This window comes from Hordeum vulgare, chromosome 2H (assembly GCF_904849725.1).
Source record: "Hordeum vulgare subsp. vulgare chromosome 2H, MorexV3_pseudomolecules_assembly, whole genome shotgun sequence".
Taxonomy (NCBI): Eukaryota; Viridiplantae; Streptophyta; class Magnoliopsida; order Poales; family Poaceae; genus Hordeum; species Hordeum vulgare.
This window is the reverse complement of record NC_058519.1, coordinates 56,934,794-57,006,882: the sequence shown is the minus strand read 5'-3', so window position 1 is coordinate 57,006,882 and position 72,089 is coordinate 56,934,794. Positions and strand designations below refer to the sequence as shown.

The 72,089-nt window shown below is 47.7% G+C and overlaps 2 protein-coding genes across 2 annotated transcripts; one reads left to right on the top strand and one right to left on the bottom strand.

Moving 5' to 3' along the window:
* Positions 1-58,911: 58,911 nt before the first annotated feature.
* LOC123429544 (fibroin heavy chain-like) lies at positions 58,912-59,710 on the bottom strand. Its single transcript, XM_045113568.1, has 3 exons — positions 59,612-59,710; positions 59,298-59,579; positions 58,912-59,205 (listed from the first exon to the last, which is right to left on the bottom strand). Exons 1-3 carry the CDS (start codon positions 59,708-59,710, stop codon positions 58,912-58,914), a joined length of 675 nt encoding a protein of 224 aa, XP_044969503.1.
* Positions 59,711-60,619: 909 nt separating this feature from the next.
* On the top strand, positions 60,620-61,269 carry LOC123429542 (zinc finger A20 and AN1 domain-containing stress-associated protein 9-like). The gene has a single exon (XM_045113567.1). The coding sequence runs from the start codon at positions 60,620-60,622 to the stop codon at positions 61,109-61,111; it is 492 nt and encodes a 163-aa protein (XP_044969502.1). The 3' UTR covers positions 61,112-61,269.
* Positions 61,270-72,089: the final 10,820 nt, after the last annotated feature.

Below are 72,089 nucleotides of genomic sequence, written 5' to 3'. Positions count from 1 at the left end.
CTTTGTGTGGGAGAGAAACACGCTCCACTCCACCCTAGAACACAACATAGGTTTTCATGCTTATCTTTTTGTGTGTTCTTTATCTTTTCATAGATGTTGTCATGCTTAGATCTTAGTTTTCATGCTTTATATTTTTAAGAGCTTTTATTTAGGTTGATTTTGTAACTCTCATGAGTTATCATGCTTATCTTGTTTAGAGAGTTGGTTTCTTGCACTAAGTTGTGTGTCTTGCATGAGTAGGTAATTGAGGTTAATATTTAAGTATAGTAGTAACTTGCAATAGTCTTGAGGCATTGATTTGAGTAATGTTTGGAATTTTTGTGTCAAGAGATGGAGCCTATTAGTGATAGGTGTCGTATTTTAGGCAATCCATGTGTATTTAGAAAAAATTAGTTGAGAACTCTAGCTACTAGATGGATCGCTAACCTTTGGAGTGGTCGGAATATATAGAGTATCCTCACATTATCATGGGTCGAGGATGCGCAAGGATAACCAAACCCCCAAACACTCCTCCTTGGGGTAACTTGTCTCTTTGTGAATCTCCTGACTAGATAGAGATTTACCGATAATAAGTGCATGAGTTCTTGGTACTAATGCGAGTATTCGATTGTTGGCACTTCCACCATCCATATTTTGCTAGCCTCTTCGGTACCGTGCATTGCCCTTTCTCATCTTGAGAGTTGGTGCATACTTCGCCGGTGCATACAAACCCTTGGCATGATACACTCTCTCATCATAAGCCTCATTATATCCTTCCTCTAAACAACCACCATACCTACCTATTTAGGCATTTCCATAGCCTTTCCGAGATACATTGCCATGCAACATCCACCATCTCATGACTTGATCTTCATGTCATACATGCTTTTGCTTGATCGAGGAGCCGCATGCTAGTTGGGATTTGCCCTTATTATTGCTACATGCCACGCTAGTATTATTGCATATCCTGCTACACTGGCAGAGGCATAGATTTGCATACATCATGATAGTTTTCATTTATGTTTATGTTGAGTACTTCTTATAAAGTGTGAAGATCTTCTTTTTATTTCTTGTAAAATATAGAGTATTGCCCTTAAGTGACCAAAAGATCCCAAAGAGGACAAATTAGAAGATCCCAAAGAGGACATATGAAAAGATCCCAAAAAGGACAAATGAGAGATAAATAGAAAGAGCCAAACAAGCCACGAAAAGAAAAAGAAAAAAAGAGAGAGAAGGGGGCAACACTATTATTCCTTTTGAAAGATCCACACTCGTACTTCATTTCTATATTTGTACTACATAGAGATTATCATTCATGCAAAACTATGTGGGGACCCTTACACTATAGAACTTGGTTTGCACATTCCAATGATGATCCTCCTCAAATGAGATCTAGGTCTTCATGAGCAAACAAGTTGGATGCACCCCCACTAGTTCCATTGGAGAGCTTACCTCAGCTCATATGTGCATCCGTTACATGGCAATCCCTACTCCTCACATCATATCTATCATTTGGCTTTCTCTCGCCTATAGTTGTCCTCATTGATGTGAGCCTTCCACACCTTTTTGTCTTCCTTTCCCATCATTATTCTATTTGCCATCCTAAGTGCCGACATATCTTGACTACGCTCATCCATTGCATGAGTGCTCAAAGTCGAAAGGGAGAGGATCATTTTGACTTGTGCTTGACTAGTGGTTTGGGGATAAGTCAAAATAGGATTTTGAAGGATACCAAGTGTGAGGTTTAGTAAATTGAGTTCTCAATTAAAAATATATTTTATTCTCTAAATCTATCTCCCACTTCTTGCACGCAAACACCATTTGCAGACATTCGAGTCACGGACAGTGAGAGCTCTTGCACCTTTATGTTCTTACTTTGCTAAACTCAATACTAAATATAGACTCTTGCTTGTTATTGTCTTGACTTGAATTGCATATTTCACTTTCTTTACTTCGAAGTTCTTATATGTGTTTTAGCATATCACCATAAAAATTATTGTGTTATCATTTACCTACTCGAGGACGAGCAAGAATTAAGCTTGGGGATGCTGATACGTCCCAAACGTATCTATAATTTCTGCTTGCTCCATGATCTTTTGGGTGACATTGTTATATGTTTTGCTACACTTTTATATATTTTTACACATATTTGGACTAACCTACTAACTCAGTGCACACAGTGCCAGTTTCTGTTTGCTGATGTCTTTTTGGCAGGGGGTTTTACCCAATTTTCTGGACCCCCAAAAATCCCAAGAAAAATATATAAAAATCAACATAACGGAAGCTTCCGGATCACCGAAGATGGGCAAGAGGGGGTCCATGGCCTGCCCAGGCGACCTCCCGGCACGGCCTAGCCCCTGGTCGCGCCCACAGGCTGCCTGGGTCGGTCCCACCTCCTTTGACGCCCTCCTTTGGCCTATATTTACTCCTCCGTGAGGAAACCCTTCCATCACATCCACACTCGCAAATTTCTCCATCGTTCCGCCGCCGCATCAATTCTTAGATCAGGAGCGTCAGGAAACCTCTTCCCGGCACCCTGCCGGAGGGAGGATTGACCTCCGGGAGCTTCTCCACTGCCATGGACACTTCCCGGACGTGTCGTGAGTAGTTCTCCTTGGACCATGAGTCCATGACCAATAGCTATGTGATGTCTTCTCTCCAATCTTGTGCTTCCATGATTAGCCCTTGTGAGCTGCCCTACATGATCAAGGCACCTATGTAATTTTCATGCTATTGCTATGCTCGGTTTTTTGGGATCCGATGGATTATGAGATTATGTTTAGATTGTTATGAGTTATATATTTGATTATCATTTTATATTATGTTCTTTAGTGATTCATGCATATTCTCCGTTTCTTTGTATTGCTTTGGCCGAATAGTAGATTGTAACTCCAAGAGGGAGCGTTATGCATGATTGTGGGTTCATGCCCCCTGATGTCTAGCTTGAGTGATAGAAACATGAGACTAGCTGTGTTGTTGCCACCAGGGATAAAACAATGGTGCTTGTGACCACGGTTGCAAGGATTGTTTACCTTACGCATAGTTCGTTAATGTAGTTGTCTGTTGCTTTGAGTTTACACTTTAGGTCGGGCTCGCAACTTAATACCAACGATATGTTCTGGATAGATATCTCAAGGTGGATGATTAGTAAGTAGATGCTAATGAATAAACGGTCTACTTGTCTTGGCGTACTGCCCATTACTATTGAGCCTCTAAGTTTCAAGTACCGTAATTAGCATTGCGGTGCGTTCATAATTCTGTCAATTGCCCAGCTGTAATTTGTTTACCCAAGCATAGTTGTCTATTGTCTTTTGAGAGAGAGACATCGCTAGCGAACATCATGTGATTCCGGTCCATATCACCACCATTGCTTACACCTCCATCATTTACTGCTTTCATTTACCTTTCAGTTGCAATCACTATGACTATTCCCGCTTGAGTTTTGATCCTTTGCAAAGTACAAGGTCGGAGAGATTGACAACCTCTGTGTACTCGTTGGGAGCAAAGTTATTTGTGTGTGTGCAGGTCCATGTATTCTGCTAGCGCCAGGGTAGGGGACACCTACTTGTTGATCTTAGAGTCCTCCTGGTTCGATAACCTTACAGTCTCCGTCTAAGGGAAAACTTGCTGTTGACTACATCTCAACCCTCCACTTGGGGTAACCAACGAGCAGCGAGAAGTATATACATCATCTCGTCATCAGGTAGCAATGGCACCGGAGCGTTGCATCGGCCCCTCATACATGCCGTACGGTGTGGTGGCATGTCCGAAGAGGCGGCCCGCGTCTCTGGGATGTGCCCCCTCACGGACGGTGCCGCCGTCGGCACCTAGATGGGGAAACGGCCGCGTCGAGTCTACACCAAGGGTTCTTTCAGTGGGTTTGCCCCGGACGTTTATCCCAAGTGTTCCTATGGGTTGACCTACCACAGCTGGGTGGATAGGTCCACTGGTCAAAGCCCGTCCGTCGAAATTCAAAGGGCTAGATCTGGTGTTCAACTTCTACAGGGTTAGGCGAGACGGGGCCCTTATGGGTAGCAATAGCACTGGAGCGTCGCACCGTTCCCTCATACTTGTCGTGCCGTGTGGTGGCATGTCCGAAGAGGCGGCACGCGTCTCCGGGGTGTGGCCCCCTCACGAACGGCGGCGCCGCCGACACCTGGAGGGGGGAAACTGTCGCGTCGGGTCTACACGGAGGGGTTCTTTCTGTGGGTTTGCCCCGGACGTTGCTCCCAAGTGTTCCTGTGGGCTGAACTACCACAGTCGGGCGGAGAGGTCCACTGGTCAAAGCCCGTCCGTGGAAAGTCAAAGGGCTTGATCTCGTGTTCAACTGCTATAGGGTTAGGCCGGACGGGGCCCTGGAGGGTAGGAATGGCACCGGAGTGTCGCACCGGGCCCTGATACATGTCCTACGGTGTGGTGGAATGTCCAAAGAGGCGGCACGCGTTTCCGTGATGTGGCCCCCCTCACGGACGGCGCCGCCGCCGACACCTAGAGGGGGCAAATGACTGCGTCAGGTCTACACGGAGGGGTTCTTGCTGTGGGTTTGCCCCAGACGTTGCTCCCAAGTGTTCCTACAGGCTGACCTACCACAGCCGGGTGGACACGTCCACTGGTCAAAGCCTTATAGTGGAAAGTCAAAGGGCTAGATCTCGTGTTCAACTACTACAAGGTTAGGCGGGACGGGGGCCGTGGGGGGTAGCACTGGCACCTGAGCATCGCACCGGTCCCTCATACATGCCGTACGGTGTGGTGGCATGTCCGAAGAGGCGGCACGCGTCTCCGGGGTGTGGCCCCCCTACGAACGGCGCCGCTGCTGGCACCTATAGGGGGGAAAAGCCGCGCCGGGTCTAGACGAAGGGGTTCTTGCTGTGGGTTTTCCCCAGAAGTTGCTCCCAAGTATTCCTATGGGCTGAGCTAACACAGTCGTGTGGATAGGTCCACTGGTCAAAGCCCATCTGTGGAAATTCAAAGGGCTAGATCACGTGTTCAACTGCTACAAGGTTTGGAGGTACGGGGGCCGTGGAGGGTAGCAATGGCACCGGAGCATCGCACCGGTCCCTCATACATGTCGTACGGTCTGGTGACATGTCTGAAGAGGCAGCACACATCTCAGGGGTGTGGCCCCCCTCATGGACGGCGCCGCCACCAACATCTGGAGGGGTGAAACGGCCGCGTCGGGTCTACATGAAGGGGTTCTTGCTATGGGTTTGCCCCAGACGTTGCTCCCAAGTGTTCCTATGGGCTGACCTACCCTAGCTCGGTGGATAGGTCCACTGGTCAAAGCTCGTCCTGGAAAGTCAAAGGGCTAGATCTCGTGTTCAACTGCTACCCGGTTAGGCGGGACAGGGGCCCTGGGGCTAGCAATGGCACCGGAGCATCACACTGGGTCCTCATACATGCAGTACGGTGTGGAGGCATGTCCGAAGAGGCAGCACACGTCTCCGGGGTGTGGCCCCCCTCACGGACGGCGCCGCCGCCGGCACCTGGATGGGGGTAACAACACGTCGGGTTTACACAAGGGGTTCTTGATGTGGGTTTGCCCCAGACGTTGCTCCCAAGTGTTCCTATGGTTTGACCTAGCACACGCGGGTCGAGAGGTCCACTGGTCAAAGCCCGTCCATGGAAAGACAAAGGACTAGATCTCGTGTTCAACTGCTACACGGTTAGGCGGGACGGGGCCCCTAGAGGGTAGCAATGGCACCGGAGCTCGTACTGGGCCATCATACATGCCGTACGGTGTGGTGGCATGTCTGAAAAGACGACACGTGTCTCTGGGGTGTGCCCCCCCTAATGGACGGCTCCACCGCCGGCATGTGGAGGGTGAAAATGGCCGCGTCGGGTCTATACAGAGGGGTTCTTGATGTGGGTTTGCCCCGTACGTTGCTCCCAAGTGAACCTATAGGCTGAACTTCCAAAGCCGGGTAGAGCGATCCACTGGTCAAAGCCCGTTCATGGAAAGTCAAAGGGCTAGATCTCGTGTTCAACTACTACATGGTTAGGCGGGATGGGGACCCTGGGGGTAGCAATGGCACTAGAGCGTCGCATCGGGCCCTCATACATGCCGTACAGTGTGGTGGCATGTTCGAAGAGGCGGCACGCGTCTCCGGGTTGTGCCCCCCTCACGAACGGTGCCGCACCCGACACTAGGAGGGGGGAAACGGTCGCTTTGGGTCTACACAGAGGGGTTCTTTCTGTAGGTTTGCCCCGTACGTTTCTCGCAAGTGTTCCTATGGGCTGACCTACCATAGCCGGGTGGAGAGGTCCACTGGTCAAAGCCCGTCCGTGGAAAGTAAAAGGGCTTGATCTCATGTTCAACTCCTACACGGGTAGGCGGGACGGGGGCCCTGGAGGGTAGCAATGGCACTGGAGCGTCGCACCGGGCCCTCATACATACCGTACGGTGTGGTGGCATGTCCGAAGAGGTTGCACGCGTCTCCGGGGTGTGGGCCCCCTCACGGATGGCGCCATCGTCGACACCTAGAGGGGGGAACGGCCGAGTCGGTTCTACACGGAGGGGTTCTTGCAGTGGGTTTGCCCGGACGTTGCGCCTAAGTGTTCCTATGGGCTGACCTGCGACAGCCGGGTAAAGAGGTCTACTGGTCAAAGCTCGTTTGTGGAAAGTCAAAGGGATAGATCTCGTGTTCATGTACTACACGGTTAGGCGGAACGGGGGCCTTGGAGGGTACCAATGACACCGGAGCGTCGCAACGGTCCCTCATAAATGTTGTACGGTGTGGTGGCATGTCCGAAGAGGTGGAATGAGTCTCTTGGGTGTGCCCGCCCTCATGGAGGGCACCGCCTCCGGCACGTGATGGGGGGAAACAATCGCGTCGGGTCTACATGGATGGATTCTTGCTGTGGGTTTGCCACGGACGTTGCTCCCAAGTGTTCCTATGGGCTGACCTACCACAACCGGGTGGAGAGGTCCACTGGTCAAGCCCGTGCGTGTAAAGTCAAAGGGCTAGATCTTATGTTCAACTACTACACGGTTAGGCGGGACGGGGCCCTTCGAGGGTAGCAATGGCACCGGAGCGATGCACCGGTCCATCATAACTGTTGTACGGTGTGGTGGCATGTCCGATGAGGCTGCACGTGTCTCCGGGGTGTGGCCCACCTCTCGGACGCCGCTGTCGGCGGCACCTGGAGGGGGTAAACGGTCGCGTCAGGTCTACACGGAGGGGTTCTTGCTGTGGGTTTGCCCCGGACGTTTCTCCCAAGTGTTCCTATGGGCTGACCTACCACAGCCGGGTGGAGAGGTCCACTTGTCAAAGCCCGTCCCTAGAAAGTCAAAGGGCTAGATCTCGTGGTCAACTACTACAGGGTTAGGCGGGGCGGGGGCCTGGGGGGGGGGGGGTGTAGCAATGCCACCGGAGCGTCGCACCGGGCCCTCATACATGCCTTACAGTGTGGTGGCATGTCCGAAGTGGCGGCAACGCGTCTCCGGGGTGTGGCCCACCTCACGAACGGCGCCGCGGCCGACAGGTGGAGGGGGGAAATGACCGCGTAGGGTCTACACGGAGGGGTTCTTGCTCTGGGTTTGCCCCAGACGTTGCTTCCAAGTGTTCCTATGGGCTGACCTACCATAACCGGGTGGAGAGGTCCATTGGTCAAGGACCGTCCGTGGAAAGTCAAAGGACTAGATCTCGTGTTCAACTGCTATAGGGTTGGGCGGGACGGGGGGGGGGGGGGACCTACAGCGTAGCAATGGCACCGGAGCGTCGCATCAGGTACTCATACATGTCGTACGGTGTGGTGGTATGTCCGAAGAGGCGGCACGCGTCTCCGAGGTGTGCCTCCCCTCACGGACGGCGCCACCGCCGGCACCTGGAGGGGGAAACAGCCGCGTCGGGTCTACATGGAGGGGTTCTTTTGCTGTGGGTTTCCCCCGGACGTTGCTCCCAAGTGTCCCTATGGGCCGACCTACCATAGCCGGGTGGAGAGGTCCACTGGTCAAAGCCCGTTCATTGAAAGTCAAAGGGCAAGATCTCGTGTTCAACTTCTACACGGTTAGGCGGGACGGGGCCACTAGGGGGTAGCAATGGCACCGGAGAGTCACACCGGGCCTTCATACATGTCGTACGATGTGGTGACATGTCTGGAGAGGCAGCACATGTTTCCGGGGTGTGGCCCCCGTCACGAACGGCGCCGCCGGCGGCACCTGGAGGGGGGAAACGACATCGTCGGATCTACACGGAGGGGTTCTTGCTGTGGGTTTGCCCCGGACGTTGCTCCCAAGTGTTCCTATGGGCTGACCTACCACACCCGGGTGGAGAGTTCCACTGGTCAAAGCCCACCCAAAGTTTAAACTCGAAGCAACGGACAACTACATTAACGAACTATGCATAAGGTAAACAATCCTTGCAACTGTGGTCACAAGCACCATTGTTTTCTCGCTGGTGGCAACAACACATCCCCTAATCTCATGTTTCTGTCACTCAAGCTAGACATCGAGGGGCATAACCCACAATCATGCATAATGCTCCCTCGTGGAGTTCAATCTACTACTCGGCCAAAGCAATAAATAGCAACGGAGAACATGCATGAATCACTAAGGAACATAATATAAAAGGATAATCGAATATATAACTCATAACAATCTGAACATAATCTCATAATCCATCGGATCCCAAAAAACCGAGCATAGCAATAGCAAGAGAATTACATAGATGCCTAGATCATGTAGGGCAGCTCACAAGGGCTAATCATGGAAGCACAAGATTGGAGAGAAGACATCAAATAGCTACTGGTCATGGACTCATGGTCCAAGGAGGACAACTCATGGCACGTCCGGAAAGCGTCCATGGCGGTGGAGAAGCTCCCGAGGTCAATCCTCCCTCCGGCACGATGCTGGGAAGAGGTCTCTTGATGCTCCCGATCTCGGAAGTGCTGCGGCGGCGGAACGATGGAGAAATTCGCGGTTCTCGATCCTCTGAAGGGTTTTCTCTCGGAGGAGTAAATATAGGCGAAAGGAGGGCACCGGAGGAGGTGGGACCCATACATGCGGCCTCTTGGCGCGGCCTAATGGTAGGCCGGGCCCCCAACCCCCCGTGGCCCATCTTAGGTGATCTGGAAGCTTCCCGTACGCTGATTTTTATATATTGTTCTCGGGATTTTTCGGGCTTCGGAAAATTGGGTAAAAGCCCATGCAAAATAGACATCAGCACACAGAAACTGGCACTGAGTTAGAAGGTTAGTCCAAATATGTGTAAAATGATATAGAAGTGTAGCAAAACATATACCAATGTCACCCAAAAGATCATGGAACAAGGAGAAAGTATAGATACGTTTGGGACGTATCAACATCCCCAAGCTTAATTTCTGCTCGTCCTCAAGTAGATAAATGATAACACAATAATTTATGTGGTGGAAGGCTAACACACATATTAATAATTATTAATTATGAAAATAGAAGATAGTTTTGCATTATTTATTCAATTTGAAACACTTTTCATTATCATAGTTTTGTCAAATTCTCAAATATGCAAAAAGAATTTTTAATAAACATAGTTTTTAATTGAAAATAACAAAATAGATAATAGTTTGGATAGTCAAAATTATTAATTATGAAAATAGAAAATAGTTTTGCATTATTTATTCAATTTGAAACACTTTTCATTATCATAGTTTTGTCAAATTCTCAAATATGCAAAAAGAATTTTTAATAAACATAGTTTTTAATTGAAAATAACAAAATAGATAATAGTTTGGATAGTCAAAATTATTAATTATGAAAATAGAAAATAGTTTTGCATTATTTATTCAATTTGAAACACTTTTCATTATCATAGTTTTGTCAAATTCTCAAATATGCAAAAAGAATTTTTAATAAACATAGTTTTTAATTGAAAATAACAAAATAGATAATAGTTTGGATAGTCAAAATTATTAATTATGAAAATAGAAAATAGTTTTGCATTATTTATTCAATTTGAAACACTTTTCATTATCATAGTTTTGTCAAATTCTCAAATATGCAAAAAGAATTTTTAATAAACATAGTTTTTAATTGAAAATAACAAAATAGATAATAGTTTGGATAGTCAAAATAATTAATTTTGAAAATAGAAAAAAATTGAAACTATATGAGAAATCATGGACAAAATTCAACCTGAATTCACTTTGAATTCAGATTGAATTTTATCCACAATTTCGAATATAGTTTCAATTTTCAGTAAGTTTAGGCCCGTAAGCCTTCTTTAGAGAGGAGCTCGATGGACAAGCTGCGACGGGGCTTATAAACAAGTGTTAGTCCCCCCTCCCTGGGCGAGGTGGGACTAAACTTATTGTGCAGCCGAGGAGGGGCTTTAGTCCCGGGTGGAGCCACGCCCCGGGACTAAAGACACCCTCTAGTCCCGGCTGGAGCCACGCACCGGGACTAAAGACCCCCTGCTTCCCGCCTCTTGGTCTGCCCGAAAAGAGGCCTTTAGTCCCGGGGCGTGGCTCCACCCGGGACTAAAGGGGGTCTTTAGTCCCGGCCCGAGCCACGCACCGAGACTATAGATCCACCTATATAAGCGGGACTTCGAAAATTTCCAACCCAATTCGTCCATTTCTCTTCTTCTTCCTCTCGTTCTCTTGCCCGGCGCGGCACAACGACGAACTAACCGACGCGGTCAGGCTGCCCGCCGTCCTGCTCGCCGCCGCCTGCCGTCCTCCTCGCCGTCGGCCGTCCTCCTCGCCGCCGCGCCGTCCACCTCGTCGTCGCGCCGTGCTCCTAGCCGTCGCGTCGTGCTCCTCGCCGTCGCGCCGTCCTCTGCGCCGTCCTCCTCGCCGCACGCCGTCGACACCTCCGGCCAGTAAGCCCCTCGCCCCCTCCTCCCCAACACTCCGGCCAGTATAGAAGAAAAGAAGAAAAAGGAGAAGAGAAGAAGAAAAAGGAGAAGAAAGGAAGAAAAAGGAGAAGAAAAGAAGAAAAAGGAGAAGAAAAGAAGAAAAAGAAAAAGATTTTTTTGTCATTTAATTCCTATTGTTATTAGGTTTGTGCTAGATTATTAGTGTTAGTAATATTTAGAATTAGGTTAGGGTTACAAGAAGAAGAAATATGAACAAAAATGAGAAAATAAGATTAGGAAAAATGAAAATAAGAAGAGGAGCAGAACAAAAGAAGAAAAAGTGTATATTGTATAGTGTATATGCTTAAGTGTATAGTGTATAGTGTATAAGGAGAGGAGGAATTTTGCTATAGTGTATATAGTGTATAGTGTATAAGAAAAGAAGAAAAGAAGAGGAGGAGAAGAGAAGAAAAGAAGAGAGGAGAAGAGAAGAAAAGAAGAGGAGGAGAAGAAAAATGAAAATAAGTGTTAATAGTTTAATTTTGCTATTGTATATGCTTAAGTGTTAATAGTTTATTTTTAGCAAGAAAACTAAAAGAACTAGTTTATTTTTTTAGTTCATTTTACGATGCCTATCTCGCATCCTCGTCATCGACTCGGCGGAGGACACCTGCTTGATTAGAGGGGCCCTGTCCGGGACTGGGCTCCGCCCGTCTTGTATTGGGAGGTGCTACCTTTCGGGGGGCGTAGGTTGGTGAGGAGCCAGCCCGTCGTTGACCCGATCCTTGTTTGGTGGCGGTCGCGTGGGCCAGTGAGGGTGCCGAGGCTTCCGGACACCGCGGAGGTGGTACGTCACCATGTCAGCGAGGAGGATGAGCACGTCCATTGCTACATGGTTGCGTTGGAGGGCAGGTTCGAGCATACCTGGCAGGTTCTTCGGGGATCTCACTGGAGCTATGATCCTGTGATGGTTCCTTCTCTTTGGGTGACATACCACCTCCGCGGTCGATACCCGTCGGGCGCTATGGTTCTAGATGTATTAGTGATGCTATATGTATGATAGTATTCGAGGAGTATTAGTGATAATATTCAACGATGTACGGACAAAAGTGATGATGTATTAGCTTATAATTGAATGCATGCTAATTTGAATACTACTTTATTTTACGATTTGGTTTTGCTTATTGAATGCTCAAATTGGAAAAGTACTCCTACTTTGAATACTATGCAGAAATCTAGGAGTCCCAGGTGGAGCCACGACCCGGGACTTAAGTTGTTTTGGAACGGAGTTCCTGATAGAATAATTCTTTTTTGGTACAAAGGTTAAGAGAATCCGTTTTTTGCAGAACTATGGATCCACATATCAGGAACCTCGAAGAGGAAGAACTTCTTGAAGATATAATCAAAGATGGCCCCGACGTTGAACCAGCTGAATCTCCGTCGTCATATCTAAACCAGGACGTTGGAATGGAGGTCGAGCGACACGAAGATGAAGCCGATGGGGCAGGAGATAGGTCCAATGACGGAGAAGGTGATAGCTCCACTGATGGAGAAGCCGGTGAAGAGGAGAAATCCGGCGAGGTATACATATGAAGTTCGACAATCACTTGTAATATGTGAAAAATATTGGAGATAGCTCTATATTGTATACATATACATTCATTTGACGAATGTTTCTCCCTCTTAGGCCTCCACATCGAGCAAAACTACGAAACGAGGCCCGACTAGAAAGTTGGATGCACGGACGCATTACACATTTGAGGTGATATTTCCTATGGGCGAACCCAAGCTTCCTAAGAATGCTGCTGACACATTCAAGAAGCAATGCAGAGTTCTCGTTAGGGATCACGTCCCGATCATCATTCGGGAGTGGAACAAGCGCAAAGGGGCAGCCTATAGTGACTATGTCGCCGAAAGGTACAAAGATAATCTTTGGAATGATCTCATGTCACATTTCAACCTGCCAGAACGTGAGAATGAAGACGCCGCAGACAAACTGAGGGCCAAAGTCAAGCAGTGGACTCTGAAGAAGATGGCCGAACTGTTCCGTAGCTGGAAGAAGAAGCTATGGAAAAATTATCTGAAGACACAGAAAGTGCCAGTATTCGAGGGGTATCTAGCCAAGCAGGCGAATCACTAGAAGGAATTTCAAGAGTACAAGGAGTCAGAAGATGCCCAGGCATTATCAGAAAAGAACAAGATAAATGCCGACAAGAATAAATATCACCACAAGCTGGGGCCAGGGGGCTATGAGACTGCCATCCCAAAGTGGGATAAGAAAGAGCAAGATCTGATAGATAAAGGCGTCGTACCTGAACCACTCCGTGATGAGTGGGAATTGAGAGCAAGAAATTGGTTCCTTGCGCATGGTGGGTCGTACGACGAAACAACAGGGGACCTCATCTGCAATGACAATCTTAGGATACCCAGGGAGAATTGGAAAAGGATAGTGAAAGAAATTAAGGAGGGACAAAGAAAGTTCACTGCAGATAGAGATAAAGATTTGCTCACGCTGGTCCTCGGCAATGACGAACATGAAGGACAAACGCGAGGCTTCGGTCCTTCTTACCCGTGGTGGCTTGGGTTTGCCAGAGACCAAGACACTTACAGAAGCCGAGAGAGAGCAAAGAAGCGGCAGCAGGATGAGGAGAATGACAAGTTCAACTAGTTGCTTGCCAGGATTAACGAGCAACAGAAGCAGATTGATGAGCTTAGAGGAGTACCGCGCCAGGAAGATCCTGCAGTTGATATTACCGGCGCCCCATCTCAGCGGAAAAGCAGCGCGGCTGAATCTGAGGCCCCGCCCGACGATGAACGAAGAATGATAGAGGGCGGTCCCGGCTACCCCGTCGATGGAATCAAGGAGTCAACATCATGTGAACTCCATCAGAAATTCAAGAACATATCCATGAAGGTGGCCGTCGGACAAGCTTTACCTTCTGGCCCTGATGCACGTTGGCATGGCCGTGAGATTCCAGCTGGCTTTGCTAAAGTCGGGGTGGATGAAATCATGACGGGGTTTAATGATATGGAGCTCGACATAGCTGGACCCGAAGATGAGAGGACACTCGGAGAAGTACTGGGTAGAGTCATCCTATGGGACAAGAACTACATCAAGCTTCCAGGCTCGGCCCCAAGGACAACACCGCCTCCGGGTCGTCGCAGGTCACCTACACCTCCATTACCTCCAAGCCCTCCACATGACGTCGGCCAGCACAACACGAGTCCATCTCGATCACCGCCGCCGGACTTGGGTCGTCCATCTCCGCCGCCACCCGCACATGATACTAAGCGGAAGCGTGCCAGCAAGAACGCTCCGTCGATGATTTCTAACCGACGGAGCTCCCCAAAGCGCAAATTGTCGCCCCTCCCAAAGGTACCTCATGCTAATCTTCCTATCAGACCTTATGATCGTACCCCCAAGGAAAACGCCAGGATAGCAAAGGAACAACATGATGCGCAGATGAAAAGGAAGGAACCCGAGCCCCGCCCGAAATACACCGAGAAGCACATGGCATGGGCAAAAGACTTCATAACCACTCCATCACAGTATGACTTACACTATAAGCCTGATGACTATACACGCACATTGTAGAAGGAAGTGAAAAAGAGCAGCTCACGTGCAAGTGCAAGTGGGAGCAAATCAAGTTCAACTACAAGCAAGAAAAATCAGACGTTCCTCAGCTTGGACAAGAGGCCAAACAGTCGATCCCACCCCTCAAGGTGTTAACCAAGAATGTTCCCCCTCCGGTGCAGGGGCAAGCTTTTGAAAAAGCAAATGAGTTGGTGGATGAATGTGGTATCTTGGTTGAAGATTTGCTGGCTTCCCAAGACGACAGGGTAACCAAGGCTGTGGTAGCCCCTAAGCCACAGTTTGTCATGGGAGAGCCTTTGGTCAACAAAGATGATCTCCCAACAAATATGTGTTACTTGCATAAATGGCACTTAAATGAATCAAAGAATGGGAGAACTATGATCGTGCTGAGTGTCCCACGGGAGTACTACGGCCGCTCCGAAGAAATCCATATCGACTTTGATGAACTCTTCCAGATGTACAATGGCGACGCCCTCGACAAATCGCTTATGAGTTGCTATTGTCTGTAAGTTTTTCAATTCGTTGTCTACATATAACTTGTTTAGTTATTTCAATTCATTGTCTATATATAACTTGTACTCTATTATGCAGCATGAAGATTCTGGAGTGTAAAAGTAAGAGCATCCTAAATATTGGGTTTATTGACCCAGATAAAATACATATAGCGACGCTAACTAATTATCCCAAGGAGACGGAGGAAAACCTTCTAAGGTTTCTAATAGATCAAAATTTCTGTGACCACATACTGTTTCCATACAACTTCAGGTGAGGGTCTTTACTCTGTTGTGTCCATTCACTTATAAGTGTAATTGATAAGTTACTGACACACACACACACACACACACACACACACATATATATATATACATGTGCAACTTCCATTGGATTCTGTTGGACATTCAAATTGATAAGGGAAGAGTTGATGCCTTCGACCCATTATCGAGACCCTTGGAACAGTTCCAAAGCTTGCAGAACATGCTCCAAGGGTAATTTTAATCATTCTTGCGCTCTATCGGTCCCTTTCGATGATTTTCTGATATATCAATTAATGAAAAACTTAGCAAATCATTATCCTTGTCGGGCAGGGTTTGGAAGCGGTTCAAGTGCGTGACTGCCGGTATCGAGCCTGAGAAGCTGACCTTTAGAGCGGCTCAGGTAAGTAGTAGTATGATATACTTCTATTAATTTTCAATACATTTATGATGCTAGATTATTATTTTGATTATATATATTCTATTCTCATAAAGTGCGACTAGCAGCCACGGGGAACGCATCTATGCGGATACTATGTTTGCGAGACCATTCACACGTTTACCTTTGAGTTCAAGGATCACAGATTCGACGTAAGCAATGAACATTCACACCTCTATTTTTACCCGTAATTCTTTGTTATCATGATTGATATTCATATTCATCTCCTCTTCTTACATAGCACACGGCCATGAGGACGAAGGTCCTACCAGAGCAACGCGCGATTGCTGTTGCACAGGAGCTTGCGGGATTTCTGAGGACGGAAGCTATAGAAGACAAATGACGATTTAGTGTAGCTAAGGGCCATTACTGATGTTCGTCCATGTAATCGAATATACGGGCTCTAGTCCCGATAATTCAGATCTCCATATAATTGTATATACATGATCGCTTGTAAGATAAGTTAATCTTATATATATATATGCATAATTATTTCTATTTAAATTATATGAAAACTAATTCTCGAACACCAAACGAGGCATCACGTTAATCTCCCGAACACCTAAACCCTAAAATCCTAAAACCCAAAAATAATTTCATTCAAAAAAACCAAAAATAAGCAAAATCTGAAAATCTTTAGTCGCGGTCCTTGTAATGAACCGGGACTAAAGGGCCTGCCCCTGGGGCGCTACAAGGCGCCCACGTGGAGCACCTTTAGTCCCGGCGTGTAAGAGGGCCGGGACGAAAAGGTTAGGCCTTTAGTCCCGCCCCTTTAGTCACGGTTGGTGAACCGGGACTAAAGCCCCTTACGGGCCGGGGCTAAAGGCCCCGTCCCCACTAGTGCAATACACATTAATCAAAGTCCAAAAACTAAAGAAAATTGTTCCAAAACACACCAGCCAATCCATGCAGGGTCTAGCCTTTCTAGCTTTAACCAAACTCGTTGGATCTCACCAAAGCATTTCCAATCTCCTTTGCACTCTTCAACCTTAAATAGTAGGACCTTTATTAACAGGAAAATGAAAATAGAATATGTTGTCCTCCTTAGTGACATGTCTAGACTCTATGTGGAATGCTATAACGTGTTTCACTAGACCCACATGTTGAGAGTTAACATCAGCCATCAGGTGCTTCTATCTTCTAGTACCCAAGGCCAGATGCATCACTTACTACCTATTTGGCAGTGTTCTTGGGCTTCATTCCAACTGGGCAGTCAGCAACAACATGAGTCACAATTTTGCGCATGAAGTAGAAACTCTGTCTATGCACTTGTTCATGATATGTCATGGTTCTCCATAATTTGCACATATGGTTCATCAGACCTGGGAGTAGGGAGTTTGTATTTATGTTCGTTTCTCTTCTATCTGCTCTGATATCTATCTATCTCTCTTGTTGTTCTAATTATTTTGACCTAGGTTCCTACTACAAGAAACATCTCCACCTTGAGCTCCTGGATCATTCTAAACAATAGGCTGAGCGGCTTGCTCAGAGGGCCGAGCGACTTGCTTAGGGGGCTGAGGCCACATCCCTTGGCCATGGTTGAACCGCGCCCCTTGAGAGCTAAGTTGTCGATCATTGCATGGCGTAGGGTTCCTTCATTGATTAGAGGGAGGTGGCCGAAAGAACATCCGAGGACAATCCCAAGGATGGGGCCTTGGTATCCATAGGAAAACGAGAATTGTGGCGGTGGTCCATGTAAGATTAGGGAAACCATACGTTGTAATGCCTTGTATTGATCATTATAAAGGTTACAAGGCAGGGTTCGTATCGTACAATATACACACAGCTATACAATATATAGGATCCCGCGTGATGTAAACGAAGCTCACATTGTCACAGAAAACCACAGTGGCACTAGCCATCGGTTGATCAAGTTCCTGAAGAAGTTGTCGTAACCAACATGTTTCAGCCATCACATTTGCAACTGCCCTATATTCGGCCTCGGTGTTGGAGCGAGAGACCGTGTGCTACTGCTTATGTAATGCCCTAGATGTAATCCTTGCCATATTGGGATCCTTTCCTTTTGTGGAACCATGTTGTGGATATAATTTAAGTTATCATTTCATGTGGATCATTTCATGTCATCATTTCTTTTGCATTATGGCATCCTCTTCATTTGTTTTGCTTTCTTCTGGTGTTGCTAGTTGTTCCATCATGGCTTGCTAGCTTGATTGTGTGTGATGATGCAATGCTTTTAAACAACATTGCATTCTAACTATGTCAAAAGCCTTCTCCCCCTTTTATTTATTTAACTTGTGTGTCAAACCTTGAGTGCATCTGTTTTAAAAATGTTATACTCTCAAAGATTTAAGTTGTGGTTGAGGGGGTGACTGACTTGGTGTTTTAAAGCCTTAATTCAATTGGGGTTATTAATTAAAAAGCAAATTAAATCCCTGTTTTGGAAAATAATTTAGTTGTCCTAAAAATCAGATTTGTATTTTATTTAAATAGGCCATAATTCCCTCATGCCCCAGGTGTTCTTATTTTTATTTTCAAAACCCTGTGCTACTCTGGGTATTTTGATTTGGTGTGATGTTATTTTTAAAAGAAAAACCTTTTGTTTCTTATTTCAAAGAAGCCCAGGTGGTTGGCTCCCTCCTCTTACCTGGGCCTCACCCCTTCCCCTCGCGCAGCAGCCCGCTCGGCGTCCCTCTTTCACCTCCTGACGATGTGCCTTTTTCCCCTCCTTTCCATCAGAGAGGGCGCCGCGCGTGTGAGAGAGAGTGCTTGACGCTGTCGTCTTACGGACGTCGAGACCGTCCCTCCCCTCACCTATTTAACCCCTCGACGTGCGAGCCCCTTGCCTAGGGTTCCTCCTCCGTCACCAGGCCCCCTTCTTCTCCCTCCTTCTGTCTCCTCGTCAGGTAAGTTCAGAGAGAGAGAGAGGTGAGATTCAGAGAGAGCACCGCTCGATCCTGCCGTCCTCCTCGTCGCTGGCAGCCTCCCCTGCGGCGTCTGTGGCGCCCGCGAGGATGGAGGTTCTCCCCCTGTTCCATTCCCGTCGCTAGCGGGGCTGCTCCACCTCCCTCGCGCCTCCTCCACGATGATATCGCCGGAGCGGAGCGTCAGGTCACCGCAGGCCTTCCTCCCCTTCTTCCTCTTCTCGGTAGCAAGCGCTTCTCCGAGCACACCAGGGTGAGCAGCTCTTCCTCCTCCTTCCTCTTCTCCTTGCGTAGGTCTCTGCTAGCGCGTTTCTGTCGCCGCCGTCGCCATAGTTAGGTGCACCGTTGCGCCGCCGCCATGGGTCTCCTCCTGCTACGTTTGGCTCGGGAATGGAGCCCCCATAGACCCCGTGTTCCGCGCTGTAGCATGCCGGCCCGATTAGTTCGCCGGAATGTCGCCGATGCGCCTCCCCTGTTTCGGCCGTCGGCGTGGTAGGATAGTGCAGAGGGGCTGCTCAAAAGAGCATGCTCCCCCTCTCTGTTAAGTGTCTCCCCCATAGCGCAGTGGCAACCGAGCCTTGGCCGCTGCAGTGATCGTGGGTTCGATCCCCCGCATGCCCTTTTTCTTTTTCTGTTGTTTTGCTAGTAGCAGGGTCGCGACACAGAAGCTTCGCTTGCTTCTTTCCCCTTTTCTGTCGATTGCCGATGCAGCCTGGTGGTGTTGTGCCTGTGGAGCAAGCAGGGGGTTGTGGGATCGACTCCCTCTCCCACCCCTTTTCATTTTCTTATTAATTTCATTTTTTCCTTTCTTTTCCTTTTGCTGCTTAGTTTTGATTTGTTTCTTTTTAAATTAGGGAGTTGTGTTGGTGTGTTTTATTTCTTTTGAGGCCTAGTGTGTATGTGAGTGTGTGTGTGTGTGTGCACATGAGTGCATATGCATGTGTGTGTGTGTGCTCATGCATGTGAGTGTGTGTGCATGGGTGCATATGCACTTGTGCATGAGGGCTTAACCCCTCATGCTTGCCACTATGGGATGGTGTTGTGTGAGAGTGCTTGTGTAGGTGTAGGTGGTGTGTATACGAGTTGCACATGTGTGTGTGTGTGGATAACCCCCTATATAAATGTTTGTGTGGCCATATAGTGTTCCCATGCCATGCCTAGTTAGATTGTTTTACCCTAGTGATGTGCATGTGTAGGTGATGCAATATGTGCTAGTTTTTACATGTGATGATAGTCATTGTAGCTAATAGGATTCTATGTGATGTTTTTCGAGCTAGCTTTGTGACTTGTTGTTACATGCAAGTACCCATGTATTATATATGATTGTGGGGTAGAATCATCCCAGGAATCCATTGGTGCAATCATATTTCACTTTAGAGCAACTTCATAAAACTATTATTTTCTGTCATGATGTCATGTATAGTGCTTTGTATTAGGTGGTGCTCTGACCCTTTGAGGATGATTTCTTGATGGAGTGGTAGTGGGTGAACCCCTCTACAGCATGGGGTCTTTATTTTGTTCTTAGTAATTTGTATGCACCTATTGTGCCTTGTCAAAGTTGACACTTGGCTGAAAATGTCAGATTTGTGACACCTTGTGATTTTCACTAAGTCTGAGAATCTGATGTTATTTTCTTCCCCTGTTGTCTTGGATGAATTAGCTCCTATGTTGGGAATCAGCCCATGCAACAAACTAAAGTTTGTGAGCTTTTATGTTTGTTTAGCTGCCTGTTAAATTTCATACTTATGCACTTCCTGTAGATACCAGTTTGGAGGCTACGAAAATGCTTCAGAGCATAAGCAGCTGGTGAAAATCTGTGATTTTCACTAAGTCCCAGAATCTGTGATATTTTGTCCAAGTTGGTACCTATAGATCTGCTCAAGGGTGACTCCTTTGCATTAGCTTCTCATTCAGGGTTGAAGAGCTTTTGGATGGAATTTGCCTCATATCTTGTTTGAATCATTTAGATGGCTGTAGCTATTTTAAATATTGTAAACAAACTGCTATGTGGTTGTTGAAGACATATTGTATGTTTGTGTTGATTGAAGCTTGTGTGGGCATTGTTGATGGTGTGGTGTGTTCCCATGCACCACCCAACTTATATTTAGTTGCTTGATCATGTGGCAACCTGGTAACACCAGGGAGTGCCCATTGGAGTGTGTTTGTGGCTCATTTGAACCATGGGTCTCCATATCTTGTTTTGTAGTTTCCGGTTGATCTGTGGCTCCATTCTCTACGTTCTTGATATGTTTTTGCATAGTTTTCTCGTGATGCACATGTTCATGCCATATTCATGCATGTCAAGATAACTTAATATGAGGTTCTGTCCAGAATTCAATTAACCCAACTAATGCATTTGGAAGTGACTAGTATAGTGATGCATGCTTCCTTCTTCACACATGCATCATATTGCTTGTTGTATTATGTTGTGTTGGTGTTCATTGGCTGTTATCTTATCTTGGGTAGCATCGGGAACGGAGAGCGAGCACGTGGATTCTGGAGAGTACGTGCAGGAAGATCAAGAGCAGTTCCAAGCTGAAGACATCACAGGCAAGATGACCGTGACCTTGACACCGTATCTAGCTTTGTTATGCTTAGAATCACGTTTCCTTCAATACATGCTCGCTGCCTACCACTTGATATAATGCCACCTGTCTTTGCCATGAACCCAAACACCTCCCCTCTCCTAGCAAATGTTGTCTCGCTAAGTAGGCTTGCTCAACCTCTAATAAGTAGCTTTGCTAGTTGCAGGTGCCAGCTGTCTCATGTGATAACATGAGTATTTTGATATCATTATGTTTAAACTGCTATTTAATTAATACACCTATATACTTGGTAAATAATGGAAGTCCTAGCCTTTTGTCGGGTGATTCGTTCCGTTGTTGCCACCTTAGTTTCGGTTACCGATGTTTGATTCCATAACTGATCGCTCCTAACACGTTTGAAGTTGTTATGGGGACCCCCTTGATAATCATGTAGTGATAAGGCTCGTCTGGCAGGGCCCAACATTGGTTTTTAATATGCTAATCACCTAATAATAATTTGCATAGGGAATAGCTACCCCGAGGATTTAATCAACAACCCGGGCTAGTGCTCCTCATGAGTGTTGGTCCCACGTGAGCGATGTCCGGCTCCCCTGGTCACCCAGGGTTTAGCCAACCCGACGTCTAGCTCATCCGTCGTGTCCTGAGACTTATATACGCGGCTCTTGTTGGGGTCGTCGACACGACGGAAGGTCCTGCTAGGTTTGTCTTACCTTAGTGATATATCTTGCGTATAGGAATCCCGGTGAAACTTTGGGTCTCCTCAAAGTTGAGGTTTTCCTCTAAGGAATCCGGCGAGATCACGAGTTTCGTGATAGAGGATTACTTTGCGCCCCGGGGCAGTTTGTGATGGACTAGTTGGAGCACCCCTGCAGGGTTTAATCTATCGGAAAGCCGTGCCCGCTGTTATGTGGCAAATGTGGATATTTTGTTAACATCCGGTTATAGATAACTTGAAGTAACTCTAATAAAACTGCCAACTCTGTGCGTAACCGTGACGGTCTCCCTCGGAGATTGCTCTCCGGTCGAGAACATGGTGGGGTTATGTTTGACGTAGGTAGGTGTTCAGGATCACTTAGTGATCAATCTAGTCTTCGATTGCTCGCATAGACCACCATATGAATACTATGATCATCGTAAGTTAGCCACCATATATGCTTAGGTTGCTCCAAAACCATACACTAAACCTTCCTCACCTAATAACTTGGCTAGATTCAGTACCAAGGTCATTAGATTGCTGAGTCCCCGTGGCTCACAGATTACTACAAACCCCAACAGGTACAGGTACGCTCGACGCAGGAGATCCTGATGACAACCAGCTGAAGTGGGAGTTCGATGAGGACTCTGCCCGTCTGTATGTGAACTATCCGGAAGACTGAGGCCGTGGTTGTGATCGTGAGCTAGCATACGGGATGTGTTAGATCATATGTTTTCTGTTTAAGTTCGTAGCTGGACCTCCTGCTACTGTGAATAATGTGTGTATGTAAGCTATATGATATATTCTTAACAGATGGCAAGTGTATGCCCTACTTGTTACTCTTTTGATTATGAATTGTGATGATTATCCCGTTTGCGAAACGCATAGATGCGCCCCTTTCCCCTTTTGAGGCCTCGCCCCCAAATAAGGAAAGAGTCGCATCTGAGTCGTTACAGCTTAGCAGACCATGACACCAGGTTAGTGCTACGGCAACAAAAGTCCTTCCCCGGCAACGGCGCCAGAAATCCTTCTGCTACTTCTCAAACAACAGCGCTAGAAATTGACACGTTGATGGAGACTTGCTTGCGTTGGCTTTTCCCTTGAAGAGGAAAGGGCGATGCAGCACAGGGGCATTAAGTATTTCCCTCAGTTTGAGAACCAAGGTATCAATCCAGTAGGAGAATCTCGTCAAGTCCACAGTACCTGCGCAAACACAAAAGAGCTTGCACCCAACGCTATAAAGGGGTTGTCAATCCCTTCAAGATTGTTTGCAAAGTGAGATATGAAGGCAGAAAGTGCAACGAAGTAAAAAGTGTAAGGCTGAAAATATGGTGTTGAGTAGACCCTGGGGGCCATAGTGTTCACTAGAGGCTTCTCTCAAAATAGCAAGTATTACGGTGGGTGAACAAATTACAGTCGAGCAATTGATAGAACCGCGCAAAGTCATGACGATATCTAAGGCAATGATCATACATATAGGCATCACGTCTGAGACAAGTAGACCGATAGTTTCTGCATCTACTACTATTACTCCACACATCGACCTCTATCCAGCATGCATCTAGTGTATTGAGTTCATGATGAACAGAGTAATGCCTTAAGCAAGATGACATGATGTAGAGGGATAATCTCAAACCAATGATGAAACCCCCCTCTTTTTACCCTTGATGGAAACAACACGATACGTGCCTCGCTACCTCTTCTGTCACTGGGTGAGTTCACCGCATGGTATGAACCCAAAAGCAAGCACTTCTCCCATTGCAAGAATCATATATCTAGTTGGCCAGACAAAACCCACAATTCGAAGAGAATTACAAGGACACTACTGGGATTCACATATTTGCCATCCGCTTGGCCTTTGCCGTCAGCTGACACATGGCAAAGGTACTCTTTGCCGTCAGCTGTCACAGTGCTGACGACAAAGAGGTGGCAGATGGAAAAAGTTTATTTTGCCGTCGGCCACCTCTTTGCCGTCCGCTGGCCGACGACAAAGAAGCCCTATGCGGACGGCAAAGGGAGGGCCGACGGCAAAGGCCCCTCCCCCAACGGCCGAAACGCCACCCCACCCACCCCTCCCTTTTCCGTCTGCCTGTGGCCTTTGCCGTCCGCCTTGGGGCTCGGCGGACGGCAAAGGGGACGGCGGCCCACCAACCCAACCCCCACCCGGTGCCTCCCCCCGGGACCTTTATCGTCTGCCTTGGGGGCCTTTGTTGTCCGCCTAGGAACGCGGCGGACGGCAAAGGCGCGGCAGCCTTGCCACGTACGCACGCACGCCCGCCCCCCTCCAAGCCTTCCCACGTAGCCCACCCCGTTGCTCGAATCCCTCACCGCGTGCGCCGCCGCCTGCCGACGTCCCGCGCCGCCTGCCCTGCGCCGCTGCCCCGCGTCACCCCTCCTCCCTGCCCCGCGCCGCCGCCTGCCCTGCGCCGCTCCCCCGCGTCGCCCCTCCTCCCTGCCCCGCGCCGCCGCCTGCCCTGCGCCGCTGCCCCGCGTCACCCCTCCTCCCTGCCCCGCGCCGCCGCCTGCCGACGTCCCGCGCTGCCTGCCCTGCGCCGCTGCCCCGCGTCGCCCCTCCTCCCTGCCCCGCGCCGCCCCTCCTCCCTGCGCCGCCCCTCCTCCGTGCGCCGCCCACTCCCCTGGCGCCTGCCCCTCCCGGCGCCTCCCCCACCCTGCACCGCCCCTCCTACACCGTCCCTCCTGCGCCGCCCCTCCTCCCTGCGGCAGCCCTCCTCCCTGCGTCGCCCCTCGTCCCTGCGCCTCCTCCCTGCGCCGCCCCTCCTCCCTGCACCGCCCTTCCCCCCTAGGTAAATTTATTTTTGTTTATTTTTGTTTTTTTCTCTTTTGTCAGTTTTAGGTTCTTGGTAATTAGTTCATGGTAATTAGTTTGTGGTAATTAGTTTGTTAGGTTATACTATATATGCTAATTGTTTATGGTAAAATTAATGACACGAGGATGATAACATTAGTTGTCAAGCATGATGTGTTTTTTTGGTTTTGTTTCTATTTAATGGTATTTGTAGTTTGAAAACGCCGATGTGTTCTGTGTCACACATGTGACACTTATTATCTACAAAAAATATTTTTTTCTCATAGTACCTCTTCATCGGAATGGCTAAAAAACAATATATTTTTTGACTCGGGAGTACTGATGATGTGTTTCAAGAAAAAAGTGGTGTCATTAGAAAAGAAAAAGGTTTAGGGTTGAGCACATTATTATATCTTCGAAGATCGACCCGGTACCCTCCCAAAAAAAAAGATTGACCCGGTCCAGCTGATTGATGAGCACAGCGACGTGGGAAGCACTATGTTGTGGTGTGTGTGCTTCCACCGGACAAAACAATGAAATTTTGAAACATGGACGCGGCGCCGGACCAGGCGTTGACGGCGGAGGCGGAGGCCGTGCTCTCCCCGAGCGGGCCGGTCAAGTAGCTGATGAAGTTGGAGGAGATGCCGTAGTACGCGAACCCCCGACCCCTCGACCCCCGACGCCACTGACCCCTGACCCCCGACGCCACTCACCCTCGACCCCCGACCCCCTACCCCGACCGTGACGCCACTGACCCCCAACTCCCGTGCCCGGACACCTCTTTGGCCTCTTGTTGACCGAAAAGACCCCAACCCCCGACGCTAGTGACCCTCAACCCCCGACGACACTAAGCCACATAGTTATGAGTTAGGTCACATAGTTATGTTAATTATAAAAACATCAAATTTGTGTTGATCGTGTGAATTTCAATGTGCAGTTGTTCGACGACCTCCGACAACACTCACCCTCGACCCCCGACCCCCGACCCCGACCCCCGACGCCACTGACCCCCGATCCCCGACGCCCGACGCCACTGACCCTCGACCCTCGACCCCCGACCCCCGACAACACTCACCCTCGACCCCCGACCCCCTACCCCGACCCCCGACGCCACTGACCCCCGACCCCCGACGCCCGACGCCACCTACCCTCGACCCCCGACCCCCGACCCCCGACAACACTCACCCTCGACCCCCGACCCCCTACCCCGACCCCCGACGCCACTAACCCCCAACCCCCGAGCCCCGACACCTCTTCGGCCTCTTGTTGACCGAAAAGACCCCAATCCCCGACGCCAGTGACCTTCGACCCCCGATGACACTGACCCACATAGTTATGAGTTAGGTCATATAGTTATGTTAATTATAAAAACATCATATTTGTGTTGATCGGGTGAATTTCAATGTGCAGTTGTTCGACGACCTCCACGTGCGTTGGACGAGCTCCACCCTTGCGTTTGTTGGTGAGCACAAATGACTTCTCCTCCTACCCCCTTAATTTGCTCTGTCCCGGTCTTCGTGCCGATGAAACTTGCTAGCTATAGGTTTCTTCAATCAAGAGTATGCGTGACCAGTATGCGTCTCCCATTCGAAAGGGCGACATCTATAAATATGCATTTCTTTGCATATTTATAACCGCCATCCTTTCGAATTGTCCAACATTATCCATGGACAGCCCAAGTATGTGTAGATTGGGTTTGTTTTCCCGTATGCTGTGCTCCGGATCCGATGCGGAATTTCGTCAGTGCCTCCCCTGTTGTTCTCCGGGTACACATCCTCTCTGCTTATTGCCGAGACATGTATCAGGAGAACAGCGGGGAGGTGCTGTCGAAATTCTGCGTCGCATCTGGAGCAGAGCATGGGAAAACGAACCCAGTCTACACATACTCGGGTGGGATTAGGACCTATCTTTACCTATTAGCGTGTAGGTTGCATGGACGTAATAAAACTGACAAACTTGATTAGCGTATGAATATAGATGATGAATTATATATTTATTTCTTGTGCCCCCATAGGTAGCTAGGCAACATGAGTGATCGTGCTTGGGTGTACACTGGTCACCCTAGTCAGAAAGACATGACCCATGAATGGTTAACAAAAACCAGGGGGTTTGTGAGAGCCGCATTTGCAAATGTCCAGCATAAAACATGGTGCCCCTATCCCAACTGCGACAACTGGAAAAAGCAGACAGAGTTTGAAATGGGTAAACACCTGCAGAAGTGGGGTTTTACGCCTAGTTATACGGTGTGGACTTTTCATGGAGAGTCTGACCAACGTGGCAGAGCTGAGGTGATTCGTCGTTGCACCGACGAGCATGGTACCGGGATTGAAGACATGGTGCAAGACTTTGATGATGCTCGTGATTCGGACGATGAGATGGAGGAATCTGCAAAGGCCTTCTATGAAATGCTGGAGTCTTCAAAACGTCCTCTCCACGAGCAGACTGAGCTTTGTCAGCTGGATGCCATCGCGCAAGTAATGGCTCTGAAGGCTCAATTCAACCTAGGCAGAGAATGCTACGACGCGATGATGATGATATTTGGACGCTTTCTACCCAAAGGCCATGTACTGCCTGCAAACCTGTACCAGTCAGAGAAAATCCTCCGTGTACTTAAGATGCCCTATGAGAAGATACATGCCTGTGAGAATGGATGTGCCTTATTTAGGCTTGAGTATGCGGCCTTGAACTATTGCCCCATTTGCAATTCTTCCAGGTATATTGTGGTAGACAACGGCATGGGTGAGAAGAATCAGACCAAAATCCCCATTAGTGTTCTTCGATATCTGCCAATCGTACCAAGACTTCAACGTATTTTCATGGTCGAAGAGACGGCCAGACAGATGACATGGCACAAATTGGGCAAAAGAACCGAACTAGATGCGGATGGGAACAAGATGCTGGTACACACTTCAGATGGTTTTGCATGGAGGCACTTCGATGCAATACATAAGGATAAATCGGAAGATCCAAGGCAACCTAGAGTTGCCATCAGCACGGATGGGTTCAATGTGTATGGTATGACGGCAGCACAATACAGTTGTTGGCCTGTATTTGTCATTCCACTAAATTTGCCACCCGGAGAGATTATGAAAAGAAAGAACATTTTCCTGACGTTGATAATTCCAGGGCCCAACTATCCGGGGAAGAATATGAATGTGTACATGCAGCCCCTTAAGGATGAGTTGCAAGAAGCCTGGGATAATGGGATCAAGACCTACGACGCGGCTACCAAAACAAATTTCAAAATGCATGTGTGGTACATGTACTCGACGCATGATTATCCGGCGTTTGCGCTATTCGCTAGCTGGTGTGTGCATGGAAGGTTCCCGTGCACCACATGCAAGGCAGCTCTTCAGTTCCGTTGGCTGCAGGCTGGTCGCAATTATTCTTGCTTCGACATGCATAGACAATTCCTGGATCCTGACCATAAGTTCAGAAAAGACAAGAAGAATTTCATCAAAGGTAGAGTTGTCAAAAACACTGCACCAGCTGCGTTTACAGGCCAACAGACCCTTGATCAGTTAAACGCTCTCGAGCCTGATCCTTTGCGTCCAGGATACTTCAAAGGCTATAGTACGGAACACGCCTGAACTCACAAGTCATGCTTATGGGATCTCCCTTACTTCAAAGACCTCCTTTGCCCACACAACATTGACGTGATGCACACTGAAAAGAATATTGCGGAGGCCATTTTTGATACATTGTTCGGCATAGAGGGGAAGTCAAAAGATAATCCTAAGGCTAGAATCGACCTGGAGGCTCTATGTGATAGACCGTTGCAAAACTTGCGACAACGGAAAGGAAAGCAAAGCATAGCGAAGCCAAAGGCATGGTTCAATCTTGAAAGGCCAGCTATGAGGGAAATGCTATTGTGGGTGAAAATGCGGTTGATGTTCCCCGATGGGTATGCTGCGACTCTAAAGAGGGGAGCGAGTCTTGAGAAATTGAAAATATTTGGGCTCAAGAGTCATGATTGGCACATATGGATTGAGCGGGTAATGCCGGTGATGTTGCGTGGCTTTATCCCTGAGGATGAATGGCTAGTACTGGCAGAGCTGAGCTATTTCTTCCGTTCTCTTTGTGCGAAAGAACTATCGCCTGGCGTGCTAGATGAAATGGAAGAGTTGGCGCCAGAGTTGGTCTGCAAATTAGAAAAGATCTTTCCACCGGGCTTCTTTAATCCAATGCAACATTTGATTTTGCATCTCCGGACCGAGGCAAGAATGGGGGGGGGGCCCGTTCAAAATCGATGGTGCTACTCAAGTGAGAGGATGCAGAAGACGCTTCGAGCTAAGTGTAAAAATAAACGTAGAATTGAAGCATCGATGGCCGAGGCATTCATTACTGAGGAGGCGGCAAACTTCGTGACAGCAAACTACGAAGCCAAAAATCATCATTTGCATAACCCGAAGCCTCGGTACAATGATGGCGATCGAGAAAAAGTTCGATCCAACCTCAGCCTATTCAAAGGTAAGCTCGCACCATCCGGTGCTTCAAAAGGGAAATCGTTGGATGTCGAAGAATGGCGGACCATTTCATTGTATATCTTCACCAACCTAACAGAAGTGCGGCCGTACATCGAGTAAGTTCTCGGTAATTTGTTGTTCCACAACTTCTAATTGCTTTGAACTACTCTTATTCCCGGATATTTGATATAGTCGACACGTCGCCGAATTCTCGGATGGAGCGGTCATCGAAAAGGATTCCGTCAAAGAGTATGAGCTTCTCGCAAAGCATGGAGGCGACTATCCTGGTTTCATCTCTTGGTTCAAACAAAGGGTAATTAATTACCATTAAGGGCCCATTTGATTTATTGGTCTAATTTGCGGCTAATGCATCCATTCTTTCGTATTAAACTTGTAGGCTGATGCAGAGTCTATGGACGCCGAGTTGAGACAAGTCGCTAATGGTTTTGACTATAAGGTCCGTTCATTTGACAAATACAACATCAACGGGTATCACTTTCGTACCTTTGGCAAAGAGCTATCTATGCCCGACCTAAAGACTACAAATTGTTCTGTCTCTGCTATCGGCGAAGGAGACACCGAGTATTATGGAAGGGTTGAAGCAATTTATGAACTTCTATTCTATGGTGAAAACCCACCGACCGTCGTAGTCTTCAAATGTTATTGGTTTGAGCCGAGGTAGACTAGAAGGACTCATGAACATATAGGACTAGTAGAAATCAACCAAAACACCCACTTAGATGTTCCCGATGTCTATATTACGGCTCAACAGGCGACACAGTTTTCTATCTACCGTGGGCCTGCCAAACTGATCCAAATCTCAAAGGTTGGGATGTCATTTATGAAGTGCCACCACATTTTAGACCACCTACCCTCAATGAAGAGGATTACGAACCTCACATTAACCCAGACACATATGAAGGAGAATTCTTCCAAGAAACACGTATGTCCAAGAAACATTTCAAGAACCGCTCTACTTCACCCCAGAACATTGAAGTAGACAGCGACAGTGAATCCATCTTAACCCCTGAGCCCGAACAGGAAGAGCTGGAAGAAGAAGAGGTTACTGCTGCGGATGACCTGTCACTTCTTGACCGATTACATAATGGTGGCCTTCCACATGTTCTTCTAGATAGTGATGATGATGATGCATTTATTGATGATAGTGATGATCATGATGCATTTATTGACCCTGAAGCATATATAGACGAGGACGATTGTTATTAGTTCATGTCAGGTATTCAACTATTATACTATATATAAATTTTGAGTTCATGTTAGGTATTCAATTTTTATTAGTCATGTCGGTATTTATGTTGTACTAATTTCATTTACTCTTTGTCATGACATGTGTTGAAAGATGGTGGGAAAGGGTCGAAAGCACGCCGCGGCTGCTTCTTCGTCGGTGGGTGATGGGATGGGTACTTCCATTCCTGCCTCACCTCTTCGGAGAGTGTTGCTCTCTACTATGCAAGGAGCGCCCCCCGTGAGAGGAGGCCGACCACCCGCGAAGCCGAGAGGCACTAAAGGTACACGTTGTATTCATGTTGGTATTTATGTTGTACTCATGTTGTATGCATATTGGTATTTATATACATTTTATTACTCATGTTGGTATTTATGTTGTACTAAAGGTACACGTGGCCGCGGGAGAGGTAGGGATACACGGTCTCCGCCACCACCCCAAGCTGATTCACCTGAGCACAGGAGGACTTCTAGGGTGGATTCGTCTGAGGTGGAGGCTACACGGTCTCCGGTTCACGAGCCTCGGGTCGACGAGCCTCAGGTCGACGAGCCTTCGACCGACGAGACTCGTGTCCCATAGGCTTCCTTCCAGACGATTGCAGAGCACAGCAGGGATGAGGGTACGTCCCAAGAGACCCAGTGGGATACCTGGCCTGAGCCAACTGGCCATGCTGGTAGCGACGAGGAGCTGGGTGAGGGGGATACCGTCTACCAGCGTGGTAGTTCGGGGCTCCCGCTCGTGCCAGCGACCCCCGAGCAGAGGTGGTCGATTAGGCCAAATGGGGACAAGTAAGTTAATTTACTCTTATTTAACCTTTTGCCTTCGCGTTTTCTCAAATATCTAATGTTTTGGCTTTAATTTGTCATACTATAGGGGTTGGATTGTTGCCAAGGGTGTCCGCAAGCCCAACAGCGTCCTTGGTGTTCTTTGCCGTCAAAACTTCCCAGGGTTTGTTACGTTGCCCGGTCGGGAGCGAGAGGTAGGGATGACCTGGGAGCACTACTTGGGTGCCCCGGCCCCGCCGGAGGTGGAGATCGACGGTGTTTTGTGTGACATGAGGGCGGACATGGTGATCCGAAAGTTCTGGGTAATTTCTCTTTCACACAATTATAAATTAACCATAGCTATTTATTGTACTAATCGGTGTTGTCTCGTTTGCAGACCTTCTACAGGTGTGAGGAGGGATACGAGGACGACGCGGCAAAGGTTATCGAAACCGAATGTCGCCGCCTACTTCAAAACTTTCGGCACGAGGCTCGGGTGCAGGCTGTTCGAGACTACTATGCCACGCGGCGTATTAGGATTGATAAGGCGAAGTGCCGTGATGCTAAGATGGAGAAGGAGCATTACATGAAGGTAATTACATATTATTAAGGCTTTGTAGTTAGTTTCCTCGATTTGGTTCTTACGCACTCAAATTTCTCTTTATTAACTTAGGTGCCCCCGAGATGGTGTGTGGATAAGATGGATTGTTGGGAGGCCTTGGTGGATCAGTGGTGCTCCGAAACGTGGGAGACTAGCCACAACAACGCCAAGGAGAGGCGTAGCAAAATGGTTGGCGTGCCACACCATCAGGGGAGCGTCAACTTAATCCAATTTGGCGAGAACTGGGTATGTGGTTTGCTTCATGCCTCATGCAATTCATTCTTAATGCTATCTTGAGCCCTTTACCAATACAATTTTCTGCTCTCTCTCTTTTAGGCGCGTCACAATAAGACGAAGGCACCACAGATGTACGACCTGTATGCGATGGCCCATACTGCCTCGTACAAGAAGGTCAAGGCATTCTCTGAGTTTGACCTCAAGCATCCAGAAAACTTCACCAACATCTCCTCCCACGACAAGCTCGTGAAGTACAGAGATCACGGGAAGGCGAGGAAAGGGGAGGACTTTAACCCGAGCGAGGGGCCTATTGATCCAGAGCTGGTGATGATAGCTGGCAACGAGAGGCCCCATGGCTCGATCGCCATTGGAGACGGCCTTATACGTTGTCCTAGAACTCTCCGGCAGATAAAGGCACGCCAAACGAGCTCTTGTCCGAAGATAACACGTCGTCCACGGCCAGTCGAGCTCGCCATCGAGGTTAGTTTAATGGACTCAACTATCTTTCCGCATTATGTTGTGCGTTGGAACCAATATGATTACATTGCTAACAATGAGTTGTGTTGCAGGCTGCTATTCAGAAAGAGAGAGCGGCAATGCAGGCGGCTATGGCGGAGAAGGATAAGGAAATTAGGGAGCTGGAGGAGAGGACGACTGCATTGGTGGAGGCGGAGAGGGCACGGAATGAAGCGTCTACCAGGGCCATATACGAGCTCTTCGTGGTAAGTTTCTTCTTCATGTTATTTCAAATCTTGCATTTGAATATCCGTTTCATTAATAAATAAAAAGTTTGACTTGTCGAAACCAAATGTACAGTCTATGTGCGAGAAGAACGGCCAAGTCCCTCCGCCGATGCCAGTCATTAACGTGGCGGGGACGGTGAGTTTCATTTCAGTGGAGTGATCTTAAGAGTGTCCTCATGCTAACTACACATTGCAAACGATGTTTGGTGCAGAATATGTCCCGAAACGCATCGCACGACCCTTCTACAGTCGAGCCTTCTCCAGGGCAGCCTTCTCCAGGTGAAACAAGCCAGAGCCACCATGCTTCACCCTAACTTAGGTATGTTATTTCTAGTGTTTTAATAAAAAATAGCTAGACTTCCATCTAATGACATAATTAGCTTAGTTAGCTCCAAAATAGCTAGACTTCCATCTAATGACATAATTAGCTTAGTTAGCTCCAAAATGGCCCATTTAATAAAAAATGACCTATACTTAGCTAATTATCCTCGAAATGACATAATTAGCTCCAAAAAGGCATTCTTAGCCAATTTAGCCCGAAGAAGGGGACAAGAAGAGAAAAAGAGGAAAAATGAAAGGGAGGAAGACGAAAAATGAGGAGAAGAAGAAGGAGGAGAGGGAGGAGGAGAAGAAGAAGGAGAAGAAGGAGAAGAAGGAGGAGAAGGAGAAGGAGAACTCCTTCTTCTTCCTCCTTCTTCCTCCTTCTCCTTCTCCTTCTTCTTCTCCTTCTCCTTCTTCTTTTCTTCTTCTTCTCCTCTTCCTTCTTCTCCTCCTCCTCCTCCTCCTCCTCCTCCTCCTTATTTTACTTCTTCTTCTCTATCTCTTCTTCTACGTAGCTTAGACTCATCCAAGAAAGGCTAAATTGGCTAATTATCCTACGAAATGACATAATTAGCTTAGTTAGCTCCAAAATGGCCTATTTAATAAAAAATGACCTATACTTAGCTAATTATCCTCGAAATGACATAATTAGCTCCAAAAAGGCATTCTTAGCCAATTTAGCCCGAAGAAGGGGACAAGAAGAGAAAAAGAGGAAAAATGAAAGGAAGGAAGAGGAAGAAGAGGAGAAGAACAAGGAGGAGAGGGAGGAGGACAAGAACAAGGAGAAGAAGGAGAAGAAGGAGGAGAAGGAGAAGGAGCTCCTCCTTCTCCTTCTTCTTCCTCCTTCTTCCTCCTTCTCCTTCTCCTTCTTCTTCTCCTTCTCCTTCTTCTTTTCTTCTTCTTCTCCTCTTCCTTCTTCTTCTCCTCCTCCTCCTCCTCCTCCTTATTTTACTTCTTCTTCTCTATCTCTTCTTCTACGTAGCTTAGACTCATCCAAGAAAGGCTAAATTGGCTAATTATCCAACGAAATGACATAATTAGCTTAGTTAGCTCCAAAATGGCCTATTTAATAAAAAATGACCTATAGTTAGCTAATTATCCTCGAAATGACATAATTAGCTCCAAAAAGGCATTCTTAGCCAATTTAGCCCGAAGAAGGGGACAAGAAGAGAAAAAGAGGAAAAATGAAAGGAAGGAAGAGGAAGAAGAGGAGAAGAAGAAGGAGGAGAGGGAGGAGGAGAAGAAGAAGGAGAAGAAGGAGGAGAAGGAGAAGGAGCTCCTCCTTCTCCTTCTTCTTCCTCCTTCTTCCTCCTTCTCCTTCTCCTTCTTCTTCTCCTTCTCCTTCTTCTTTTCTTCTTCTTCTCCTCTTCCTTCTTCTTATCCTGCCCCTCCTCCTCCTCCTTATTTTACTTCTTCTTCTCTATCTCTTCTTCTACGTAGCTTAGACTCATCCAAGAAAAGCTAAATTGGCTAATTATCCTACGAAATGACATAATTAGCTTAGTTAGCTCCAAAATGGCCTATTTAATAAAAAATGACCTATACTTAACTAATTATCCTCGAAATTACATAATTAGCTCCAAAAAGGCATTCTTAGCCAATTTAGCCCGAAGAAGGGGACAATAAGAGAATAAGAGGAAAAATGAAAGGAAGGAAGAGGAAAAATGAGGAGAAGAAGAAGGAGGAGAGGGAGGAGGAGAAGAAGAAGGAGAAGAAGGAGAAGAAGGAGGAGAAGGAAAAGGAGCTCCTCCTACTCCTTCTTCTTCCTCCTTCTTCCTCCTTCTCCTTCTCCTTCTTCTTCTCCTTCTCCTTCTTCTTTTCTTCTTCTTCTCCTCTTCCTTCTTCTTCTCCTCCTCCTTATTTTACTTCTTCTTCTCTATCTCTTCTTCTACGTAGCTTAGACTCATCCAAGAAAGGCTAAATTGGCTAATTATCCTACGAAATGACATAATTAGCTTAGTTAGCTCCAAAATGGCCTATTTAATAAAAAATGACCTATACTTAGCTAATTATCCTCGAAATGACATAATTAGCTCCAAAAAGGCGTTCTTAGCCAATTTAGCCCGAAGAAGGGGACAAGAAGAGAAAAAGAGGAAAAATGAAAGGAAGGAAGAGGAAGAAGAGGAGAAGAAGAAGGAGGAGAGGGAGGAGAAGAAGAAGAAGGAGAAGAAGGAGGAGAAGGAGGAGAAGGAGAATTCTCCTTCTTCTTCCTCCTTCTTCCTCCTTCTCCTTCTCCTTCTTCTTCTCCTTCTCCTTCTTCTTTTCTTCTTCTTCTCCTCTTCCTTCTTCTTCTCCTCCTCCTCCTCCTCCTCCTCCTTATTTTACTTCTTCTTCTCTATCTCTTCTTCTACGTAGCTTAGACTCATCCAAGAAAGGCCAAATTGGCTAATTATCCTACGAAATGACATAATTAGCTTAGTTAGCTCCAAAATGGCCTATTTAATAAAAAATGACCTATACTTAGCTAATTATCCTCGAAATGACATGATTAGCTCCAAAAAGGCATTCTTAGCCAATTTAGCCCGAAGAAGGGGACAAGAAGAGAAAAAGAGGAAAAATGAAAGGAAGGAAGAGGAAGAAGAGGAGAAGAAGAAGGAGGAGAGGGAGGAGGAGAAGAAGAAGGAGAAGAAGGAGAAGAAGGAGGAGAAGGAGAAGGAGCTCCTCCATCTCCTTCTTCTTCCTCCTTCTTCCTCCTTCTCCGTCTCCTTCTTCTTCTCCTTCTCCTTCTTCTTTTCTTCTTCTTCTCCTCTTCCATCTTCTCCTCCTCCTCCTCCTCCTCCTCCTCCTCCTCCTCCTTATTTTACTTCTTCTTCTCTATATCTTCTTCTACGTAGCTTAGACTCATCCAGAAAGGCTAAATTGGCTAATTATCCTACGAAATGACATAATTAGCTTAGTTAGGTCCAAAATGGCCTATTTAAAAAAAAAGACCTATACTTAGCTAATTATCCTCGAAATGACATAATTAGCTCCAAAAAGGCATTCTTAGCCAATTTAGCCCGAAGAAGGGGACAAGAAGAGAAAAAGAGGAAAAATGAAAGGAAGGAAGAGGAAAAATGAGGAGAAGAAGATGGAGGAGAGGGAGGAGGAGAAGAAGAAGGAGAAGAAGGAGAAGGAGGAGAAGGAGAAGGAGCTCCTCCTTCTCCTTCTTCTTCCTCCTTCTCCTTCTCCTTCTTATTCTCCTTCTTCTTCTCCTCTTCCTTCTTCTTCTCCTCCTCCTCCTCCTCCTCCTTATTTTACTTCTTCTTATCTATATCTTCTTCTACGTAGCTTAACTCATCCAAGAAAGGCTAAATTGGCTAATTATCCTACGAAATGACATAATTAGCTTAGTTAGCTCCGAAATGGCCTATTTAATAAAAAATGACCTATACTTAGCTAATTATCCTCGAAATGACATAATTAGCTCCAAAAAGGCATTCTTAGCCAATTTAGCCCGAAGAAGGGGACAAGAAGAGAAAAAGAGGAAAAATGAAAGGAAGGAAGAGGAAAAATTAGGAGAAGAAGGAGGAGAGGGAGGAGGAGAAGAAGAAGGAGAAGAAGGAGAAGAAGGAGGAGAAGGAGAAGGAGCTCCTCCTTCTCCTTCTTCTTCCTCCTTCTTCCTCCTTCTCCTTCTCCTTCTTCTTCTCCTTCTCCTTCTTCTTTTCTTCTTCTTCTCCTCTTCCTTCTTCTTCTCCTCCTCCTCCTCCTCTTTATTTTACTTCTTCTTCTTTATCTCTTCTTCTACATAGCTTAGACTCATCCAAGAAAGGCTAAATTGGCTAATTATCCTACGAAATGACATAATTAGCTTAGTTAGCTCCAAAATGGCCTATTTAAAAAAATGACCTATACTTAGCTAATTATCCTCGAAATGACATAATTAGCTCCAAAAAGGCATTCTTAGCCAATTTAGCCCGAAGAAGGGGACAAGAAGAGAAAAAGAGGAAAATGAAAGGAAGGAAGAGGAAAAAGGAGAAGAAATAGGAAAAATGAGAAGAAGGGGACAAAAGGATAAGAAGAAGGAGAAGAAGGAGAAGAAGAAGGAGAAGAAGGAGAAGAAGAAGGAGAAGGAGCTCCCGCTCCTTCTCCTTCTTCTTCTCCTTCTTCTCCTTCTTCTTCTCCTTCTTCTCCTTCTTCTTCTTCTCCTCTTCCTTCTCCTTCTCCTCCTCCTCCTCCTCCTTTTTCTTCTTCTTCTCCTCTTCCTTCTCCTTCTCCTCCTCCTCCTCCTTCTTTTACTTCTTCTTCTCTTTTCTCTTCTCCTATAGTTAGCTAGGGTTCCACCTAAATGACATAATTAGCTTAGTTAGCTCCTAAATGGTCTATACTTAGCTAATTTCTCTCCGAAATAACCTATATATACACTACTTCATCTAGTATTATTTTTCTAACTTTCTTATTTGTCATTTTGCAGATTACCTTCACTTCACGGGAAGCTTGGTTGATGGAATGCTTGAAGATGATTTCTTGTACCATGGGTTGTATTGAAACTATTGTAGTATATGAATATATGAAACTTTGTATGCACGTGGATGAAACTGGTGTAATATATGGTTTGGTACGGATGTAACTTCCATAATATGTATGCACTATGGATGAGAGTTATTTTAATATGGTTATGAGTACGGAAAGAAATTTATTTATGTCAAATATATATATATATATATCCTGATTATTATTAAAAATGCTGGATATAACAAGAAATAAATAAAAAAGGGGTTGGTTCCCCTCTTTGCCGTCTGCCAACACATGGCAAAGGGGGGGAGGCACATGGCAAAGGGGGAATCTGCCCCCTCTCTCTCCCCTCTTTGCCGTCTGCCAACACATGGCAAAGGGGGGAAGGCACATGGCAAAGGGGGAATCTGCCCCCTCTCTCTCCCCTCTTTGTCGTCTGCCCCCACATGGCAAAGGGGGGAAGGCACATGGCAAAGGGGGAATCTGCCCCTCTCTCTCCCCTCTTTGCCGTCTGCCAACACATGGCAAAGGGGGGAAGACACATGGCAAAGGGGGAATCTGCCCCTCTCTCTCCCCTCTTTGTTGTCTGCCCCCACATGGCAAAGAGGGGAAGGCAGACGGCAAAGGGGGAATCTGCCCCCTCTCTCTCCCCTCTTTGCCGTCAGCCCCCACATGGCAAAGGGGGGAAGGCAGACGGCAAAGAGAGGAGGCCTGCCGTTAACACTTAACGGGGACGTTGCAATATATGTCGTCCCATTTATTTTGCCGTCTGCCCCCTCATGGCAAAGATTCTTTGTCGTCCACTTTGTGAAAGCAGACGGCAAAGAGCCTCTTCACCGGATTTTTTTTACCGTCTACTTTGCCATGAGGGGGCAGACGGCAAAGCCTTTGCCGTCCGTGGTTGCCCCCTTTGCCGTCCGCCTTGGCAGACGGCAAATTTCTGAATTTCAGTAGTGGGATATGAATGTTGGGTGACGTAGCATAAATTCAAAATTTTCCTACGCATATTCAGATCTTCCTATGGAGAGACCAGCAACGAGAGAGGGGTAAGAGCATCTTCATACCTTTGAAGATCGCTAAGCGGAAGCGTTGCTAGAACGCGGTTGATGGAGTCGTACTCGCAGCGATTCCGATCGCGGTGTGATTCCGATCTAGTGTCGAACTACGACACCTCCGCGTTCAACACACGTGCAGCCCGGTGACGTCTCCCGCACCTTGATCCAGCAAGGAGGAGGGAGAGGTTGGGGAAGAACTCCAGCAGCACAACGGCGTGGTGTCGATGGACAGACGAGGTCTCCCGGCAGGGCTTCGCCAAGCACCGACAGAGACGGGGAGGAAGAAGGGCAGGGCTGCGCCGAGAGAGAGAGAAAAACATGTGCGAAACAGCCCTGAAACCTCAACTATATATAGGGGAAGAGGGAGGGGGCGCAGCCCTTAGGGTTCCCACCCCCAAGGGGTGCGGCAGCTCCATCTACGCCAGGAGGTGGCGGCCAGGAGGGGAGGAGGGGTGGTGCGCACCCCTGGTGGGCTTAGGCCCACCTGGCTTAGGGTTTGCCCCCCCCCCTTTCCCTCTCCCCTGCGCATTGGGATGAGTGGGGAGGCGCACCAACCCACCTAGGAGCTGGTTCCCTCCCCCACTTGGCCCACCATACCTCTCGGGGTCGTTGCCCCCCTTCGGTGGACCCCTCTCCCCTACGGGTTCGGGAGACAAGCAGACATGACCGAGACACCTCTCGAGCCAATAACCATCAGCAGGGTCTGGATACCCATGGTGGCTCCCACTTTCTCCACGATGATCTCATCGGATGAACCACGATGTCAAGGATTCAATCAATCCCGTATACGATTCCCTTTGTCTGTCGGTATAGAACTTGCCCGAGATTCGATCGTCAGCATACCTATACCTTGTTCAATCTCGTTACTGGTAAGTCTCTTTACTCGTTCAGTAGCACATCATCATGTGACTAACTCCTTAGTCACATTAAGCTCATGATGATGTTCTACCGAGTGGGCCCAGAGATACCTCCCCGTCACACGGAGTGACAAATCCCGATTTCGATTCTTGCCAACCCAACACATACTTTCGGAGGTACCCATAGTGCACCTTTATAGTCACCCAGTTATGTTGTGACGTTTGATACACCCAAAGAACTCCTACGGTATCCGGGAGTTGCACAATCTCACGGTCGAAGGAAGAGACACTTGACATTAGAAAAGCTTTAGCATTCGAACAATACGATCTAGTGCTATGCTTAGGATTGGGTCTTGTCCATCACATCATTCTCCCAATGATGTGATCCCGTTATCAATGACATCTAATGCCCATGATCAGTAAACCATGATCATCTATTGACTAACGAGCTAGCCAACTAGAGGCTTGCTAGGGACACATTGTGATCTATTATTCACACATGTATTACTGTTTCCTGTTAATACAATTATAGCATGAACAATAGACGATTATCATGAACAAGGAAATATGATAATAACCATTTTATTATTGCCTCTAGGGCATATTTCCAACAGTCTCCCACTTGCACTAGAGTCAGTAATCTAGTTACATTGTGATGTATCGAACACCCATAGCATTATGGTGTTGATCATGTTTTGCTCGTGGAAGAGGTTTAGTCAATGGGTCTGCAATATTCAGATTCGTGTGTACTTTACAAATATCTATTACTCCACTCTGGACATGGTCCTGGATGGAGTTGTAGTGGCGTTTGATGTGCTTTGTCTTCCGGTGAAACCTGGGCTCCTTGGCTATGGCAATGGCCCCAGTGTTATCACAGAAGAGTGTCATTGGACCCGACGCGCTTGGAACCACTCCAAGGTCGGTGATGAGCTCCTTCATCCAAATTCCTTCATGAGCCGATTCTGAAGCAGCTATGTACTCAGCTTCACATGTAGATGCTGCCACGACTTCTTGCTTGCTGCTGCACCAGCTCACTGCCCCACCATTCAAAACATACACATATCCGGTCTGTGACTTAGAGTCATCCGGATCTGTGTCGAAGCTAGCGTCGGCATAACCCTTTACGACGAGCTCTTCGTCACCTCCATAAACGAGAAACATTTCCTTAGTCCTTTTCAGGTACTTAAGGATATTCTTGACCGCTGTCCAGTGTTCCATACTGGGATCACTTTGGTACCTTCCTACCAAACTTATGGCAAGGTTTATATCAGGTCTGGTACACAGCATGGCATACATAAGAGAGCCTACGGCTGAAGCGTAGGGGACAAAACTCATCTTCTCTCTATCTGCTGCCGTGGTCGGCGACTGAGTCTTGCTCAATCTCATACCTTGCAAAACTGGCAAGAACCCTTTCTTTGAGTTTTCCATATTGAACTTCTTCAATATCTTGTCAAGGTATGTGCTTTGCGAAAGACCTATGAGGTGTCTCGATCTATCTCTATAGATCTTGATGCCTAATATGTATGCAGCTTCTCCAAGGTCCTTTATTGAAAAACTCTTGTTCAAATAGGCCTTTATGATCTCCAACATCTCTATATTATTCCCCATCAATAATATGTCATCCACATACAGTATGAGGAAAGCTATAGAGCTCCCACTCACTTTCTTGTACAGACAGGCTTCTCCGTAAACCTGTATGAACCCAAACACTTTAATCACCTCATTAAAGCGAATGTTCCAACTCCGAGATGCTTGCACCAGCCCATAGATGGAGCGCTGGAGCTTGCACACTTTGTTAGTACCCTTAGGGTCGACAAAACCTTCTGGTTGCATCATATACAACTCTTCCTTAAGGTTCCCGTTAAGGAACGCTGTTTTGACGTCCATTTGCCAAATTTCATAATCATAAAAGGCGGCAATTGCTAACATGATTCAGACTGATTTCAGCTTCGCTACGGGAGAGAAAGTCTCTTCGTAGTCAACTCCTTGAATTTGTCGAAAACCCTTTGCGACAAGTCGAGCTTTATAAACGGTTACATTACTGTTTGCATCAGTCTTCTTCTTGAAGATCCATTTATTTTCTATGGCTCGCCGGTCATCGGGCAAGTCCACCAAAGTCCATACTTTGTTCTCATACATGGATCCTATCTCGGATTTCATAGCTTCAAGCCATTTGTTGGAATCCGGGCCCGCCATTGCTTCTTCATAGTTCAAAGGTTCACCGTTGTCTAACAACATGATTTCCATCACAAGGTTGCCGTACCACTCTGGTGCGGAGCGTGCCCTTGTGGACCTTCGCGGTTCAGTAGTAACTTGATCCGAAGCTTCATGATCATCATCATTAACTTCCTCTTCAGTTGGTGTAGGCGCCACAGGAACAACTTCCCGCGCTGTGCTACTATCCTGTTCGAGAGGGGGTGTAATTACCTCATCAAGTTCTACCTTCCTCCCACTTACTTCTTTCGAGAGAAACTCTTTCTTTAGAAAGGATCCGTTCTTGGCAACAAAGGTTTTACCTTCGGATCTAAGATAGAAGGTATACCCAATAGTTTTCTTAGGGTATCCTATGAATACGCATTTCTCCGCTTTGGGTTCGAGCTTTTCTGGTTGAAGTTTCTTCACATAAGCATCACAACCCCAAACTTTAAGAAACGACAACTTAGGTTTTTGCCAAACCATAGTTCATACGGTGTCGTCTCAACGGATTTAGACGGTGCCCTATTTAAAGTGAATGCTGCAGTTTCTAATGCGTATCCCCAAAATGATAGCGGTAAGTCGGTAAGAGACATCATAGATCGTACCATATCTAATAAAGTGTGATTACAACGTTCAGACACTCCGTTGCGTTGCGGTGTGGCAGGCGGCGTCAGTTGTGAAACGATTCCACACTTCCTCAGGTGTGTGCCAAACTCGTGACTCAAATATTCTCCTCCACGATCAGATCGTAGACATTTAATTTTTCTGTCATGTTGATTCTCGACCTCACTCTGAAATTCCTTGAACTTTTCAAATGTCTCAGATTTGTGCTTCATCAAGTAGATATACCCATACCTACTCAAATCATCGGTGAGAGTGAGAACATAACGATAGCCACCGCGAGCTTCAACGTTCATTGGACCACACACATCAGTATGTATTATTTCCAATAAGTCGGTTGCTCTCTCCATTATTCCTGAGAATGGAGTCTTAGTCATCTTGCCCATGAGGCATGGTTCACATGTGTCAAATGATTCAAAGTCAAGAGACTCTAATAGTCCATCAGTATGGAGCTTCTTCATGCGCTTAATGCCGATATGACCAAGGCGACAGTGCCACAAGTATGTGGGACTATCATTATCAACTTTACATCTTTTGGTACTCACACTATGAATATGTGTAACATCACGATCGAGATTCATCAAGAATAAACCATTCACCAGCGGAGCATGACCATAAAACATATCACTCATATAAATAGAACAACCATTATTCTCTGACTTAAATGAGTAGCCGTCTCGCATTAAGCAAGACCCTGATACAATGTTCATGCTTAAAGCTGGTACTAAATAACTATTATTAAGGTTTAAAACAAATCCCGACGGTAGATGTAGAGGTAGCGTGCCGACGGCGATCACATCGACCTTTGAACCATTCCCGACGTGCATCGTCACCTCGTCCTTGGCCAGTCTCCGCTTATTCCGCAGTTCCTGCTTTGAGTTGCAAATGTGAGCAACAACACCGGTATCAAATACCCAGGAGCTACTACGAGCGCTAGTAAGGTACACATCAATAACATGTATATCACATATACCTTTAACGTTGCCGGCCTTCTTGTCCGCTAAGTATTTGGGGCAGTTCCGCTTCGAGTGACCATTTCCCTTGCAATAGAAGCACTCAGTCTCAGGCTTGGGTCCATTCTTTTTCTTCTTCCCGGCATCTGGCTTACCGGGCGCCGCAACAGCTTTGCCGTCTTTCTTGAAGTTCTTCTTACCCTTGCCTTTCTTGAAACTAGTGGTCTTGTTGACCATCAACACTTGATGCTCTTTCTTGATTTCTACTTCTGCAGACTTGAGCATCGAGTACAACTCAGTAATGGTCTTATCCATCCCTTGCATGTTGTAGTTAAGCACAAAGCCTTTGTAGCTTGGTGGGAGAGACTAGAGGATTCTGTCAATTATAGCATCGTCCCGAAGTTCGACTCCAAGTGAAGTCAGACGACTGTGTAACCCAGACATTTTGAGTATGTGCTCACTGACAGAACTGTTCTCCTCCATCTTACAGCGAAAGAACTTGTCGGAGACTTCATATCTCTCGACATGAGCATGAGCTTGAAAAACTAGCTTCAGCTCTTGGAACATCTCATATGCTCCGTGTTGCTCAAAACGCCTTTGGAGCCCCGTTTCTAAACTGTATAACATGCCACACCTAACCAGAGAGTAGTCATCACTCCGCGTTTGCCAGACGTTCAGAATGTCCTGGGCTGCCGCGGGAGCGGGAGGGTCACCTAGCGGCGCATAAAGGACATAAGCCTTTTTAGTTGCTTCAAGGATGAGCTTAAAGTTGCGAACCCAGTCCGCATAGTTGCTACCATCATCTTTCAGCTTGTTTTTCTCTAGGAATGCATTGAAATTGAGGTTGACGTTGGCCGTCTACAATATTTATAAAGACAACTTTTAGACTAAGTTCATGACAATTAAGTTAATTTAATCAAATTAAGTATGAACTCCCACTTAAATCGACATCCCTCTAGTCATCTAAGTGATACATGATCCATGTTGACTAACCCGTGTCCGATCATCACGTGAGACGGACTAGTCACCATGGTGAGCAACTTCATGCTGATCGTATTCAACCATACGACACATGTTCGACCTTTCGGTCTCTTCTATTCGAGGTCATGTCTGTACATGCTAAGCTTGTCGAGTCAACCTAGGTGTTTCGCGTGTGTAAATCTGGCTTACACCCGTTGTATGCGAACGTTAGAATCTATCACACCCGATCATCACGTGGTGCTTCGAGACAACGAACCTTCGCAACAGTGCACACTTAGGGGATACGTTCTCGAAATTTTAAGAGGGATCATCTTATTATGCTACCGTCATTCTAAGCAATAAGATGAAAAACATGATAAACATCACAATGCAATCATATAGTGACATGATATGGCCATTATCATCTTTGCCCTTTCGATCTCCATCTTCAGGCATCGCATGATCATCATCGTCACCGGCGTGACACCATCATCTCCATCATCGTGTCTCCGTGAAGTCGTCATGCCAACTACTACTATCACTACTACTATAGCTAACTGTTAGCAATCAAGTAAAAGTAGTAAGCACATGGCGTTGCATCTCATACAATAAATTAAGACAACTCCAATGGCTCCTGCCGGTTGTCATACTCATCGACATGCAAGTCGTGAAACCTATTACAATAACATGATCATCACATACATCATACATGCAACATCACAACTTTGGCCATATCACATCACATGTCAAACCCTGCAAAAACAATTTAGACGTCCTCTAATTGTTGTTGCAAGTTTTACGTGGCTGATTTGGGTTTCTAGCAAGAACGCTGTGATAGCCTGGCTTATTAGGGATGATAGACTACTCATATCAATAAGGAATTCCTTCTTTTCCGGGAGCCCATTCAAACAGAACTCTCAAGTTAAGCGTGCTTGGCTTGGAGTAGTTCTAGGATGGGTGACCGACCGGGAAGTTCATCCCGGGTGCGCATGAGTGAGGACAAAGTGCGCAGAAAAGACTAGTATTGATATGTGGGGCCAGTCTAGATCCCGCCAGGAGTAACGACTGCCGGTGGGTGTGTCCGAGGCGTTACAAACGCCTTCTTACCTACGTGACAGCCACAACGATGATATGCCAAAGCTATTTACCCTTCATAAGGACCCTTTTCATCAAATCCAATCCGACTAGAGTAGGAGAGACAGACACCCGCTAGCCACCTTTATGCACGGTGTGCATGTGTGTCGGTGGAACCAGTCTCACGTAACCGTACTTGTAAAGTCGGTCCGGGTCGCTTCATCCCACAATACCCCCGGAAAAGAATAAGACTAATAGCGGCAAGCAAATGAAAAATCATCGCACACAACCTTTTGTGTTCTACTCGTGCATAGAATCTATGCATAGAAAACCTGGCTCTGATACCACTGTTGGGTAACGTAGCATAAATTCAAAATTTTCCTACGCATATTCACATCTTCCTATGGAGAGACCAGCAACGAGAGAGGGGTAAGAGCATCTTCATACCTTTGAATATCGCTAAGTGGAAGCGTTGCTAGAACGCGGTTGATGGAGTCGTACTCGCAGCGATTCCGATCTAGTGCCGAACTACGGCACCTCCGCGTTCAACACACGTGCAGCCCGGTGACGTCTCCCGCACCTTGATCTAGCAAGGAGGAGGAAGAGGTTGGGGAAGAACTCCAGCAGCACGACGGCGTGGTGTCTATGGAGAGACGAGGTCTCCCGGCAGGGCTTCGCCAAGCACCGACAGAGAGGAGGAGGAAGAAGGGCAGGGCTGCGCCGAGAGAGAGAGAAAAACGTGTGCGAAACAACCCCGAAACCTCAACTATGTATAGGGGAAGAGGGAGGGGGCGTAGCCCTTAGGGTTCCCACCCCCAAGGGGTGCGGCAGCCCCATCTGCGCCAGGAGGTGGCAGCCAGGAGGGGAGGAGAGGTGGTGCGCACCCCTGGTGGGCCTTAGGCCCACCTGGCTTAGGTTTGCCCCCCCCCCCTTCCCTCTCCCCTGCGCATTGGGCTGAGTGGGGAGGCGCACCAGCCCACCTAGGGGCTGGTTACCTCCCCCACTTGGCCCACCTTACCTCCCGGGGTCGTTGCCCCCCTTCGGTGGACCCCCGGAGCCACCTCCGGTGGACCCGGTGGTCCCGGTACGTTACGGATGATGCCCGAAACACTTCTGGTATTCGAAACCATCCGTCCTATATATCAATCTTTACCTCCGGACCATTCCGGAGCTCCTCGTCACGTCCGGGATCTCATCCGGGACTCCGAACAACTTTCAGTAACCTCGTATAACAATTCCCTATAACCCTAGCGTCATCGAACCTTAAGTGTGTAGACCCTACGGGTTCGGGAGACAAGCAGACATGACCGAGACACCTCTCCGGCCAATAATCATCAGCTGGGTCTGGATACCCATGGTGGCTCCCACTTGCTCCACGATGATCTCATCGGATGAACCACGATGTCAAGGATTCAATCAATCCTGTATACGATTCCCTTTGTATGTCGGTATAGAACTTGCCCGAGATTCGATCGTCGGCATACCTATACCTTGTTCAATCTCGTTACCGGTAAGTCTCTTTACTCGTTCCGTAGCACGTCATCGTGTGACTAAATCCTTAGTCACATTGAGCTCATCATGATGTTCTACCGAGTGGGCCCAGAGATACCTCTCCGTCACACGGAGTGACAAATCCCGATTTCGATTCCTGCCAACCCAACACATACGTTCGGAGGTACCCGTAGTGCACCTTTATAGTCACCCAGTTACGTTGTGACGTTTGATACACATAAAGCACTCCTACGTTATCCGGGAGTTGCACAATCTCACGGTCGAAGGAAAAGACACTTGACATTAGAAAAGCTTTAGCATACGAACAATACGATCTAGTGCTATGCTTAGGATTGGATCTTGTCCATCACATCATTCTCCCAATGATGTGATCCTGTTATCAATGACATCTAATTCCCATGATCAGGAAACCATGATCATCTATTGACTAACGAGCTAGCCAACTACAGGCTTGCTAGGGACATATTGTGATCTATTATTCACACATGTATTACTGTTTCCTGTTAATACAATTATAGCATGAACAATAGATGATTATCATGAACAAGGAAATATGATAATAACCATTTTATTATTGCCTCTAGGGCATATTTCCAACAATGAAATCATGCATAAGAGAGATCAGAAGAAACGCAAATAAGATTCATAGATAATCTGATCATAAATCCACAATTCATCAGATCTCGATAAACACACCGCAAAAGAAGATTACATCGGATAGATCTCCATGAAGATCATGGAGAACTTTGTCTTGAAGATCCAAGAGAGAGAAGAAGCCATCTAGTTACTATCTATGGACCTGTAGGTCTATGGTGAACTACTCACGCATCATCGGAGAGGTCATCGTGTTGATGAAGAAGCCCTCTGTATCCGAATCCCCCATCCGGCAGGGCACCAGAACGTGCCCCAGATGGGATCTTGCGAAGACAGAAGCTTGCGACGGTGGAAAAGTACTTTCGATGATCTCCTGATTTTTTGTGGAATTTTTGGAGATATATAGGCGCAAACCCTAGGGCAAAGGAGGTCCAGGGAGCCCACAAGCCTGGACGGCGTGGGCTCCCCCTTGGCCACGGCGTGAGGGCTTGTGGGGTCCCTGAGGACCCCCTGCCTTGGTTCTCAAGTCTCCCGATCTTCTTCCGTTCCAGAAAAAATCTTTTCAGAAGTTTTATTCCGTTTGGACTCCTTTCAAAATCCTCCTCTAAAAGGGGTCAAAAACTTGGAAAAAACAGGAACTGGCACTTGGCACTGAGTTAATAAGTTAGTCCCAACAAAATATATAAAAGGCATACAAAACATCCAAAGTTTGACAAGATAATAGCATGAAACCATCAAAAAAATAGATACGTTGGAGACGTATCAGTTAGCACCGAGGAAGCCACAATAGCTAGAGTTAGATCGGTGAGTGTGTGGGCAATCTGCCCAATCAGCATAAGAATAGGCCGTCAACTTGTTAGAGCTGCGTCGGAACAAGGTGAGGCCATAGCTGGTGGTGTCGCGGATGTAGTGAAGAACACGCTTCACAAGGAGCAAATGATTATCCCGAGGATCATGCATATGAAGAAAAATATGTTGCACAGCATAGGAGATGTCTAGCTGAGTGAACGTAAGGTACTTAAGACCTCCGACAATACTACGGTACTCGGTGGGATCTGCAACAGGATCACTAGACCTGGCTAAAAGTTTGGAGGCAGTATCAACTGGAGTAGAGATGGATTTGCACTGCAACATACCAGCTCTGTCAAGAAGGTCCAATGCATACTTCTCATGTGAGAGGAATATACTGTCCTTGTTGCGTGTGACAGAGATGCCCAGAAAGTAATGAAGATCGCGCATATCTGTCATACTGAACTCGGTACAAAGAGAGGCAATCAAACTATGCAACAATGTCAAGGAAGACGCGGTTAGGATGATGTCATCCACATAGAGCAGGAGATAGGCCATGTGAGCACCACGATGATAGACGAACAACGAGTTATCGGACTTGGAGCAAATGAAACCAACCGATGCAATGAACGAGGCAAACCACTGAAACCATGCTTGAGGCAGGGCGTAGGCGGGCGGCGTCCGGCCGAGCACGCCCCCTGGCCATAGGGCCACATCTGGATGGTGCCGTTTCAAGGGTGCTGCGGGGAGGACCAGGGAGGAGGGGCGACCGCCGGGTCACGGGCGTCTCGACGGGAGCGACCTCCTTGGCGGATTCATCAATGCCCTTCTTCTTGTTCTTGCCTTTGCGAGGGCCCTTGCCAGGGTTGCCAATGTTGGTGTAGAGGGCCGTGTCCGTGGTACGGGCGCGCCATTTTTGCGCTTCATATCCTAGAGCGCGAGCAAGGAGCGACACTACATGAAGGAAATCCCTCGCATGAGGGAGATCAGGTTGGCAGCAGACTCGTATTGCTCGAAGAGTGTGTTGGGGCAGTGGATCACCATCTCCGCGTCATCAACAGGGGATCCAAGATCCGCAAGCCCATCAGAGAGAGACTTGAGCTTTTGAAGATAGTCGATCATGCTCATCTCACCCATCTTGATATCACCGAGCTCGGCCATGAGATGGAGTTGGCGATTGATCTTGTGGTCGTTGAAGAGGCCGTTGATGTTGTTCCAGAGCGCAATGGTGAGAGGATCGTCACGAGGCGTCGTGACGGCGTCGAGGATGCTGAGTGAGACAGTCCCATATGATAGGATCGATATGGTTGACTAGAGGGGGGCGAATAGGCAACTACCAATTTTAGCTTTTCCTAACAAATTAGGGTTAGCAACAAAGGTTCTCTAGTTGAACAACTAGGTCAGCAACCTATATGATGCTAACAACGACAACAACTAGTGCAAGCAAGGAATACAACACAAGAATAGCAAGCACAAAGTAAGGGTAAGAGATAACCACAAGTGGAACCGGTGGAGATGAGGATGTGTTATCGAAGTTCCTTCCCTTTTAGGGGAAGTACGTCTCCGTTGGAGTGGCGTGGAGGCATAATGCTCCCCAAAAAGCCACTAGGGCCACCGTATTCTCCTCACGCCCTCACACAATGCGAGATGTCGTGATTCCACTAGCGGTGTCCTTGAAGGCGGCGACCGGACCTTTACAAACAAGGTTGGGGCAATCTCCACACAAAGCTTGGAGGCTCCCAACAAGACCACGGAGCTTCACCACAATGGAGTGTGGCTCCGGGGTGACGTCAACCGTCTAGGGTGCTCAAACACCCAAGAGTAACAAGATCAGCAAGGGATTAGTGGGGGGAATCAAATTTCTCTTGGTGGAAGTGTACATCGGGGCCTTCTCAACCAATGCCTAGAAAATCAACAAGTTTTATTGGCTAGGGAGGGAGATCGGGCGAAAATGAGCTTTGGAGCAACAATGGAGTTTAGGAAGGGAATATGTGGTATTCTTGGGGAAGAAGACCCCCTTTATATAGTGGGGGAGGGGAATCCAACCGTTACCCCCACTTTCAACCCGAGCATAGCGGTACTACCACTTCCCGATGCGGTACTACCGCACGCACGATGGTGGCAGAGGGACGAACTACTACACGGGGCAATGAGCGGTAGAACCGCCAGAGTGGTATTACCGCATGTTGTTATGGTACTACCACAGGGTAGTATCCAACTGCCCGAGGAGGTACACGGAAGTAAAAAAATTACTTCTGTGTCTACCTCCGCCGAGGCTACAGCTGTGCAAAAATCCGGCACGGTAGTACCGGACACTATTTTGCGGTACTACCAAATGAGGGCGGTAGTAAAAAACTATGTTCGCTCTTACTACTAATGGCGCTCATAGTAGAAGCTGGTGACAGCGAAACTACCGTCGCTAGGAGCGGTACTACCGCTGGCCAATGAAAACAAGCGCCTTGATGCTTTCACTTTGCACAAACAAGGGGAAACGGACTGGAGCTCCATTGAAGCAAAAGAAAGGTGGTGCAAAAGAACAGATGTGTACGTGCTGATTCCACCCTAACCTTTTCGAAGTGGACCCTCTCTTAATAGTATGGCTTTCCTACTACTCAAATCCACCGAAAAGAAACATAGAAAGCAACCGTCTTCGAAAGACTCCGAGGGGCACCGAATCGTCTTGTGCCTAGACATGAAATATCTGAAATGCTGAGTGCACACGATTAGTCCGCACAAGCATTGTCATCAATCACCAAAACCACTTAGGGAAAAATATGCCCAACACCATAGAGCCAAGAGATGAGTATGGAGTCGAGGAGAGACCACTCCAGTGTCGGTGCAGCGGGTGCATCGACGTCGAGGTGATCCAGGAGGGTGTACTTGCGGCAAGCGGCATGGAAGAAGGTGCGCCTGTGACGATGAACGCCGGTATCAAGCGCGAACTCGACGGGGCATGCCCGTTGATGGATTGCAAGCTGACGGCCTGGGCGTGTAGCAAGGTCAGGAAGAAGGACCCCGCGCCCGACCCAGACCCGACAACGGCATATGCGAGAGGCAGCTTAACCTTGGATGCCTCGGCCTCGACGTCCTGGTGCTCCTTGTCCGCGGCCAGCACCTTGGTCGTCTCATCGTTGGCAGGGGACGCCATGGAGGCGATGGTGTCAGCGTGGCAGCGTGGGGGTGGTGGCTTCGGCGACGGCGGAAGGAGGGGGCAATGCAGGGTAGGGTTTTGCGCCTGATATCATGTAAGATTAGGGAAACCACACGTTGTGGTGCCTTGTATTGATCATTATATAGAGGTTACAAGGCAAAGTTTGTACCATACAATATGCAGACAGCTATACAAGGACTATACATATACAACCGTATATCTATACAAATACTATACGATTATATATTCTAACAGTTCAAACTATGGATCAAAGGGGGTTGCGGCCAATTACCTTGGTTCAGACCTTGATTCAGACCAGGGACATGAAGTGGAGGGAGTTGGGTTACCACTGCTGGTTCCCAGATGTTGTTCTATTATAGTAGATGTTCCTCCCCTTATCGTGATCGCGCCCTTAGTTATCTTTCATGTCTTGGATCAGAGAAACCAAGCTTCCTACCTTTTCAGTTCCAACTTGAGAGGGCGAGGTTGGTGGCGGCGATCAGTGGTGGTTGCGGATCCACACCCGAATAGAACGGGGAATGGAAACCAAAACCTCATCCCAAATTTGGTCGTAAGGATAATTGGTTGCCTCATCAGCGAAATCATCAGCCCCTACCGTCATGTGAGAAGCTTGATAACGTGGCCATGGAGGGACATGTATCAGCTCAATGTCATGTGGGGCCCTCAGGAGAAACATGGTACACATTGCATACACGACTCAGTCAATGACAACACAAACGTAGAGCCCGTCAAGACAGAGCTCGCCGGCAAAATCTAACCCAGAATGACAAGATCTCGAGCATTAACTGCCCTCAAGGTGACGGCGCGTCTCTGGAAGCGGTTGGAGCTTGGGCCCAGGCAAGGGAACTCAGTGCGTTGCGCCACATCAGGGAATGTACAATAGAGGCAGCACCTAGTGGTGGTCTCAAGTGCCACATCAACTCAGGCTATAGCATACAAAAAAATTATCCAATGCACAGGGCCGGGCCAGCAAAATTGAATGCCCTGTGCAAAACTCTAAAATGAGGCCTATCTCCTAAAAAAATTCATTATCGCTTCACAAATATAGTAATAAATACATCGTTTTCTTTGCGAGTACTAATAGAACTTAGTTGAATTTTGTAAAATAGGCTGCTACTTGTTTAGAAGAAAAGGCTGCTACACTTACCTATATGAAGTAAGATTGAGAGATACTTCTAAGAAATTACTTCCTATATCGAAATACTTGTAGTTGAAAGAGCTTGTGTTAGTTTTTCTAGTTACAAGTATTTCGGTACAAAGGTAGTACTATTGTGTACACCACATTTCTTACAATTGCGAGGAAATGAAATCATTAGTGAAATCGACTAGTACATTAGGCAACAATCAAATTAAATGGGCGTGATGTGCAAAATAAAAACGATGGGTTGTAGTTTCTATCAGAGAATACTGCTAGAGACTTAAAATTGATCGACTTTGTTACAGCAATGTACTGCAGTTTCTACAGAAAATATTCAAAAAAGAATACGTAAAAGAAAATTGGTCTCTCGTTCTCTCTCATTAGCTTTCTATAGGACCCCACTTTTGGTCTCTCGTTCTCTCTCATTAGCTTTCTATAGGACCCCACTTTTTTCACGAAACGGTTGGCTCCTCTGCAGGATGCACCTGGCACCTGCAAGGGGTTTTTCACTGTTCTGACTCACGAGGCGAAAATAATGCACAGAATGAACTTGATCTGAAACTATTTCACGATCTGACCCTTTTAGAAACGCCATAACCCATGGTGTTGCTGGTGTACATAGAAACGTCAGTCTACCGTGGCGTTTTCGGTCCACATTCAGACGCTAGTCTAGCTCGCGTGGCAGATCACCTAGAAACACCACCCTCACTGGCGTTTTTACACAGGAGCCAAAAGCCATAAGTATGGCGTTTCTCCACGACGCCCTACGAGTGATCAGTGGATGGCCGCCCGATATCTCAATGCCTGAGCTGAATGCATGGGATGCCATTCCAAGATGGACCTGGCTGGTTTATATAGGGGTGTGGTTGAAGAGCCCGTACGAAACTGGTGTAGCACTAGAGCGACGTGCACCCGCGAGATAAAGCATATCAGATCGGTTGGTAGTCGTTGCTAGGTTGTTTTTCCATTGTCCAGTGCACTTTCCACGGGTTCCACCAACCCAGGCACGCGCTTTTGGTGCATCGTTTCCATCCAGAGGACTTTCTGATCATTTTCGCCACCCCGGAGTTCCGCAACTCCGCCACGGGCGCCGGCTCGGTGGTGCACCAGGGGTTCGAGCTCTTCTTCCGGCCTTGGATCAGGCAAGCCCAAGCCACTGCCACGGTGATGAGGGTGTTGGTTGACATCATGATTGAGGGCATTCCGTTCCATGCTTGGGAATGGGAGACGGCGGACAAGATCCTGGGATCGTCGTGCGACATCATCAGTCTTGCGCCGGAGACAGTCAGTCGGGAGGACTTGTCCCTGTTCAAGTTGCGGGCTTGGTGTCGTGATCCGGACCTTGTTCCAGTTGAGAAGTGCATGTGGATCCCGGAGCCGGTCGAGGAGGCTGGGCTACCGGCGGCTCGCCGGCAGGCTTGCTGCCGGTTGTTGGAGTACCCCACCCTGGTGCACATTGGGCGCATGAGAGATTTTACGCTGCCGGAGAATTGGAGCCGGCCGACGAGCTCGGATGGCAGTGGGCAGAGTGGTCTGCCGGACGACTCCCACGACTCGTTTGTCGGCGGCGAGCTGCAGGTCCTGCCCTGGTCGAGAAGCATGCGCGACTCCCGCGGGCCCGTGCGGGCGGCCGGCGCCGCCGCCGGCGCTGGAGCGGGCTGGTCCTATGCGAAGGCTTTGGTGGGCAGAGTGGGGCCGTCCAGCTGGCGTCTGCCGCCCATGCCCCCCTCCTTGGGGGTGGGCCCCGCTCGCCGCGCCACCCTTGCGGAGACGCCCGTTGCGAGGCTGCCAACCAGTTCACCACCAGTCCCTGTCTTGGAGACTGTGGTCAGATCGCCACCTGTCCCTATCGTGGAGACTGTGGTTGGCCTGGCACGCAGCCCCTCAAGGGGGTTGGTACTGGCTACCTCCTTGGTGCAGGATCAGGGAATGGGCCCGGTCATGGGATCTGGTGTCGCGCCAATCATTGTGGAGGCGGAGGCACGCGCTGTCGAGTCCGCGATAGCCCCTGCGGTAGATCAGGTGGACCAGGCTGCTTTGGGGCAGCCGCCACCTATGGTGAGAGGGGAGGATCAGGTGGACCAGGAGTCTCTTTTGACTGACTCGCAGACGGTCGCGAAGGATCCCGAGGCGGCCCTGCCCGTTCATGTGATTGGGGAAGTGGAGGAAGTTGCCCCAAGTGCAGGATCTGAGCCGCAGCTGGATTTGCGCGCCCCGCTTGTGGCCATGGAGGTTGGTGTTCCTTTAGATGCAGAGAATCCCGCGCCAGTTCCGATTCCTTCTCTGGGTCCCGACCAAGATATCCCCTCTGCTGGCACGGACTCTGGGGCAGGCGCGTGTCGCTCGGTGGATGGGGTGCATGGGGGTGTAGATGCTGGCCTACCAGAGTGTGGGGTGTCGATCCAGGTGCAGCATGGCCCAATCATTCAGGTTATTCCTCCTGTAGCCATGCACAACAACGACGTGCTGCCTCCCACGCACGCCCTTGGTGAGGTTTCGGACAGGCAGATCGCTCATCCCCTTGGTCTCGATGGCATGTCCGCCCAGGAATCAGCTGCCTACGCTAAATTAAAATGGTTCTGCTCTAGTCTTGTGAAGAGGTTGGCCCCACCCCTTCTCAAGGAAGTCCAAGCTTCCAACCTTCGGGCGGAGGCTGAACCTTTCACCCCTCGTCGCTGCACCGTGACAGCAAGAAGCTTTCGGAGCATAAGAGTAACAAGGCCAGCCAGGTGGAGAATGTTCTCATGAGAGCGTTGGGGCTCGTCCCGGATGACTTGGACGTGGACGACATGGTGGTTACTGAGATGCAGAACATCTTCGACTCGCCTCTTCAGGATCAGCATGTCCGGGTCATCGCAGCACTCTTCGGGAAAGAGGTGCCGCCCATGGATGTTCTGGAGAAGGGCTCGGCCTCGGAGGTGCTTGCACTTTGAGCACTTGGCGGGTTTCGGAGTCTGAAGCTTCTTTCTTTATGGATATAAACCTGCAAATACTATGTTGGAACGTGCGCGAGCTGAATTGTCCTGCGAAGAGGGCGGCGGTTAGGGAGTTTGTGCAGGCAGCTAAGTTGAATTTGGTGTGTCTCTAGGAAACTAAATTAGATGTACTGGATCAATTTGTGGTTCTCCAATGTTTAGGTCCGTCCTTCGACGGTTTCGATTACTTACCTGCGTCTGAGACTCGTGGCGGGATTTTACTTGCTTGGGATAGATCGGTGATGGATATGGATGCACTAGTGCACGACACCAACTCCCTTAGTGGCATGGTTCATAGCAAGGACGGTACCAATTGGTGGATCACTGCGGTTTACGGGCCGACAAGGAGATGAGCTTAAACCTGCGTTTCTTGAGGAGCTCCGGGCCAGGAGGCTAGCTTGCCAAGGGCCATGGATGGTACTTGGCGACTTTAAGATGATTCTCCGTGCTTCCGAGAAAAGTAATGCCAATCTCAATAGGAGGATGATGGAGCGGTTCAGAGGTTTTGTTGATGCTCACGAGCTCAAAGAGCTTTACATGCACGGAAGGAGTTTTACTTGGTCTAACGAGCGAGATTCACCGACCATGACGAAGATCGATAGAGTGCTGGTTTCTGTCAATTGGGAACTTAGTTTCCCGGACTGCCTGCTCCTGGACCTTTCGACCAACATCTCGGATCACGCGCCCCTTCACCTTTCCACGAGTGTGCCTTTCTGTTCCAAGAAGTGTTTCCGTTTTGAGCTTTATTGGACAAAGCTGGATGGATTTGAGGAGGCCGTCAGGGAGGCCTGGATCTGTGACGAGGGGATTGTGGACCCATTTAATCGGTTAGATGCTCTCCTTAGGAACACTGCTAGGGCCCTTCAGGCCTGGGGCCAGCGCAAAACAGGAAACATAAAAATTCAGATGGCGGTGGCTAACTGGGTAATTGCGAGGGTGGATAGAGTTCAGAAAACCAGGTTGCTTTCCCCTAGAGAGTTATGGCTCAAACGCACCCTCAAGCATGCGCTGCTAGGCCTCGCATCGCCGGAGCGAACTATCGACAGACAGAGATCCAGGATCCGATGGATCAAGGAGGGGGATGCGAACACCAAGCTCTTCCAAGCTGTGGCAAACGGACAGAGATCGAAGAATTTCATCGCTCATGTCAGGCACAATGGCGTCATATACACTGACCAGGATCGGAAGGAGGAGATCTTCACTGAAGCTTACGAAGGGCTTCTTGGACGTGCCCAAGCGAGGGAATTTGGCCTGAACCTTGATTTCCTTGGGGTTCATGCCGCTGATCTTCAAGAGCTTGAGCAGATGTTCACGGAGGAAGAAGTCTGGAACACCAAAAAAGAGCTGCCCGCGGATCGTGCGCCGGGACCGGACGGATTTATTGGGGCCTTCTACGACCGTGCTTGGCCAATAATCAAGCAGGATATCATGGCCGTGTTGCTCAAGCTGTTCGTTGGGGATAGCAGAGGATTCAGCAAGCTCAATCGTGCCCACATCATTCTCATCCCGAAGAAACCGGACGCTCAAGAGGCTGGAGACTTCCGCCCCATCAGTCTGCCCCATAGCATTGCCAAATTGTTCGCCAAGATGCTCGTGATCAGAGCGAGGAAGAGGATGAAGGATATTGTTGCGGCCAATCAGTCCGCCTTCATTCTTGGCAGGAGCTTGCACGATAACTTCCTGCTAGTGCGCCAAGTTGCTAGGAAAATTCATGCCCGTCGTGATCCCGGAGTGTTCCTCAAACTGGATATTTCGCGCGCCTTCGATTCCTTGGCGTGGTTGCTCCTCTTTGACGTCCTTCACGCAAAAGGATTCGGCAACAAGTGGATTGGTTGGGTGGCTGCGCTACTCAACTCGGCGAGCACCAAGGTCGTGGTGAACGGAGTCCCCGGAAGGAGTTTTGTGCATGCCAAGGGCTTAAGACAGGGAGATCCCATCTCGCCCTTGTTATTCGTGATCGCGATGGACGTGTTAACCAGCATCATCAACAAAGCATAATCGGATGGCATTATCAGTGCGCTCACGGGAGTCACGGCTATGCAGCATCTATCGATTTATGCCGACGACGTTGCCCTGTTCATCAGGCCTTCGGCGCAGGACATGAGTTTCGTTCGAAACGCTCTACACCTCTTCGGCGAGGCGTCCGGCCTCAAGGTCAACTACGCCAAATCCTCCGCCATTCTCATCAGAGGGGATGAGCAAGATCAGCTGAGGGTGGCGGACGTGCTGCAATGCCAGGCGGGTGAGTTCCCCTGTAGATATCTTGGACTGCAGCTGGCGATCCGGCAACTCACCAGGGCGCAATGGCAACCCCTTCTGGACCAAGCCAAGCGCTTCATGCCCGCGTGGCAGAGAGGGCTAATTCAACGGGTCGGCAGGCTAGTGCTGGTGAAGTCTGTTGCGGTAGCTAGGCCCGTCCACCACTTAATGGTGATGGAAGCGCCGATCTGGGTTCTCAAAGAGATCAATAGCTGGTTGAGAGCTTTCTTCTGGAAAGGAAAAGAAAAGGTTAGCGGAGGGCATTGTCAGGTCGCTTGGAACTCCATCTGTCGACCGACCCAGTTCGGTGGTCTGGGCGTGAAGAACCTGCAATTGCATGCTTTGGTGCTGCGAGTTCGTTGGGAATGGCTCCGTAGAACAGACCCACGCAGACCGTGGCAAGGTATTACCATGTCCGATGATCAGTCGACGAGGCAGGTGTTCGACATCCTGGTGCTGATCAAGGTCGGCGTTGGAAGCCGTGTGTTGTTCTGGAGGGATAGATGGATTCATGGATTTGCGATCTTTGATATCGCACCACTGATTCATAGCAGCGTAGATACTCGCACGCGCAATCGAAGGACGGTTCTGGAAGCTCTGACTAACAATAGATGGCTCCAGGATATACATGGCAACGTCTCCTTCACGGCACAACTCCAACTTATGCATCTGGTGCACGCGATTGGATCTGTACAAAGGGACACGCAGATGTCGGACGCCTTCTCGTGGCCCTGCGACCAATCAGGAGTGTACACGGCTAGATCTACCTACAAAAGGCTGTGCACTGCCATGGAGAGGCTCCCCTTTGCGAAGTGTATTTGGAGGAGCTGGGCACCCCTTAGGTGTAAAATCTTTGCTTGGTTCGCCGCGCGGCGGCGTTTATGGACCTCAGATCGCCGCGCCAGACATGGATTGCAAGATTACCCCTCTCCTTGTTTCATTTGCCTCCAGGACCAAGACAATATCGAGCACATTCTGATCCAATGTGTATATGCAAGAGAGGTGTGGTACTTAGGTCTCCAAGAGCTCAACATCCAAATCAGGACTCCGGAGCCTCAAGATACATTGACGAAATGGTGGCTTCGGGCGAGGGGCCACTTCAGGCGCGCCGAGCGGCGTGGTTTTGATACACTGGTGATTATCACGACCTGGGCATTGTGGAAGCAGAGAAATGCCTGGGTGTTTAACAGGCCGTGGCAAATCATGAACCCTACGTAACTGTTGGGCCAAATCGGGAAGGAGGTGCAGGATCTTAGGACTGTAGGGATAGGAGTAGGAGGTCTTCAACGTTTTGTGAGATAATAGCCTTAGTCTGTTTGTATGGAGTTGGCTGGCTCGAATGTTCGCATTCTACGCTAGCGTCTTGTAAATATTTTTTCTGCCTTCTATAAAAATATGGTACGCCATTGGCGTACTCTCCAAAAAAAACACCAAGACTTTGTAGATGCCTTATGCCTCAAATTCCTGAGTCATCGATCACTACCACCAGTCGTCAGCTCCATCCCCAGCATCACCTGGATCGTAGCCATCGTCAAATCCCCCGACAACGTCGTCGTAGTAGTAGTCATCGTCTCTGAAGTGGTCACTCCCGGCACTGACATCATCATAGTCGTCAACCCCGACGTCATCATGACCACCACCGCCACTGCCATCATCGCCTTCGGCGTCTACATCAGACACTAGTTCATGGTCCTGCATGCCATCTTCCTGATAATCCATGGTCAAACCGAGGTTCTCCTCCTCATCGTAGTGCTCATTCATGGTCTGCGTGGCCTAGACGAATACACATAACGCAAAGTGTTAATCAAGTCGTGCCATTCCATAAAACTGCATAACGGTGGTGGTAGCTAAGTTCGCCGGCTTACTGTATCAAAGGTGCTATGGTCGGTCTCAAAGGAGCCATGGGCGGTGGGAGAGAATAATGCACCTTTTATAGCTCCGGAGCGCTTAGCGTTGCCGTCGCCGGCGCCCTTGCTCTTCCCTTCCCCGACGGTGGCCGTCGTGGAAGAATGCGTAATGGTTAATGATCGGTAAGTTTGCCAGCTTACCGTCTCGAAGGTGCTATGCTCGGCGGCAGAGAACGTCGACGCGCCTCCCCAGCCCCCAGCACCACCTACTGCCTTCGCGCCTCCTCCCGCTCCGGCCCCCTAGCGCGCTTACTGGTGCCGGCGCTCATGGCCTTGCCCTTCCCGGCCCTCATGACCTTGCCCTTCCCGGCGCCCGTGCCGGCGGTGGCCGTCTTGTGCACGCCTAACTTCTTGTGGTAGGCCTTCCCCATGACTTTGGTACTTCTATGAAACTAGGCTCCTAGGTAAGAAACGCCATGTTTAATGGCGTTTGGTTCCTGTGTAGAAACGTCAGTGAGGATGGCGTTTCTAGGTGATCTGCAACGCGAGCTAGATTGGCGTCTGAATGTGGACCAAAAACGTCACGGTAGACTGACGTTTCTATGTACACCAGCAACGTCACGGGTTCTGGCATTTCTAAAAGGGTCAGATCGTGAAATAGATTCAGATCAAGTTCATTTTATGCATTATTTTCGTCTCGTGGGTCACAACAGTGAAAAAAAAACCACCTGCAAGCTACTATCTTTTTGGTTAGCCTTGTCTACGGTGGCTTGTCTCCAACATGGAATGCGTGAAACACCCGTCCAGGCTGGCGCGTTGTACATGCCCTCAGAAGTGTCGACAACGGAGATGACGCGAGGCCATGAAATCTCGGAGGAGGTCTAGCAACCAGGGGCGGACCTACGTAGTGCTGAGTGGGTGCCCAGTCCCCCACTTAATTTTTGAAATTTCAGTAAAAGTTGCTTATATTTTACAAGATTTTTTCGAAATTTTTTAAATTTATACAATAAGTGTCTCCACTCCGATTATTCACCCCCAGTCCATAAAATTTGTGGGTCCGCCCCTGCTGGCAACTGTTTCCCTTCGGACATGGATACTATTACCGAAGCCGAAAAGGCCACTGCGTGGCTTCATCAAAGATCAACCGGAAGGTTCCAGAGCACGTCTCGGAATTCTCCCGGTCACGCGCGGCCGACCTTTTATACGTCTCGGAATTCCAGAGCACGTCTCGTCAACAAAGCACCCACGCACGGCGGCAACCAACGAGCGCGAGATTCACCGACTCCCGTAATACTCGAACAAGAGACGATCGTCCTTTTCGATTGGATCAGGGGCTATACATGGCGCACGGGCAGGAGTCGTCGACGCAGGCCGCCACCGGCGGCGCCGCGCCGCCGCTGTGCGCGAACGGCTGCGGGTTCTACGGGAGCGCGGCGACCAAGAGCATGTGCTCCAAGTGCTACCGCGACCACCTCAAGTCCACAGACGTGGCTGCCCCCGCCGTCGAGGGGAAGATCAATACCGACGACCTCATCCTGGCCTTCAAGAAGTCGGTGAGCCTGCAGGAGCAGGACTCTGCCGCTGCAGCTGGTGCTGATGCTGCACCGGCGGCCGATGCGCCACCAAAGAAGGCGGCGCCGGCCAGGTGCATGGCGTGCAAGAAGAAGGTGGGGCTGCTGGGGTTCGCGTGCCGCTGCGGTGGCACCTACTGCTCGCTGCACCGCTACGCGGACGGGCACGCGTGCGGCTTCGACTACAAGAAGGCCGGCCGTGAGATGATGGCGCAGCAGAACCCTCTTGTCGCGCCGTCAAAGCTCGACAACAAGATTTGAAGCAGGAGGAGTTGAAAAACATATGTACAGTTTTTGTTTACTCATTGGCTTTACTTGTCTCTCCTATTACTTAATTAGATCTTTCGACCTCGATCTTTCTTGTTCATAGTGACGTATTGCTGTGTACCATCATCTTATCCATGTATGTGTCTTGTTCTTCTTCTTTTTCCGGCTGATCCATGTGAATTCGACCCTCTCTTATTTTTCCTTTGCCAATTTGGCATCCAAGGTGGCTATCATACAAGATATTCCGCAGTTTTTGGAAGTTCTCACCTAGACCTAGTCGCTGATAATTAATACTCCCTTCGTTTCAAAATTCTTATTTTAAATTTGTCTAGATATGAATGTATCTAATCACGTTTTAGTATTTACATACATCCATTTCTAAACAAATTTAGGACAAGAATTTTGGGACGGAGGAAGTAGTTGCATAAGGTCTGCAGTCACGGTCAGCTTGTTTTTCTCAATCTCTTCAAGTTTAATCATCATCTAAAAGAGGTATCACAGCAAAATTTTCATGGAGGGAGGACACCTGCTGGACCGTCTTGTTTTCTTCTTTCTTCCTCCTTGTTTATACTAAAAACGATGACCGCATGGCATACGTGGTTAGCTATCAAAAAATCCTTAAATATACTAAAAAGGATGGTATGGTTTAAAAAAGAATGAATTCCTTCATATACATACGAGAGGAAGGTAATTAAAAAAAAAGACAAGTTCTTCCTTCTTTTCTCACTAAAGAGTCATGCAAGATAAAACCAAGATCCGCGTGATTATTGGTGGTGGTGCCACCCCTTATTCAATTTTATCGTGCTAGACAACGGACCCTACCTTTTTTAGTTTGATGAGAACATGAGACCATGAGACCATGAATACAACCCATGAAACATTCACTACACGATTTCAGGTTGGGAGTAATCTCCAAAAACCAATTGGTGTCCATATGCCATATGATGTTACCGCATTGTTCCACACCGAAGAAGCGTTGAAATCTGTGATGGGCCGAGGGCCCATGAGACAATTTCAGAAATCTTCAAGGGCCCATGTAGGTGGTGGCATGACTACTAGTGGTGAGAAGTTTAGTCTCACCTTGCTAGTGGAGAGGGAGTTGGACCCCTTTATAAGGGTCTCTATTCTACATGATATTGTAGCATGAGAAGAGAAGAGGCCCTTGCGCACTCCTCCTCGCCCGCCTAGCCTCGCCTCGGGTTACGGGAATGAGCCGAGCCGAGCTCATACCTACTCCTCATTCCTTTGTTGCTGCCGCCAGCGGCGACCCCATCCCGTTCACCGCGTCTCTCGGTCGACGGGGGAGCAGGCCTTCGAAACCCCGCCTCTCCGGATCCTATACGGGAGAGGGCGATTAGATTTTTGGGGAGCGATCACGTGACTGCTCGCCTCCGTCTGTTTGCTTCATCTACATCCGTGTCGCCTTCGTCATCGCCATGTCCTCACCATCCGAAGCTGACCGTCTCGTTCGTGAGAAGGCCAAAGCCGAGAAGAAGGCAGCATCCGCTACTGTGTATAACTCGTTTATCCTGCTCGTGAATATGTCATGAATCTAGTTAATGCCATGTTAGTGATTATTTCATGGATTAATCTATTCAGAAAATTGCATATTTACTCAACAATCCAAAAACCTAATGTGTGTAGGAATTTTTCGAGTAGTAGTTTTGCTGTTGCACTAAAACCGGATAAGTTTACCGGCACTTATTTCAAGCGTTGGCAAACAAGAACCACCTTATGGTTCACGACTATGAAGGTGTTGTGGCTAGCCGGTGTGATCCCTACGGGAACGCTCAATCCTGAACAAGAGAAGACGTTCAAGGAGGCCATCGTCTTCTTTCTTGAGCAGTTTTAAGCGTGATCGGAGATAAGCTGGTTGATGCATATTTACATGTGCACGTTGCCAAAGAATTGTGGGAGGTGCTCGAATCTAAATTCAGGGCCACCGATGTTGGGCGCGAGATGTATGTTATGGAGCAGTTCCATGATTACAAAGTAGTTGAGAACCATTCTGTATTGGAACAAGCTCATGAGATAATATGCATTGCTAAAGAACTTGAGGTTCTGAAGTGCGATTTACCGGGCAAATTTGTCGCGGGATGTATAATTGCTAAGCTCCCTAATTCCTAAAGGAACTTTGCTACCACTCTGAAACATCAGAGGCGTGAATTCTTAATAGAGGATATCATGATATCGGCCATCTGAGTGTTGAGCAGAACTCGAGAGCAAATGACTTGCACGAAAAAACGGTTGAAGGTCCTTCTGTTGCCAATATGGTACATCAGAGGAACTTCAATTCCCACAAGCCCAAGGGGAAGAATTTTGTCCAACAACATACCGACTTTAAGAATAAGGGTAAGAATACCTTCAAGAAGAACAAGAAAGAAGATAGTTGCTTCAATTGTGGTTCTGAGGAACATTGGGCCAGTAAATGTCCAAACAAGTACAAGAAGCCAGGGCGGGACTCCAAGTCCGCCAATATGATTGTTAGCAACAATGAAAATGGTGCATCTCGGTACGGTAATTTGTCTAATATATTTTCGGTTTGTCAATCGATCGGCTGGTGGGTGGACACAGGTGCAAATATTCATGTGTGTGCTCACATCTCATTGTTCTCTTCTTACCAGGTCACAAACAGAGGGTCTGTATTGATGGGGAATGGCGCGAGTGCTTCTTTTCTTGGTGTTGGCAAGGTCGATCTGAAGTTTACTTTGGGAAGGATCATGCAGCTGAAGAACGTGCAGCATGTCCCCGCAATCAAGAAGAATCTCGTTAGTGGCTCTGTGACAGCCCGAGACCGACCATCCAGAAGATTCCCCCTTTATTTCCGTTTCCGTCATGTGGTTATTTTATTTTGTGGCCTCTTCATGTAGTTTGCATCATCGCATCATGCATGGCATCATGTCAATTGTGTTTTGTCGGTGTTGCTTGTTGCTATGTGTTGTTGCTTGTGAGTGCTTGTGAGTGTGGCGTTGTTCGTTGGCGTGATGAGATTGGGTGCAACAGAGCCGCTTCAAAACCTGTTACCCGTGGACCTAATACCCTTCTCTTCTCTCTAATATATTTTTGTGGTTTTGCTAAAGATTTCAGTTTTAACCCCTTCAAAATAAATTCGTCTTCTTTTAAAAATCCTTTTATTAAATGTGGGGGCAACCCCTTGGGTTTTTCTTTTATTTCTCCTCTTGTTTTATTTTACAAAATAAAGTCTCTTTTCCTTTTCTCCTTTAAAAGGGGTTTATTTTTATTTTCTTGTTAAAAGGGTTTTATTTAATTCTTAAGAAAAAGGTTTCATTTTTATTTCTTTAAAAATGCCCAAAACTATTTCTTATAGTGCGATTTGTTTGAAAGGAGTTAAAAAGTATTTCTTTATCTTTGTTATAAAAAAATCCTTTCCTTTTGGTGTTGCTGTTTTCTTTTAAAAAATAGAGAAAAAAACAAAACCAAAAGAGAGGGAGAGGCCCAGCCGGCCAAGGCCCAGCTGGACCGGCCCCTCTGCCCTAGCGCCCCCTCGATCCCTTTCGTCCTCCCGCAGCGCCGTCATCCTTCCCTCCTGCCGAGCCCCTCTCGCTCTTCCCCCTCGCGCAGCCCCTCCAGAGCTCGCCTCCTGATTCCTCCTCCCTCTCCTTCCCTGCTCGCCGACCGCCGCTCTCCTCGCGCCGCCTCCCTGCTCCCCTGCCCGAGCTACTCTGCCCCGCGCCCCCTCGCGTGGCCGCCGCCTCTAGGCCTCGCAGAAGCCGCTCGCCGGCCTCCCCGCGTGCTGCTCCGCCTCGCCAGCCTCCCCTCGACCTCGCCTGCAGGCAAGGACCTCGCTGGCCGCTGTCGTGGCGCCAGCTCGCCTCGCCTCCACCCGTTGCCTTGCCCTGCCGAAGCTGCTGCTCCGTGTTGCTCATGTCGATGCGCCGCTGCCGCTGTTGCGTTTGCTGTTGTTGCTTGCCCTGCCGATGTGGTAGCCGTCGCTCTTGCTGCTTTGCAGATTGCCTGTTGCATGCCGCTGCCGACTGCTTGCTGTTTGCCGCTGCTCTACTGCTTGCTGTGCCGCGATGCCGAGCTAGCTGCTTGCCTGCATGTGCTGTTGCTGCCGAGAGCTGCTGCTATTGCTTGCCGAGGCTGCTGCTGTCCGATGCATGCCGCCGTTGTGGCTGTTGTTCGTGCTGCCGGCATGCTGCTGTTAGTTGCTAGCAGTAGTTTCTGTTTGCTGCTAGGCTATTTGTGCCATAGCTTAGTGCTATGCTGCTTGCTGTTGCCAGGAGTGGTCGTTGCCTAGTGCTGTTGTTAGATAGCTGCAGGTTGCTGTAGATGTTGCTTTGATGCTTGCCGTTTTGCTGCCGTGGGTAGATGTTGCAGCTGCTGCTTGTAGACTGCTGCTAGATAGTGCTAGTTTGCCATGTTGTTGTGTCGCCGTAGCTTGCTGTTAGTTGCTCCCGCCGGTGTTGCTGTTGTGTCGGTGGTTACCGACGACGAAGGTCGTGTGCACCTTCCCTGCCTGTCGTAGTTCATCGACAAGTTCGCCGGGAACCACGACATCCTCGACGAAGCCCGAACATCGACAAAGACGTGATCGACTACCGATGTGAAGACCGTGATCCACGACGTCGAGCGAACGACTACCGTCGACGAGACCGTGTACCACGAGTTCCTCTACTTCCACGACGACCACGACTATCGTTGTTCTCCTTCACCGATCCGAACCCCTCCGAATTGCACGCTTCAAAGGTATAACGATGAGACATGGCATGAACCGGATGCTTGTGATGTATGAGATGAATGTATGTTTGCACCGTATGTTGCCCGTTGCACGTTGTTCCTCTTTTGTTGTGCCCGACACATGGGAACCCGATAAGCGGGATCACCCCATCTTTATTTAGTGTTCCCGCACACTCTCCCTATACATTGGCATGATATCTCGACGAGTTGTCGGGATAGGAACGTTGACGTGGCTTCGTTTCCGTCTTGCCGCCACGGTTCCCTTTCGCTCGCCGTGGCGACACTTGTTTCTTTCTCCTCTTGTCGTGGTGTTGATAAACTTGCATGCATGACGCATTCATGGCATGATATATGTGTTGCATGCCTCTTGTGCCGTAGCTCCGTTCTATGCTCCGCGCGTTAACCGACTAGGATGACTTGTAGGACCATCGCTTCACCCTTGCCATGATAACAACAATGTAATATTGCCGTGATAATTAAGGGAGTGAATTAAATAATTAAACGTGGAGTATCGTCGATATGCAACTCATTGCATATCGAGCTTCACTTAATGTGTAGTATTTGCGTGAGGTGAATTGCCATGCCATCCCTTGCATCATTGATCTGACCATGCATCATATTAGGTTTGCATCATGTTGTGCATCGTGTGGTGAATATCTGTGTTGATGTTTGTTTCCGGTTTGCTCCGTCTCGATAGAGTTCCGCAAGCGTGTCGAATTATGAGGACCCGTTCGACTACGTCGGTTCGTCTGCTTCACGGACGCATTCTTCTTCCAAGCGGAATCTCAGGCAAGATGACCATTTCCCCAGATACAATTACTATCATTGCTATGCTAGTTTTTATCACTTCTATCGATTATGTCTCGTTGCCTACCACCTGTTAAATATGAGCCTCTCAACAATGCCATGAAACCTTCAACATGTTCGACCTAGCAAACCACTGATTGGCTATGTTACTGCTTGCTTAACCATGTTGTTAGCGTTGCTAGTTGCAGGTGTAGTCGCTTCCATGTGAAAACATGGGTCCCTTGTCATATCACCATATTTAATGCTATTAAATTTAATGCACCTATATATCTAGCCTGGTGTTTTGTTCCACCTTTGCCCCCTTAGCTTCGGCTACCGGTGTTATGTTCCATAATTGAGCGCTCCTAACACGATCGGGGTTGTTATGGGGACCCCCTTGATAATTCGTTTTAGATTAAAGCTGGTCTGGCAAGGCCCAACATTGGTACTACATTTGCCCAACATAATAATTTTGTTAATACTGAAAGCATAGGGCATCATGAACCCGAGGAGTAATTTCACATAATACAGGGGGGCCAGTGCTGATGGTGCTGGTCCAACACTAGAGCCGTTTGCGGGGCCAACCCGAGGCAACTCGGGAGATTTCTATCAGGCCACCGTACGCTGTGCTTATCCGTCGTGTCGTGAGAATGAGATACGCGGCTCCTATCGGGATCGTCGACACGTTGGGCGGCCTTGCTGGCTTAGTTTTACCTTTGACGAGATATCTTGTGCATTGGGATTCCGGTGATGCTTTGGGTAATCTTAGAGTTGAGGTTTTCCACTAGGGAATCCGACGAGATCGCGAGCTTCGTGATTGAGGATTTCTATGCGGCTTGTGGTAATTTGTGATGGACTAGTTGGAAAACCCCTACAGGGTTAAATCTTTTCGGAAAGCCGTGCCCGCGGTTATGTGGCAACGTGGAAACTTTGTTTAACACTGGTTCTAGATAACTTGAAGTTAACTTAATTAAAACTTGCCAACTGTGTGCGTAACCGTGACTGTCTCTTTCGTGAGTTCCTTCTCCGATCGAGGACACAGTGGGGTTATGTCTGACGTAGGTAGGTGTTCAGGATCATTCATTTGATCATCCGTAGTTCACGTCCGTTATGCGTAGATCTTCCCCCTCTTAATTCTTGTACTCGTAAGTTTAGCCACCAAATATATGCTTAGCCGCTGCTGCAACCTCACCACTTAACCATATCTCACCCATTAAGCTTTGCTAGTCTTGATACCTTTAGAAATGAGATTGCTGAGTACCCTGTGGCTCACAGATTACTACAACACCAGTTGCATGTACAGTAAAGGTTACTTGACGCGAGCGCGTTGATTGTTCATTTGGAGTTGATTCTTCTTCTTCTTCTTCACCGATCTAGGATGGGTTCCAGGCCGGCAGCCTGGGATAGCAAGGATGGACGTCGTTCTTCTTTTCTCGTTTGTTTTCGTCCGTAGTCGGACCCTGCTCTTATTCATGATGCCTATGTACTGTACTGATGTGACTCTGATGTAGCTTGTGGCGAGTGTAAGCTAATTATATATATATATATATATATATATCTTCTTTTTATTACATGTACTTGTAACGATATCCATTCTTGCGACACGACGAGATGCGCTTCTATCCCTGACGAGGCCTTCGTGCGAAATTGAGGATAGGGTCGCATCTTGGGTGTGACAAGTTGGTATCAGAGCAGTACCGACCTAGGAGCCCCTTGATTGATCAAACTTGGCCGAGTCGAGTCTAGTGAAAAACTACTTTGATTCTAGTTATATATCGGAGAGTAGGATTCTTTTTTCTCCTCTTCTATGCTCTGGTGAGGAATCTTGACGTAATAATTCAATTCTACTCCTCTTCTCACTCAAAAAAAACTTAGGATCACGCGGATATTTTTGGAATCTATATGATGCCGATGTGACGGAGTTCTGTCTTGGTGCCTCCTGTCTGACTTGATTTTCTTCCGGGGAGTTGAGCTCCAGGGGATTCTTGAGCACATCGTTATCATTCAGATTTCTTAGTATCTCAGGACGAAGGATGTTCGTGATTGCTTCAATACTAGTAGTGGCGAGATAACCCTGATGTCCCTAGTACTGGTGCAGATTGTTCGGGAGTACTACCATACTTTGTATCGTTGTGATCACGAGGGTTTGTTGTAGATGAAGGTCCGAGATTCTGGTTGTGTGTTGACGGATGTGATACAGGTGACGGGTTAGTATAGGAGTTGTGTGTTATTACTCCTTGTATCCTTGTACCAGATTGCATGACCAGATATTTCGGGAATTCTTAGGTGGGAATTCAAGTATTTGCTTATAGGACAATCTTCCAACAAATACATGATGTTAGGTTGGGGTTTGACATCTAGTGGATTCGTTTGTTGACGGTCGACTTACAGCGGTACACGTTGTGTCTTAAAGAGTCCTTGTAGCTTGCTACGACTCGGGGACGCTTCGTATGTCGGGTGCACTGCCTTGCACTTGATGGCTACTGTAAAATCGAGCCCGTGCGATCCTGTCCACGAAAATATCAGATGAAATCTTTCTCATGAGTTTGTTCTGGCTTGTTTCATAAGCCTCATCCCTTTGTTTTGCTGAATGTGGCAATTCAAGTTGCTTCGATGTCAAGTGGTGATTTCAGATCTTTCCAAGAGGTGTTCTCATAATTTTTATGTGAATGCAAATTATTTGCTCAATCAAATCGTCTTATCAATTCTTGTCAACCGGAGTCGTCGTATCAATTCCATCCAACCGGTGTGTTTCTCTTCAAGTGAATTCAATCCTCTCAAATTTTGCAGATCATTCTCTCAATTCTTTTCGGAGTTTGTCTCATCTGTCTCAAGTTGTCTTTGTTTTTCCCCGCCCTCCCACCCTTTTCTTCAGTGATTCAATTTTCATCCAAGAGTTTTTTTTCATGTGCTTCTGTTGTTTGTTCTTTTCTCTCTTACCGGTGATTCATTGTGAAGATTCTCAGGAGTTCTAGTGCATCATTCCGTCAACCTGGTTATCTTTTCCGGTGAATTTAATTTAGTTGTCCGTGTTCATCGTATCCTTTTCATCCTTGTTAATTACTTCCTATGTTGGGAATTCTTATCAGCCTATGTTGTTTATTTATTCCTCTCTTTTCAATCCGGAGCGTTGAAGTTATCTCAGTATTTCTTGTTTTCAATCCTTTCAATTATTTCGAGGTGCTCAACCTCATCTAGTATTCATTTGTACCGGTGCAATATCAATCTTTCTAGCAATCTTTTCTAGCGGTGGTTTCATTGAGTGGGCCCATAACCCACAGGTTCTTTCCCAGGATCTTACCTGGCTCTTTTAATCTTTTCCCGGAGATCATTAAATCTTCTCAACTATGACGTAAGTATGATTTCCATCAGTCATATTACTTCTTCAAGATCTATTAGAATTAATTCTCTTGTTTGGCTCAACCTTTCATTCTTCTTTATTCCGGAGTGTCTTAGTAATTCTTGGTATTGTTCTCGTCGTCATTCTCAGCTTGCAGTCTGAAGGAGTGTTTTCTCGAATCTTGGTTCGTTCTCTTGAAGATTTCATTTCAGCTTGGTGTCGTCATCTCATTTGTTCCACTCATGAGTAATCCCTTTCTAGCTATTCGGTGCATTTCTGAGTTGTTTTTATTTCTCGTTCCTCCGAAGGCCATCGTTTCAGAAGACTTCTTCGTTCTCAGCTTGCAGCTTTCTTCTCTAATTCTTCTCCATTGTTGTTTCTTCGTTTGTCTCTCGTTTATCCGGTGCCTTGTTCTAGTTTTCTCTCGGGTGGCTCATGATCTCTTCATTCTCATGTATCTCCATTAATTCGTGGTGTTCCCATTTATTTGTGAATTCTTACCAGTGCTTCCTTCAATTATGCCTCAAGTGGTGCTTATCTCTCTGTCTTTTCAAGATTCTTTCAAGAGGAATAAGTTGTATGGTAAATCCGTTGTTTGTCATCAATTAAACTTGATGAAGGATAAGCATAACATAATTCTTATTCCTGTTTCATGATGATTTAAATTCTTCGTCCCGAGTGGCTCATGACATCAATTCCTTTTTTTCAAGTGTTCTTATCTTTTCTTTTCTGGAGTTCCAAGTTTTCTCAAGTATCTCTTCGTGAAGCTTCATCGAAGACTTTGCAAGGCTTCAATCTTATTATTTCATCCTTCGTATCTTGCATCATCCTTTTGATACGGAGGCTTGCCATGGTGGTTCTTCAAGGATGTGATTCATTCTCAAGTGTTTCTTCAACATTCCTGTTGGAGTACCTCAAGTGTTCTTTCTCTTATATCTCCAGTGCATTTGTCCTTCCTTTATCCTTTGAGGTGGTATTATAGCCTTCTTGTTAGTGTAGGAGCCTCGAAGAGTTTTCCTTTCAAGAATGAGATAATTAAATCCACCAATTCTATGATCATGAGATATTTTCAACTCGTGGTTTCTTCATTGAGCTATCTTGGTTTGGATTTCACCTAAAGCTTTTCCTATGGTTTGTTGCTATCATGGTGCTTGTCATTAATCCTAGTTCTCAATGCACCCTCTTGGTGTAAGAAGTTTTCATATCTTTGCTTTCACCTATCCTTGTTTCTTTAGTGGTTGGTTGTCACCTCACATTTGTTGAGATGATTTTCATAATCCAACTACTATCTTGTTATTTTCGTTGCTGGTTTTCCAACTACTACGTCAATTCTCTGTCTGGAGGCTATTCAATTCTATTGTGATGATAGTTGTCATTCTTTTCTTCATTCTCTTCTTCCGCTTGAGCTAGTTCATATTCTCTTGTTCCGGAGGCATTGTGATGTTGCTCTTTTGGGTCTATTATGTTGTTCTATCAAGATCATGGTGTTCTCTTGTTTTATTTAGTTGTTTGTATGAATATTGTCTATTTCTCCTATCTTATCGAATTTTTTGTCCCTTTTTCCTACCAAAGTGCTGCCGAAATTTTCTGTGAATTCTTGCTTCTTTATCATATCATTCGTCATCTCTTTGCAACCTTCAAGGATCATTGGTGTCACTCGTTTGTCAAAGAAGCGACTAAGTTTTTACCTCTTACTCTTTCTCATCCTGTCCCCCCTTTCATTCTTGGATCTCAGGGCGAGATCCTCTTGTAGTGTAGGAGAGTTGTGACAGCCCGAGACCGACGATCCATAAGATTCCCCCTTTATTTCCGTTTCCGTCGTGTGGTTATTTTATTTTGTGGTCTCTTCATGTAGTTTGCATCATCGCATCTTGCATGGCATCATGTCAACTGTGTTTTTCGGTGTTGCTTGTTGCTCCGTGTTGTTGGTTGTGAGTGTGGCGTTGTTCGTTGGCGTAATGAGAGTGGGTGCAACAGAGCCGCTACAAACCCTGTTGCCCGTGGACCTAAGACCCTTCTCTCCTCTCTAATCAATTTTTGTGGTTTTGCTAAATATTTCAGTTTTAACCCCTTCAAAATAAATTTGTCTTCTTTTAAAAATCCTTTTATTAAATGTGGGGGCAACCCCTTGGGTTTTTCTTTTAT

Coding starts and splice junctions, on each gene's coding strand:
- LOC123429544 (XM_045113568.1), bottom strand. CDS start 59,710: ATGGGGAAGGCCTACCACAAGAAGTTAGGCGTGCACAAGACGGCCACC. Junction 59,580..59,611: donor TGAGGGCCGGGAAGGGCAAG/GCCATGAGCGCC, acceptor TAAGCGCGCTAG/GGGGCCGGAGCGGGAGGAGG. Junction 59,206..59,297: donor ACCATAGCACCTTTGATACA/GTAAGCCGGCGA, acceptor GTATTCGTCTAG/GCCACGCAGACCATGAATGA.
- LOC123429542 (XM_045113567.1), top strand. CDS start 60,620: ATGGCGCACGGGCAGGAGTCGTCGACGCAGGCCGCCACCGGCGGCGCC.